The sequence below is a fragment of the Tenrec ecaudatus genome, chromosome 1, assembly GCF_050624435.1.
Source record: "Tenrec ecaudatus isolate mTenEca1 chromosome 1, mTenEca1.hap1, whole genome shotgun sequence".
NCBI classification, from domain to species: domain Eukaryota; kingdom Metazoa; phylum Chordata; class Mammalia; order Afrosoricida; family Tenrecidae; genus Tenrec; species Tenrec ecaudatus.
In genome coordinates, this window is record NC_134530.1 from 302,313,904 (window position 1) to 302,385,603 (window position 71,700).

General features: G+C 46.2%; 1 protein-coding gene and 1 pseudogene across 2 annotated transcripts; both read left to right on the plus strand.

Moving 5' to 3' along the window:
* The first annotated feature begins 21,200 nt into the window (after positions 1 to 21,200).
* Positions 21,201 to 22,794, plus strand: LOC142441002 (T-complex protein 1 subunit eta pseudogene; annotated as a pseudogene).
* A 6,940-nt stretch (positions 22,795 to 29,734) lies between these two features.
* MCUR1 (mitochondrial calcium uniporter regulator 1) lies at positions 29,735 to 55,437 on the plus strand. 2 transcript variants are annotated; one of them, XM_075532456.1, is made up of 9 exons: positions 29,735 to 30,104; positions 44,165 to 44,284; positions 44,845 to 44,948; positions 45,445 to 45,546; positions 47,152 to 47,193; positions 48,339 to 48,410; positions 49,826 to 49,879; positions 51,219 to 51,333; positions 52,018 to 55,437. In XM_075532456.1, exons 1-9 carry the CDS (start codon positions 29,750 to 29,752, stop codon positions 52,071 to 52,073), a joined length of 1,020 nt encoding a protein of 339 aa, XP_075388571.1. In that variant the 5' UTR covers positions 29,735 to 29,749; the 3' UTR covers positions 52,074 to 55,437. The 2 variants fall into 2 exon arrangements, with proteins under 2 accessions (XP_075388571.1, XP_075388572.1); XM_075532457.1 differs by lacking the exon at positions 52,018 to 55,437 and having other exon boundaries at positions 48,339 to 48,441.
* The last annotated feature ends 16,263 nt before the right edge of the window (positions 55,438 to 71,700 follow it).

A 71,700-nucleotide genomic window follows, 5' to 3' on the forward strand; every position in this document is an offset into this window, starting at 1 on the left:
AGTATCATTGGGTAGGTTTGAACTGTCAACCTTTAGGCTACTAGCCAAGCACAAACTGTTTATACCATTCAGGGATATATGATACAACTCACCCTTTTTATTACAAAGTTTTATGAGCTTTTATATTTAAAAGTGGGGTAATCAAGGGTAAAAAGATTATCATGCTGTATGAAAAACAATGAATAAATTGACTTTATCATGAAAAAGTTACTGCTTATCTTTCATAAGAATAAAAATTTACTATTATTTCTCTTGCATGCGGTAAGTCTGTAAAGCAAAGTATTTGAAGGTAGGGGAGTGTTTAGTATCAATTCCAAATTTAGCCTTCACAGTTTTGTCTCCCAAAGGGGCACCAGGTAGAAGCCCCTTTGCTGGTGGCCGAGCTATGCAGCTTTTAGGAACAACGGTGTCTGCAAGCCTGGTGCAGGCGCGGCTTCAGTGCTGGTATCTGCCATGTGGAGCCCCCTGCCACCTTTGAGGTGCTTACACGGTCACTGGAGCCACCAGACTTTCCACTCGCTGGTCTGTGATCATTCCTCCTGCCTTCAGCATCATTGCATGTGCTGTGTGAGTCTGAGGAAGAATTTATAGACAGGTAATGGATATACAGGCTAATATCAGATTTATGGACTTAACCTGGACTGGGCTGGCATGTTTTCTTAATATACAATTACTCTTGGAGATAAAGTTCTCTTTTACAAACATATGAGTGCCCATGAATTTGTTTCTCTAGTCTACCCAGACTAACACAAATAATAACCAAATGAGAATGATAACTAGATAATGGGGAAAAGGTCCTGTCAGAGATGTAATCTTGCTCTTAGAAACAAGAACAGCAACCAGTTCTTTTCCAGGTGCAATTTTGAGCAGTCAGAACGAGTGCTGGGGCAATGTCTGAAGCAGATGCCTTACAAGACTTTGCAGAATGTCCCTAGGGTTCAGCCCCACCACCAATTTTAGCCTCTAGATCTATTGCTAGACTTAAATCCCAGCAATTGCTAAGAGGTGAAGGAAAAAGGGGACCCATGCATAAGTGTGCTACACTTTGAAAGAACTCCTTGATTTTTCTAATCTATACAAACTTTTATAGATGTGGAAAATGCTCCTGTGGATGGCTTTTGAGGGTGTGAGATAATAGTGCACGGCACATAAACAGGTTTCAGCCTGAGTTTATTGATATGGGTCCACCAAGACAGATTCTTCCTTCAGTGTTTTGGCTTAGAAAAGGAGCTAATACCGTGTTTCCCCAAAAATAAGACCTACTTAAAGTTTTGTCTCTCACTGAAATATAAGGCATCCCCTGAAAATAAGACCTCCCTGAAAATAAGCCCCCCCAAAGTTACCTTGACTTTGGACCTTAGCAGAGGGCACCACCGCACAGCTCACTGTTGGCTGCAGCACAGCCGGAGCAGACAGGAAGTGTGAGTAAATGTACCATGGATTATGAGTTAATGTAGCATAGATTGTTGTACATGGAAATAATGGTAGTAACAAGAAATTCTTGACACTGTAGGCTTCACAGTTGGTTTGGTTATGCTGGTTTGTGATGACAACTACTACCATACCATATTTTCTTCATGGAAAAGTAAGATATCCCCTGAAAATAAGATCTAGCGCAACTTTGGGAGCAAAAATTAATATAAGACATTGTATTACATTCAGGGAAACAGGGCAGGTTGGTTGCTTGGTTCTTTGAAGTATGCAGTAAGCAGTGGCCTAGAGTAAAACCTAGGTGATAAGTCAGACTGACCTGGGTATCCTGCGACAGAAAGCGTCCAAAGGCTTAGAGAAATTGGTGTCTGACAGTGAATTTGTCAGGTTCAACCCAACACATCCATCCTTGGAGTACCCAAGGAAATACCTCTTACTAAAGCCAGGACAAAGCACTGCTCTGGAGGAGAACATGCATAGTTCCATGGGCAAATCCGTGGAATGTTCCAGAGGCCCTTCAACTCCCCAACCCGCCCACCCCTGCCACATTTCCAGCCCTGTGTCACTGCTGGTTTCTGTTTCTTGCTTTTGCTTGCTGCTTCACCAACCAACCACAGACAACCTGGTGAATCCATTCATTTTCCTTATAAATGAGCAGGGCTCCGTCCCTGGATAAGAATCTACTGAGCCACGTGGAGTTGACACAATAACGTCCTTCCTTTGGTTATAACCCGCTTGGTGTTGGCAACTCCTTCTGAGGGACTCCAGTCATGTTTACACAACAAGGAGAAAGAAATGTGTGAAGGAGGAACCAGCATCCTTGAAGACTGACTGTCATCTCAATGTGAACCAGACTTGACAGTGAGAACTGCTCTAACTGAATTGGGACACCTCACTGCAGTGGGGCTGATTGGGCTCCAGGATGGCAGAGGCCACCTAGCAATGCTTAATCCCCAAAGACAAGGTGGCTGTGATTACATGACAACAGAATTCAAAGTAATCTGATCAGTAGGGACTATAATGGCACAGTGAACAATGTGTTGGTGTACTAACCACAAAGTCAGCAGTTCGAAACCATCAGCCACTCTGCAGGAGAAAGCTTTATAGTTTCAGAAGCCCATACGGGTCACTATGAGTCGAATCAACTTGGTGGCAGTGAGTGAGATAGCATTGGCTACTTAGCCATGGTGTCCCTAGAAAAGAAACAGATGGGAAACCTCCTACATTTTTTATTGGGGGGACTCATACAGTTCTTATCATAATCCATACATCCATCCATTGTGTCAAGCGCATTTGTACATTTGATATCATCAACATTTTCCAAACATTTTCTTTCTACTTGAGCTCTTGGTATCAGCTCCTCCCTCCCTCACGGATCCTTGATCATTTATAAATTGTTATTATTTTTTCATGGCCTACTAAATTTTTACTTGGTCTGTAAAATCAATTCTTCTAGGTCACATGAAAGGCAAGACAACTTAATTTGAAGGCCCAGAATGGAGAATCATGACCTGCCAATCAATTCCCAGACTTTCTTCTGCAGTTAACGGACACACAAGCCCTGGAATAAAAGGGAGGTCAGGTCCCGTGGAGGAAGGATCTGGTTACGCGGTCAAAAATGTACACTGTTAACCTTTCGCTCAGTCTTCCTCAGAGGGATTTGTGGCCTTTCGTGAGAGTGACTGATCACTGGGGCAAATAAAATAACCAGACTTTTCAAGGATTACTGCACACTGCTTGAACTGGTGCTGAATTTGGGAGACCTCGCTGTGTGTGGCCCACAGTTGGAGTAGGGGTAGGTGGAGATCAAGTTATTAATCCTGGCTTAAGTCTATCACACAGTAGCTCCAGTGGCTCCCTGAGCCCACTCTGTAGTGATTTCCCCGGTTCCAGGATACATAACTGTGATAGACATACTCAGAAACTAGCAAGTCACTATATTATTTCCTGACATGTGGATTAGTAGTTATTATGAAGGTAGGAAAAGCCACGTGGAAGCCATTAGCACTACCCATACTTAGGAAAATAGTAAACAAACAAACAAAAAAGCAATACTGTAATTCTGGAGGGACTGGGTCACTAACCCAATAAATAACCCACTCTGACCTATGTATCAAGGGACTCAGAAAGGTTTCAGATGGGCCCAGCATAAGAGAAGGCTCTGCAACAGGTTCAGGCTGCCCGGCAAGGCACTCTGCCACTGGGGCCATACGATCCAGCTGACCCAGTGGTGCTTGAGTCTTTAGCACACCCCTGTTGGTGAATCACAACACAGACCCTCAAGATCTTAGAGCAAACTGCTGTCCTCCGTAGACAACTATTCTCCTTTAGAGAAACAGCCTTTGCTTTGTTACTGGTCTTTCATAGAGAAGGACCACTTGATCTCGGGCCATCAAGTCCCCATGAGACCTGAGCTGCTCATCATGAACTGGGTGCTGTCAGACCCACAGAGTCACAAAGTTGGATGTGCAAAGCAGTACTCCATCATTCAATGGAAGTGACTTACAGTTTGGGATTGAGCGGGACCTGCTGGCATCGGTAAATAACACGAGGGAGTAACCCAAATGCCCTTGGTCCCCATTCCTCCTACATTTTCTTTTTGCTTCCAGTCTGCATCCATGGCCTCGTGGGGAGTTCCTTTTGATCAGTTGGCCGAGGAAGACAAAAACTCGTGCTTGGTTCTGCATGATAAGCAGGCATCCGTCAAGCGTGGACAGCAGCATCACTACAGCCTCTTTCTGGGCTCTCCCTGGAGGGCAGTGGTGAAGTGTACAGCACTTTGAGCAGTGCACTTGGCTGTTCACTGTGCTTGAAGGGAAAGGCAGTCAGATAGGGGCCTGTATACAGATTCATATGATTTGGATGGATGATCAGGGATTTGGAAGGAACGTGATTGGGGAAAACTGGTGATAGGAGGTATGGGAAGAGGCATATGGATCGACCTCTCTGAATGGGCCAAAACATGTGAAGATATTTGTGTCTCCTATGAATACTCATCAAAGGGTTGCCTCAGCAGGGGAAGATTTTAACCCATCAAACGGAACGGATGATACTTTCTGTGGATACCAGTCAATCTCTTTCCCAAGCTGCTACTGTCATTGCAGGTGGGTTCATGAACAAAATGACCATAGTGGCAGGGAAGGGGTTGATGAACCCCAAAATGGCATTTGCAGAATTGGCTGTCCGGCCAAGAACAATGCCCCTCACACACAAAGTTTCTGCAGTTGGTACCCAAAATGATGCTCCCAAGTCTAGATGTCTGGGTCAAGGTCATTACCATTAAAAAAGGGGGGGGGTGTTTGTTCCTCTTAGTGTTCATTTCCCAATCAACATCTCATTCTGACATGTTTTGTTGACTGTGAGAGATTAGGTCTCACATCTGTGTCCTCACTGCAAAGGATTCTGGGAAAGTGAGTTTTGAGATTCTAACTTGGGGTACAAAGAAAGTCTCTGTAGCCAACCTCAGAGGCACAACTCACTACAAAACTCTAAGGAACACCGCTCACATCCTAGTTGTGACTCTCATTGGGGTTGTACAGTATGTTCTAGTTAGGGTAGGACAAACGCCCCCCAAATTTCTGTGGTCTATCTCTCATATTACATCCAATCAGGCATCAGCCTTCCAGATGTTGATTCAGGACCCCTGGCTCCTTCCAGGGGATGAGTTTCATAGTCATGCATGCAGAACAAGCTCCCTTTTGCACCCCACACTTTAGCCTTGCCCTTGGTGTTACTCCATGCATTAAGCCTATGCCCTGGAGGGATGGCATTAACTAAGAACCACTCCAAGGGGAATGTAGAAAGGGAATAACCATTTATCAGGAGTTATACACATTTCAAAGAGTTCAACCATCATCTACATGCACAGGATAAGCCAGTATCTGTCTCCTCCTGGGACCACTCTCCGAATTCCCAAACCTGTGTCTCCACATTTCCTACAAAACACATTCACTTCACTGTTCTACAAGCGCATGAAATTCAATCTGCCCAAAGGCAAGACCATCATCTTCCCTTCAGAATTGCCTGGTTCTACCTGTCCTGCCCCTCGGCCTTTGCCTTCCCACCCTTTTGTTTCCATCTCCAAATTGTGATCATCTTTCCCAACATAGCTCCAGTGCCACCCACCTTGGAAAATCCTTCTCTAACTTCATAGTCTGAGCCAAATACCCACCCTCTTATGCCCCTCCCACCACTATCATAGCATAATGTTCAGATCTTAACGTACTTAATACCACGGGTTTGTAAGAATCCGCATACTTAAATGTCCCTCCAACCTTGAAGCCAGTGGTTGTGTCATTAAGAAGCCCTCCACCCCCGCACATTTTTACTTTTACATAGAAGTCACTTGAAGCAGTGAATGAAAGCAAGAGAAGCAGTGTACCTGGTCCTCTCTCTGGGGCTTGGCAAGAGGTAAAGTATTCTGCATGGAACCATATCTTGCAGCTTTAATTTCCCTAGGACCCTGTGATGGGAATCTGGTGCCATCTCCTTAGACCCTGGCCATCTCCGCCATCTAAATTGTATTAGTTCTTATGACAGAGACATGGGTTGGGTCAGTACCCATTCAATATCCTTTCCCACCTTTTGCCTTGCTTTCTTTTTCTATTGAAGTAGAAAAGCTAGAGTCAACGCATGCTATTGGCGGTAGTTGTGTCCTATAAACTAGCAGCAGACACAGAATTCGTGGTTGGGAACCATTGCTTCTAGGGGAAATACAGGCTTCAGTTCCTGAAATCTTCTGGTCATATTTTCATCAGGTGATCAATTCATAAACTTGTTTTACATACGTTTCTGTTTAAAGACACTTTATTTCATATATATTTTTATTTATTGACATTGAATTCATGGCCAACAGCATTAAAACTCGTGTCTGAATGAAGCTTATCTGTCACATGAATATTCTCCATCACAGCCTTCTTGCACTTAGAGATGAATTCTTTTTTTTTTTTTTGGATGATTTTGTGTGTGTGTGTGTGTGTGTGTATTAAGTGAAGGGGTTTATATTTCACAGCAACAACTCTGTAGTCAATAATTCAAATCACTCGACAAACTTCTCACCCCCATCATTATTCAATCCCACCCCCACCCCTGTTTCCTTTCTCCCCTTGTAGAGCTCCATCCTCCCTTCCACCCAAGTCAATGCTTGTCAACCTTCTACTCCACTGCCTCATCTTCCCACTCTTATCCTCCCTCCCGTGGGTAGGCACGGTATGTTCCCGTTGGCATGTAAGTCTTTGCCTTGGTTCTGATCCCGAGTAGTGGTCTCAATCAATATTTGTCCTTCTGTGAGTAAACAGCCAAGAAGGAATCCGCTGCCCCCCTCAGAGGAAGGAGCCACGGAAAACCTTCTTTCGCACAGCACGGAAACGTTGTCAGATACTGAGGCGTAATGAATGAAAAGAGAACAGCGTTGGACATAGTGCCAGAGGATAGCCCCCGAGGGCCAGAGGGCACTCAAAATGTGACTGGGCAGGAGCTGCTTTCTCAGAGGGCAATCCATCACTCTGGTGTGGTTCTTCGGGATCCTCATTTTCTTATGGAACAGGAATCAAGATAAGGAAAAACAGCTACAAAAATCTGCTTATGATTGGAATTTGAAATGTGGGAAATAGGAACCAAGAAATTTTGGAAGTTGTCAAAAGTGAAATGGAGTGTATAAAGATTGACATCCTAGGCATTCAGGAGCTGAAATGGACTGGAATCGGCCATTTTGAACCATAAAATCATATGGTTTAGAATGCCGGGAATGACAAAATTGGAGAAGAGCAATTCCCAGCTCACTCTTGAAGAACAATGCTGTCTGTGATAGTAGTATAGCTATCCACTCACAAGGGAATCCTTTCAGTACAGCTATTATTAAAATCCGTGCACCAACCACAAACACTAGTGATGAAGAAATTGAGTTAAGTCTTCCAACAGGTTCAGTCGAACATTGATCAAACATGCAATTAAGATGCATGGATCATCACTGATGACTGGATATAAAATTTGGAACAAAGATGAAGGAGCAGTAGTTGGGAAATAGAAACTTGGTGATCGAAACGAAGCTAGAGATTTCGTGATCGAAATTTGCGAGCTCAACAACTGGTGCATAACAAGTAACTTTTTCAACAACTCAAAAGGCAACCATACACATGGACTTCTCCAGATGTAAAATACAGAAATCAAATGGACTATATCATGGAAAGAGACAATAGAGAAGTTCAATAGCAGGTAGCTAAAACCAAGCCTGAGGCTGGCCATTAATCGTTCATATATAAGTACAGGATAAAGATGAACAAAATTAAAACAAGTCCACAAGAGTCAAAATGTAACATTGAGTAAATCAAAGCCACAAAAAAAACCCACCCAAAATAGACCTCAGGCTAGGAGGGGAAGCTCCCAGAATCCCCCAAGACTGGTGGGGAAGTAGTCCTAAAAGTCAGCAGACAGACCTGGATTGTGTATGCTTTCTCTTTTCTTTTCTTTTTCTTCTCCTTTTTTAATCCTTTCTTTTTATTCAATCTTTTGTTTTCTTTTTGGTTTTCCTCTCTTATTGTTGTTTTGACTACCTACATAAGATAGGCATGGGAAGCAAGCCTGAGGAGAAAGCACTGGACTAGGAGAAAGCACTAGGAGAAAGCACTGGACCCATGATTGCTGGGGAAAGTGGGAGGAGTTCGGAGGTGGGGGAAAGCAACATATAGCAAATAACTCAATAGACAGGGAACAACTAGGGAATTAAAATCAACAGCGAAGAGGATATGGAGATCCCAGTGGTGCTGGAGCAACATCTAGCTGAGAGGAATTACTAAGAGGCAGATGGGCTAGCAAAATGGTTTGGCAGGAGGTAGGTAAAAGGAAACAGAGGAAAGGTCTAGGAATCAAAGCTATGCATAGAGGTGTAAACATAGGTGTGCACACATGTAAGTATATTCATTCATAAAAATAGAAGTATTGGCCTATGTACATATATTTGTGTGGCAATACTTTGAGGAAAGACCCAAAATCCATCTGTAGACAATCGGACATTCCCTCAAAGAAGGGTCACAAGGAAGGATGAGTCAACCAGGGTGCAGTATAGCACCAATGAAACACACAATATTCCTCTGGTTCCTTAAGGTTTCCTCAGCTCCCACTATCATGACCCCAGTCCTGTTAGGCTGGGTTGACTAGAGAAACAAATCCATATGTGTGTAAGAGAAAGTTTTACATCCAAGAGTAATTGTACATTGAGAAAATAGCCCAGCCCAGTCCAGATCAAATCCAAAAGTCTGATATTAGCCCATATGTCCAGTACAAGTCTGTAAATTCCTCTTCAGGTTCATGCAACACATGTAATGACATCGCATGCAGGAAGATCACAGGCCAGTGGGTGGAAGGTCTTGTGGATCCAGTGGCGGTGAAAGCATCTCAGTGCTGGTGTGGGTCTCCACATGGCTCCTCCAGCTCCCAGGCTCTGGCTGCCATCAGCATAACTCCATGTGGCTTGTCAACAGGAATGTCTCACAGGGAGTGAGCGTGTCTTGCCTCCGGTGAGCTATTTATCCTCGTCGCACCTCCAAATGAGGTCATCAAGCTTCAACCTGATTGACAGGCCAGACTCCACCCCTTCCTCGTGTTGACAAATTATGTAAGCCACACCAGTCCTGCCTTTCAGCTCTGGCTAGACCAGAACATGTACACTGGTACAGATATGAGCTCACAACACACGGAATCCAGGTCAGTTGAGCCACTCAGGAACAGAAATGGGAGTAGCAATACCAGGAGGATAGAGGGGAGATGAGGTGGAGGGAGGAAGTGGTAACTGATTGCAATGATTGGTGTATAACCCCGTCCCAAGGGGATGAAGAACAGAAATGTGGGTGAAGGAAGACAGCAGTTGTTGTAAAATATTAAAAATAATAATTTATATTTTAGCAAGGGGCCACGAGGTCTGAAGGGGAGGGAGGGAAATAGAGTAGCTAATACCAAGGGCTCAAATAGAAAGAAAACATTTAGAAAATGATGATAGCAACATATGTACAAATGCACTTGATACAAATGATGTGTAGAATGTTAGGAGATCTTTAAGAGCCCCCAATAAAATGATTTTTTAATCAAAATGTAACACGTTTATCCTGCCTGAATTTTCAGAACATCTCAAGAACAATTTTGACAAATTGAATGCTAATGACAGAACCTGATGGGCTGTGGGGGGACATCAAGAACATCATGCATGTAAAATGCAAAAGGTCATTTGAGAGACAGGAAAGAAAGAAAAGATCAAAGTGGATGTCAAAAAGTGATTCTGAAACTTGCTTTTAATCAGAGTGGTTAAAGCCAAAGAAGGAATAAAGGAGTCGAAGAGCTGAATAGAAATCTCAAAGGGCACCTTGAGAAGACAAAGTAAACTATTTTAAAGAAATGTGCAAACCACCATGCATCAGAAAACCAAAAAGGAAAAACACACTCAGCATATCTTAAACTGAAAGAGCTCAAGATAAAATTCAAGCCTTGAGTTGCAATAGTGAAAGATTCCCTGGGCAAAACATTGAAAAATGCAGGAAGCATTAAAAGAAGATGGAAAGGTGTCGAAGGGATCAGGTACCAGGCATCAAAGAACAAAAAATCATATCACTGTGAATGAGGGCAGTGTGGAGTGGGAACCCAAAGCCCATCTGTAGGCAACTGGGCATCCAGAAGGGTCACAGGGAGGATACCAGCCAGTCAGGGTGCAGTGTAACAACGATGAAACATACAACTTTCCTCTAGTTCTTAAATGCTCCTCTCCCCCTCCCCACTACTTTCATGATCCTAATTCTACCTTACAAATCCAGCTAGACCAGAGGATGTACACTGGTACAAATGGGAACCGGAAACACAGGGAATCCAAGACAGATGAACACTTTAGGACCAGTGGTGAGAATGGTGATACCGAGAGGGTGGAGGGAAGGTGGGGAGGAAGGGGGGAATGATTACAAGGATCTACCTATAACCCCCTCCCTGGGGGACGGACAACCAAAAAGTGGGTGAAGGGAGACGTCGTACACTGTAAGACATGGCAAAATAATAACAATTTATAAATTATCAAAGGTTCATGAGAGAAGGAGGGGCAGGGAGGGAGGGATAAAAAATGAGGAGCTGATACTAACACTCTAGAAAGCAAATGTTTTGAGAATGATGAGGGCTACAAAAGTGCTTAACACAATGGGTGGATGTACGGGTTGTGATAAGAGTTGTATGAGTCCCCAATAAAATGATTTTTTTTAAAGAGCTTTATCTACAAGAACAATTGAATATTGAGAAAACATACCAGCCCAGTCCAGATCAAGTCCATAAACCTGATATTAGCCCATAGGTCAAGTACCAGTCTGTAAATTCCTCTTCAGACTTACACAACACGTGCAACGATGTTGAGTGCAGGAAGATCACAGGCCAGTGGGTGGGAAGTCTTGTGGATCCAGTGGTGTTGTAGGCATCTCAGCACTGCCAGGGGTCTCCACTTGGCTCCTCCAGCTCCCAGGGTTCTGGCTGGATCAGGGTAGCTCCATGTGGCTCCTCCTGAGAAATGTCTAGCATGGAGTGAGCATATCCCATCTCCAGCGAGCTATTTATCTCCTTAGCACAGTGGTTCTCAACCTTCCTAATGTTGTGACTCTTTAACACAGTCCCTCATGTTGTGGTGACCCCCAACCAGAAAATTATTTCCGTTGCTACGGCATAACTGTAATTTTGCTACTGTTATGAATTGGGCAACCCCTGTGAAAGGGTCGTTCAATCCCCAAAGGGGTCGAGACCCACAGGTGGAGAACCTTTGCCTTAGCCCCTCCAAATGAGGTCATCAGGCTACGACCTGATTGACAGGATAAACTCCACCCCTTCCCTCTTAATCCTCTCAAATTGACAACAGATTGTATAACTACCACAGTTACCACACACATACAAAGACGTGTTTGTGTGTGTGTGTGTGTGTGTGTGTGTGTGTGTGTGTGTGTGTGTGTGTGTATTATGTACTGCTGTCCTGGAGTTGATTCTGATTCATAGTGACCCTCTATATGTGAGATGTTTTCAGAAGGTTCATGGAAAATTCCACTCCCTTCCATGTTCTGTGAACTTTTGAAGTGCCCTTGTTCATAATTTATGGGGGGGGGGAAACTACAATGAGATACCTCTTCACCACTTCACCTACACCAAGATGTCTATTTTCTCAGGAAATGAACAGTTTTAGTGAGACAGGGAAGAAATGGGAACCTTTACCTACTGCTGATAGGAATGTAAAGCAGTGTAGTCCTTGAGAATCACTGTGGAGTTCCTCCAACAGGTAAACACAGAATTACCATGGGGTCAGGGTATATATCTACTCTGCTCCTAGGGGTGTGTGTTGGTCTTCTAACTGCAAGGGAGTTTGAAACTATCAGCCGCTCGACAGGCGAAAGACGAGTCTTTCTGCTGCTGTAAAAGAGTTACAGTCTGGGAAGCTCACGGGGGCAGTTCTACCCTGTCCTACAGCGTCACTATGAGTTAGAACTGAAAGCATGGCAGCGAGTTAGCTTTTCTGGGGTTTTCCCAGGTAGAGACGCCAAACAGATGAAAGCAGGGATTCCAGCAGAGATCCCTATAGACACGTGAGTTTACACTGGTGTACACTGCATTACTCACAACAGCCCAAAGATGAAAACCATCCAAATAAATGGCCATCAACAGATGAATGGATAAACAAAATTTGACATACTCAAACGATAGGATATTACTTAGCCATATAGAAAAATGAAGTCTTGGCGTGTGCCATGACATGGAAGAACTTAGAAACCATGCAGAGTAAATTATAAAGGTTGAAGTGATCAGAGTGAATTACCAAGACTAAAACTCACTGCCCTCGAGTTGTTGCTGACTCATTGTGACCCTCCAGGACAGGGCAGGTCTGTCCTGTGGCTCCCGAGACTGTAACTCTTTACAGGAATAGAGAGACCAGTCCTTCTCTCGAGGAGCAACTTGTAAATTCAGAAACTGGCAGATTGCAGCCCAACAGAATAAGAAAAAAAAGAACAGATCAATTAAAAATGTACAATGAAACCTGCTATAGAATGAGTGTGGCTTAAAAATCTTATGGTAAATTAAATAAACCATTCTTAAAAGGACAATTATTGTACAATCCTATTCATTTGAAATATCCAGAATCGACACATACATAGAGATAGAAAATAGATTTGTGGTTACCATGGACCAGAGGGAAGAATGTGGAACCGTTATTGCTTAAGGGTAGTGAGCTTGTGTTTGGAATAGTGAAAGTTTCAGAACTAGTGGGATGATATGGTAGTCACCTAATCTGGTGTCAATTTAAGGATTAAGAATGTAGGGGTGGAGACTAGGCTGTCAATCTGGAGAGAGCCAATGAGGCCTCTGTGTGGGCATGGTCTTCTCCTGGGAGTTCTGGGAAATCTGGTACTTCCTCCTTGGGGGCTGGAAGGCATTTCTCTCTCTCTGCCACTCCCTGGGAGACATTTGCAGAAGACAAGCCACATGAACGCAACCAGACCTCTGAAGCCGGGGAAGCCACAGAGAGACCCCTGCCAATGCTGAGATGCTTACAACGCCACTGGACCCAGAGACTTTCTACCCACTGGCTTGTGATCGTCCTGCATTTAGCTTCATTGCATGTATTTCATGAGTCTGAAGATTGGTATTTAAAGATTGGTATCTTTATATATACACCAATATAGTCTTTATAGATTGGTATAGGACATGCGGGCTAATATCAGATTTATGGCCTTGGACTGTGCTAGGTTGGGTTGTTTTCTTAATGTACAATTGCTCTCGTATATAAACCTCTTCCTTATACACATATGTGTGTCTATGAATTTGTTTCTCTAGTCCATCCAGACTAACACAAATGGTTTCATAGCATTGTGAATGTACGGCATTATACAGAATTGTATTTTTCATAGTGGTTGCAATGGCAAACGGTATGTTATATGTACTTTATCCCAATAACATTATTGTAATAATATTTTGTGGTTGCTACATTCTGTGAACATGTTGTGGTGCCATATCAGACCTCTCTGTGCAAGGGAGAAAAAAAGACTAACTCCTCACCAGCTCAAGGTCATTGCCAGGAGGCAGAGGTCAGGCATGCCTCCACCTTCCAGACTTCTTTACCCTGTTCCCACCAGTTACTCCCCCACAACACTCTACATTTCCACTGGGCTCCATCCTCCCTTGGAATGGCCACACAGAACTTGAGCAAGACTCACAATTATGGGGAGGTTAACAGGTTACCATGAGGACCAGAAAACAATAAGGATGCAGTCATTGGTCCACAGCAATACGTCTCAGTCATGTGTCTCCCTCAGAACCTTTAAGCCTCTCAGGCAGGAAGCCTGTGCTCATCTCCGGAGTGGGACTCCTGTGCCCTGTCCCACAGTCTCCCTGCTGCAGCCTCTGGTGTCTTTGGTTTCACCCTCTGTCCCTTTTAGCAGGGATCTCAAATGCTCTCGGCTCGTGGCTGTACTTCCTTAATGGATGACCAGTGGAATTCTCTCTTCCGGCGGCTAGACATCCTTCTAACCAAGGGAATGGCAACTAAATCAGACCAACCCCCTCTGCTAGTGTTTCACATACTCTATTTACACAGTCCCACCTGATCATTTGGTGGGAATTACAGAGACATGCATAGGAGAGCCATATTAAGAAAGTCTACTTCACCACAGATGCCATCAAGTCAGCTCTGACCCATAGTGACCCCCATGTGCAACAGAACACGACACTGCACCATCCTCACACTTGCTGTTTTGTTTGCGTCCATTGTTGCAGCCACTGTGTCAATCCATCCTATTGAGCATCTTCCTCTTTCCTTGACACTATTCCACACACGACATCCTTCTCTACAGGCTGATCTCTCCCGATGACATGTCTAAAATACATGAGGTCATGTCTCAAGTTTCTGGTAGCTCAATGTCAATGTACTGCTGCAACTCTTGTTGAGCGATCTTCAGCCAAATTTTACTTACATGTGATACTAGTAATATTGATACTAATAACAATTTCTGCATTCTATTGAATCACCTTTCATTGGAATTGGTGTAAATACGGATCTCCTGACCGGTTCTTTTTGGTACGGTGACTGTGTAGTCTTTTTATTGTCTTTAGGTGTTTCCTGCATCATTCAATATTTTGCTCACGGGATCCTTCGATATTCCAACTCAAGGTCTGGATTTGTCTTCAGTTCTTGCTCTTTGGCTTTCTAACTCCAGGTATTTGACTGTTCACTATACACTTTATTTTTCAAGTGGGAGTTACATAATCTGGTGTCAACTCGTGCAGGGGTGAAGTCTAGCCTGTCAGTCAGGCCGCAGAAGGATGACCTCATTTGGAGGCACAAAGGAGATAAATAGCTCACAGGAAGTGGGACACTCGCTCCCTCCATTCCAGACTGTTCTGTTGGCAAGCCACCTGGAGCTATGCTGATGGCAGCCAGAACCTTGGAGCTGGAGGAACCACATGGAGACCCCTGCCAGCACTAAGATGCTTCTACACCACTGGATTCACAAGACTTCCCACCCACTGGCCTGTGATCTTCCTGCACTCAGCATCATTGCATATGTTGCATGAGTCTGAAGAGGACTTTACAGACTGGTACTGGACATATGGGCTAATATCAGGCTTATGGACTTAATCTGGACTGGGCTGGGATGTTTTCTTAATGTACAATTACTGTTTATAGAAAGCTCTTTGCTTTAAACATATGATTGTCTATGAATGTGTTTCTCTAGTCAATCCAGACGAACACAAGCTCTTTTTTATGTCAAGATTTCTTCCATTTGTTTTACCTACTGTACTTTCAAGAGCACGCTTCAGAATCTCTTCTGATATCCACTTTGGCCTTTCCCTTCTTGCCTGCCTTCAAAATGACAACTTGCTTTCATGTATGATGTTCTTGATGCCATGCCACAGATCATCAGGTCTTCTGTCATTAGTGTTTAGTGCATCAGATATGTTCTTGAAATGTTCCTGACATTCAGGTGAGATGTATTCAAGGTCCTACTTTGGGTCTTGTGGACTTCTTTTGATTTTCTTCAAACTTAAATGTATAGATGAGCAATTAATGGTCTTTCTGTTCCACAGCCAGCCCCTGGCCTTGTTTTGACTGCTAATAATGAGCTTCCCCATTTCCTCTCCTCACAGATGTAGTCAATTTGATGCTTGTGTTTTCTGTTTGGCTATTTCTATGTGCACAGGTCCATTTATGTGGTTGAAAAAGATGTTTGCAATGAAGAAGTCATAAGTCTAGCAGAATCTATCACATGATATCCAGCTTCGTCTCTACCATTCAGGCCTTATTTTCCAATTATGGTTCCGTCCTCTTTGTTTCAAACGTTTGTATTTCAACAGCCAATAACTATCAGTGCATCTTGATTGCATATTTGATCAATTTCAAACTGAAGAAGGTAGTAAAATTCTTCAATTTGTTCATCACTAGCTTCAGTAACTGGGTCATACAGTTGGGTAATAGTTGTATGAACTATACTTCTTTTAGGCACATAAAGAGATTATCCTATCATAGACATTACTATACTTCAAAATAGATCTTGAAATGTTCTTTCTGATGATGAATTCAACACCATTCCTCTTGAATTTGTCATTCCAAGCATAGTCAACCATATGTTGTCTGACTCAAAATGGCCAATATCAGTCCATTTCAGCTCACAGGTGCTTGGATATTGACCTTTATTTACTTATTATAGTTTATTATTCTGTTTAATATTTGATGGTCTCCAATTTTCCTAGATTTCTACTTTCTACATTCCACATCCTATGCATTAATGGATGTGTACAGCTACACTCACAGTCATAGTGTTGGAAACCCGCAGGGGCAGTTCTACCCTGTCCTATAGAGTTACTGTACGTCAGAGATGACTTGATGGCAATGAGTTTGGTTTGGTTTGAGAGTTGATGTATGTAGGTGTGTGCACATGCACAAACATGAAAATCCAGATGACTGTATACACATATATTCACAAATAGAGCAGATGGGGGCATAGTTGCAGCGACTTGTCACAGGATTGGATTTTGAGATTTAAGAAATTAGGACAGTAGCTTCATGGGACATCACTGTCAAATTGGTATAATTATGCTTCATAAGATTCATGGTCTACATTCTAGTTTGGGAAGTAGTGTCTGTGGTTTTAGAAGCTTGTGAGAGACCATCTAGGATACAACTATTGGTCTCTATTTATAGGGAGGAAAACAGCGGTCAGGAGACCAAAGGTGAAAAGGATAAACCCGTGTACAAGATTAAGAGTCTACAAGAGTTCGTCTCAGTGACCCTGAGGTCAGAAGAACCAGGAGGACTAGATATGCTTGGCTACCAGTATCAATCTTTGAGACCGAGGATGCCCCAAGGCTACTGTCCCGAAATACTCTTCAAACCTTGGACCAAAACTCACCCCTGAGGTCACCTTGTAGCGAAGCAACAAAATGGAACACAAGATAATGACCAGCATTCATAAGCAAGCACTGTACTCCTTATAAATATCAATGATCAACCATCCTCAAAAATGAGGCTTCAGAGAAACTAAAGAAAATGGAAAAACCAAAATGGAAATGATGAGAATGTTCACGCATTGTGAACACTGCGACCGTGTCACAGAGCAACTTGTGCAAAAATAGGTAAATGGGATCATAAACTGCTGTGGAAATCTCCGTTGAAACCATAATAAAGTATTCTCTAAAGAAAGAAAAAAAAAGGCTCACTACCTCTGGTGTAGACCACTTATATTTCATGTATTTTTTAATGTGTGGTTTCCATTTAATATTTGTTTCAGTTTGTTCCTCTGCTTGTTCTTTCATTTCCTGTTTCCTGTCTTTGGCTGTGATTTCAACATTTTTTAGTATTCCATTTTAATGTTTCTATGGCTTTTACTATATCTTTTTGTATAGTATGCTTCTGGGGTGCTATAAGAATTAAACTACGCTTCCTCCCCTCCCAATCATCATGACCCCAATCCTACCTTGCCTTGCGGACCTGGTTATACCAGAGGAATGTACAGCGGTGCAGTGGGGATCTGGAGGCACAGGGAATCTAGGACAGAGGAACCCCTCAACACCAGCGGTGGGAGTGGCGACACCAGGAGGGAAGGGCGTGTAGAAAGGGAGAACCGATCTCGGAGATCTATGTGTAACCTCCTCTCTGGGAGATGGGCAAGGGGGAGGCGGGTGAGGGGAGACGCCGGGGAGTGTAAGATAAGATATAATAATTATTTATAAACTATCAAGGGGCCAGGGGTGGGATCGGCGAGGGAGGGAGATGGGGGGAAAAAAAGGAAACCGAGCTGATTCCAGGAACCCAAGTGGGAGGTGAATTATGAGAGTGACAAGTGCAACGAATGTATAAGGGTGCTTTGCTCATTTGATGTATGTACAGATTGTGATAAGAGCCTTATGAGCCCCAATAAAAAGATTAAAAAAAATGATTAGGGCAAAAAAAACAACAACAAAAAAGAATTAAACTACACCAATACACAACAAACCACCGACAAAGAACAAAACACAACAAGAAAGAAAAGCCTGCAACCAGTCCCCAGGAGTGTCCTCCAGTCCAGTCTGCTGGGGCACCGTGACCTGGCCCCAAAGCCCACCCTCAGCACCCCCCAGGGACCCCGCTGCTGCACCCCCCATCCCCTGCTCCGCTGCACTCCCCCAGTGCCCCGCCCCGGTGTGGTGGGATCAGGTCGGACGCAATTCCCACACTGTCTCCAGTGCTGTCCCCCGCAGGGCCACGGCCCAGCGAGGGACACCATGTCTCATAGTGAGGATGACCATGTGGTCCTCCCTGTGGACTGGCTGCTCCAATCGGGGTCATCGACCTCAAAGCCTGGTGGGCCAGGATGCGCTCCACTCTCTCCCATCCCCCACCCCCAATTTCTCCCCCACCCCACCCCGGTGCGCTCCAACCACATATGTCCCACCCCCGGAGCTGCAGATTCAATGCCGTACTTTGAAACAAATTCTCCTAGGGAGAGGGGCAGGCATCCACCCAGCACCTGGCACTGGGGCCAGCCCCACAGACCTCCCCACCGGCACTCCACTCCACGCCGAAATGCCGCACCCACACCTGGGGCACCCGCTGAAGTCTGGTCCCTCCTTCCCTGTAGAAATACAAACAATACCCTCCCCTTGGGTGGGTTAGTGCCCTATTCCCCCATTACTCATTTCTTCCTTATTTTCATCCTTTTTTGTTGTGTATTGCTGCTTGGTTTTGCTCTGTCTTGTTTTTGTGCATGTTATTATCTCCGCAGGCCTGTCTAAATAAGACAGGCTAGATGACCAATCTGGAGGAGAAAACAATGGGACCGACAGTTCCAGGGGGAAATGGGAGAGGGAGTGGTGGGGGGAGAAGAAGTAGTGTTAACAAACCCAGGGACAAGGAAACAACAAGTGATCCAAATTGGTGGTGAGGTGGGTGTGGGAGACCTGGTAGGGAATGATCATGGGTAATGTAACGAAGAGGTATTGCTGAGACCCAGGGGGGACGGAGCATGATAGTGAGACAGGAGGAAAGTCAAGGGAAATAGAAGAAAGAGCTGGGAGGCAAAGGGCATTTATAGAGGTCTAGACAAAGACATGTAGATATGCAAATATATATATATATATATATATATATGACGATGGGGAAATAGATCTATGTGCCTATATTTATAGGTTTGGTATTAAGGTGGCGGAAGGACACTGGGCCTCCACTCAAGTACTCCCTCAATGCAAGAATACTTTCTTCTATTAAATTGGCATTCTATGATGCTCACCCTCCCAAAACAACCACTGAAGACATAGCAGGTGAATAAGCAAATGTGGTGAAGAAAGCTGATGGTGCCTGGCTATCAAAAGATATAGCATCTGTAGTCTTAAAGGCTTTAAGATAAACAAGCGCCTTCTAGATCAGAAGCAACAAAGCCCACATGGAAGAACACACCAGCCTGTGTGATCACGAGGTGTCGAAGGGATCAGGTATAAGACATCAAAGAACAAAAAATCATATCCTTGGGTGCACACCTCCATGAAACGATCGCTGAGAACAAACGGGTGCATAAGCAAATGTGGTGAAGGAAGCTGATGGTGCCTGACTATCAAAAGGTATTGTGTCTGGGGTCTTAAAGGCTTAAAGGTAAACAAGCCACCATCTTGCTCAGAAGCAACAAAACCCACATTGAAGAAGCACACCAGCCTGTGTGATCATGAGGTGTCGCAGGGATCTTGTATAAGGCATCATCAGAACAAAAAAAAAAAAAATCTTACCATAGTGAATGAAGTGGGAAGTGCAGAGTGGAGACCCAAAGCCCATTTGTCGGCCAATGGAGATCCCCTTGCAAAGGGGTCAAGGGGAGGAGATGAGTCAGTCAGGGTGCGATGTAGCACCAATGAAGAATACAGCTTTCCTCTAGTTCCTAAATGCTTCCTCCTCACCCCGCACCGCCCCCCCCCATCATGATCCAAATTCTACCTTGCAAGTCTGGCTAGACCAGAGGATGTACACTGGTGCAGATAGGAACTGGAAGCAAAGGGAATTCAGGGCAGATGATACCTTTGGGATGACCGGTGTGAGTGGCGACACTGGGAGGGTAAAAGGAGAGTGGGTTTGAAAGAGGGAACCAATTACAAGGATCTACATGTGACCTCCTCTCTGGGGACAACAGAAAAGGGGGTGAAGGGAGACATCGGAGAGGGCAAAATATGACAAAATAATAATTTATGAATTATCAAGGGCTCATGAAGGAGGGGGAGCAGGCAGGGAGGGGAAAAAAAGAGGACCTGATGCAAAGGGCTTAAGTGGAGAGCAAATGCTTTGAAAATGATGAGGGCTAAGAATGTAGAGATGTGCTTTATACAATTGATGTATGTATATGTATGGATTGTGATAAGAGTTGTATGAGCCCCTGATAAAACGTTTAAAAAAAAGAATTAAACTACCTATGCTTAACTCTTTTAAATCTGTTTAGGATCAGTATTTTACCACTTCAAATGCACTAGCATATCAGGCTCTCTATCCTTACCCCTTTACTTGGTACTTATTTTGGACATGACATCTGAATCAGAGCTGACTTGACAGCAGCTGGGTTTTTAACCCTGTGTCCCAGCCATTCAACTCCTGGGTATTTTCTGACAGATAAAAGGAGCCCACACTGAGATTTGCACAAGAATGTTGACAATGATATGACAAAATAACAATGTATAAATTACCAAAGGCACATGCTGGAGGGGGGAGCAGGGAGGGAGGGAAAATAAAAGAGGACCTGATGCAAAGGGCTTAAGTGGAGAGCAAATGCTTTGAGAATGACTGGGGCAGGGAATGTACGGATGTGCTTTATACAATTGATGTATGTGTATGTATGGATTGTGATAAGAGTAGTATGAGCCCCTAATAAAATGTTTTTTTAAAAAAAGAATGTTGACAACACCCGGTTACTCTTAATCATCTAAAACTGGAAACAAATGAAGTGGCCATGAATTGCATAGAAACCAAATTGTGGTGCAGTCTTACAAAGAAACACCACCGAGCAATAAAAAGGAACGAATTAGTGGTGTACCCAACAGCATAGACAATCCCACAGAAAATGTCTTGAAATTAGAGTTAAGGTAGATGAGCGATGCACACGCGGCATTGCTTATTCTATGGTTCCGGGTATGTGAAGGTCAAGAGCAGAGTAAACTTCCATAGCGGTTGAAATTTAAAAGTGATTACCTTTGTTGGGATTGCTGGAGGACCGAGACCTAGAGAACAGAGGAGGAAGAGCGGTGCACTAGATAAACTATATAAAATGATGCTCACCCCAGTTATCCTGTTGAAAGAGGGGACAGATAGCTACCAGAGTATCCCCCAGCTCGCGAGTAACATCAGTGCCTGCCAGGTGATCGCCTAGGCTGTGCGGACCACGCTGGGGCATGGACAAGCTCATGGCAGATGGGCGGGGCAAAGCAGCAATTTCGAATGATGGAGCCACGATTCTGAAACTCCTCGAGGTTGTCCATCCTGCAGCAAAGACTTTACTAGACATTGCCAAGTCCCAAGACGCTGAGGTTGGCGGCGGCACCACGTCAGTGACCCTCCTGGCCGCGGTGTTTTTCAAGCAGGTGAAGCCGTATGTAGAGGAAGGTTTGCACCGCCAGATCATCATCCGAGCTTTGCGCACCGCCACCCAATCGGCAGTTAGCAACATCAAAGAGATCGCCATGACCCTGAAGAGAGAAGAGAAAGCGGAGCAGAGGAAGCTGCTGGGGATGTGTGCCAAGACGGCGCTGAGCTCCAAGCTGATCTCCCCGCAGAAAGCCTTCTTCGCGAAGATGGTGGTTGAGGCTGTGATGAAGCTCGATGATGACTGGCATCAAGAAAGCACAAGGCGGAGCCCTGGAGGAGTCCCAGCTGTCGCTGGCGTTTCGTTCAAGAAGATGTTCTCTTATGCTGGGTTTGAAATGCAGCCCAAAAAGTACAGTAGCCCCAAGATTGCCCTGCTGAGCATGGAGCTGGAGCTGAAAGCCCAAATGGACAACGCCGAGGTCCGAGTGCACACAGTGGAGGATTACCAGGCAATTGTGGATGCTGAGTGGAACATTCTCTATGACAAGTTGGAGAAGATCCATCATTCTGAAGCCAAAGTCGTCTTGTCCAAACTCCCTATCAGGGAGGTGGCCACCCAGCACTTTGCTGACCGGGACCTGTTCTGTGCTGGCCCGGTGCCCGTCGAGGATCTGAAGAGAAAAGTGATGCCCTGCGGAGGCTCGGTCCAGACCAGTGTGGACGCTCTGTCTGCAGAAGGTCTTCGAGGAGACCCAGATTGGAGGCGAGAGGTACAATTTCTTCACGGGCTGCCCAATGGCCAACACCTTGCACGATCATCCTCCGCGGTGGGTCTGAGCAGTTTATGGAGGAGACAGAGCGCTCCCTGCACAGCGCCATCATGATTGTCAGGCGCGCCATCAAGAACGATTCGGTGGTGGCTGGCGGTGGGGCCATTGAGATGGAGCTCTCCAAGAACCTCCGGGATTACGCCAGGACCACCCCTGGGAAGCAGCAGCTGCTGGTCGGGAGCTATGCAAAGGCCTTGGAGATCATGCCACCCCAGCTGTGCGACAACCCGGGCTGCGATGCCACAACCAACCTCAACAAGCTGTGCGCGCGGCATGCCCAGTGAGGCATGCGGTACGGGTGGACACCAACAACAAGGCCATTGCTGACAACGTCTAGGCCTTCGTGTGGGAGCCCGCGATGGTGCGCGTCAATGCCCTGACGGCACCTCGGAGGCCGCGAGCCTCATCGTGTCTGTAGATGAAACCATCAAGAACCCTTGTTCCACTGTGGACGCGCCACCACCCGGGGGCGAGGCCAAGGCCGGGCCACCCCCATTGAGCACGTGATTGCTGCCAGCTGACTGGAAGGCAGTGACTGGCCCACTGTGTGCTCATTGGGAGTTATATACGTAAACTTAAGGTCTAGTGTTATCTTTACAATTTTTTTAAGCGATTACCTTTAAGACAGGGGGATTTGTCTTGAAGACTAGAACTTTCCAGAATAACCGAAAAGTTCTCTGCTTGGGTGGTGTGGTGTACGCAGGAGTCAAAAATCATCAAATTGAACAATAAGATTGGTGGCTTTTATTCTATGCAAATTATACCTCAATTTTTTTTCAATTTACAAAGGGCTAACTTTAAATGTTGTGGCATGATTTACATAAACATTCTTCCAGTGTTGGACAAGGCACCCTGGTGGCGTAGGGTTGATGAGTTGGGCTACTCACATCAAGGTTAGCAGTTCAAACTCACCAGCCGCTTCATGGAAGAGAGATGAGGCTATCTTCACCAGTAAAGCCTCACAGCCTCAGAAAGCCTAAGGCGCTCTACTCTGCCCCACAGGATGGCTATGAGCCAGAACGGACTCCGTAGCACTTGGTTAGCTAACGTGGGATGTTATGGTTTGGTTTTTTTCCCACCATGTCACAGTAAGTTGTAAGGTAATGAACATCTTCGTTCATGTTAGCTTAATTGGTATGAAATTACCAATGTTCAACATTTTGACCTATAAAATAGAAATTTCAAAAATAATAGACATGTCATACTGTGATTGGGGTTTTGTGCCAATATGGCACCTGTAAGAAGACATGGGTGAGAGAGAGTGGAACACATCCTGGCCCACCAAACCCTGATGATGATATTTCCTCTCAGAGCACAGAGAGGACCATAGGGCGGGCCCCGCTATGAGACATGACATCCCTCACTGACCCATCACCCTACTTGGACAACACTGGAGACACAGTGTTGGAATTGTGCCCGATCTGACCCCAATACTGAGGCAAAACACTAAAGGCGTGCAACAGAACAGCAAGTGGAACAGAGAAACAGAGTCCCCAGGGAATACAAAAATTAGACTTTGGGGCCAGGACGTGGCACCCCATCAGACTCAACCAGAAAACAACCCCAAAGGTCAAGAAACACACCTTGTAATATTTAAAGTCTTTTCTCTTTTTTATCATTTTTTGTTTTTGTTGATTTTTCTTTTGTTGCTTTGCTTTGCTCTGTCTTGGTTTTTTGTGCATATTATTATCTCTGAAGGTCTATCTAGAGAAGATAGGTGGGATAAACAATCTGGAGGAGAAAACAACAGGACTGACAGTTCCAGAGGGGCATGGTAGAGGGGAAGTGAGTATTAACAAACCCAAGGACAAGGGAACAACAAGTGATCCAAAATTGATGGCAAGGAGGGTGCAGGAGGCCTGGTAGGGCTGGATCAAGGGCAATGTAACCCAGAGGAATGACTGAAGCACAAATGAAGGCTGAGCATGACAGTGGGACAAGAAGAAAGTCAAAGGAAATAGAGGAAAGAACAAGGAGGCAAAGGGCATGTATAGAGTTCTAAATACAGGCATGTACATATGTAAATATATTTCTATAGGATGATGGGAAAGTAGATCTATGTGTATATATTTATAGGTTTAGTATTAAGGTAGCAGATGGACATGGGGCCTCCACTCAAGTACCCCCTCAATGCAAGAACACTTTGTTCTAATAAACTGGCATTCCATGATGCTCACCTTCCCAACATGATCGCTAAAGACAAATAGGTGCATAAGCAAATGTGGTGAAGAAAGCTGATGGTGCCTGACTATCAAAAGATATACTGTCTGGTGTCTTAAAAGGTTTGAAAGTAAACAAGCTGCCATCTAGCTCAGAAGCAACAAAGCCCACATGGAAGAAGCATGCCAGCCTGTGTGAACATGAGGTGCCAAAGGGATCAGCTATCAGGCATCAAAGAAGAAAAAATCAAATCATTGTGAATGAAGGGTAGTGCAGAGTGGGGACCCAAAGCCCATCTGTAGGCAACTGGACATCCCCTTACAGAAGGGTCGCGGGGAGGAGATGAGCCAGTCAGTGTGCAGTGTAGCAACGATGAAATATACAACTTTCCTCTAGTTCCTAAATGCTTCCACCCCCTCACCCCCACTACTATCACGATCCCAATTCTACCTTACAAATCTGGCTAGACCAGAGGATGTACACTGGTACAGATAGGAACTGGAAACACAGGGAATCCAGGACAGATAAACACCCTCAGGACCAATAATGAGAATAGTGAGATCGGGAGGGTAAGGGAAAGGTGGAAGGAGAAAGGGGGAACTGATCACAAGGATCTGCATATAAACCCCTCCCTGGTGGACAGACAACTAAAATGTTGGTTAAGAGAAACATCTGTCCGTGTAAGACATGAAAAAAATTGTAAATTATAAAAGGTTCGTAAGGGAAGGAGTAGGGCAGAGGGAGGGGGGAACATAAGGAGCTAATACCAAGGGTTGAAGTAGAAAGAAAATGTTTGAGAATGATGATGGCAACATTTGTACAAATGTGCTTGACACGATGGATGGATGGATGGATGGATGGATGGATGGATGGATGGATGGATGGATTGATGGATGGATGGATGGTGATGCGAGTTATACAAGCCCCCAATAAAATGATTCAAAAAAAAAAAAAGAAAGAAAATATGGGTGGAGTTTAGACTGCCAATCAGGTCGCAGCTTGATGATCTCATTTGGAGGTGTCACTGAGGTAAATGGCTCCCTGAAAGCAGGCCACTCTTTTACCCCCCTGTTCAGGAGTCATGCAGAGCCCTGGGGGAGCCCTGTGATGCTTTCACTGCCATTGGAGCCACAAGACTTTGCACCCACTGCAGTCTGCAACATTGAACGTGGCTGTGTGACTCTGAAGGGGGATCTATGTCTGGTATCTGATTCATGGAATAGTATCAGACTTATCGACTTCATCTGGTCTGGGATGGGATGTTTGCTTGATATATAATTACTTCTTTATATAAAACTCTCTCTTACACATATATAAGAATCACTGAATTTGTTTCTCTGATCAACCCGGCCTAACACACATATGGCCCAACATAATACATTTTTACTATTTTGCATTATCCCTTAGGTTAAATTTTCAAGATGGTTAACAAGCAAAATTTATGAAGGTATCAGTAAGACGGATACATGTTGCTACATTGCTTTTCCTACCAATTCTATAAGGAAGCTTGGTGTGACAGTGGTTAAACACTGGGCTGCTAATTGGAAGATGGGCAGTTTGAACTCACCAACCTTGCCATAGGGGGAAAAAATATAGGAAGCTCTTTTGGGGGCAGTTCTACTTGTGGGGTGGCTGAATTAGAACCTAATCAATGGGTCCACTCATGTTCTATAAATGTATAATCCTGCTATAGCCACTGAATCCTTAACATCAGTGGTTCTCAACCTTCCTAATGCCTCGACCCTTCAATACAGTTCCTCATGTTGTGGTGACCCCAACCATAAAATTATTTTGTATATACTTATTATTTTTTAATCATTTTATTGGGGCTCATACAACTCTTATCACAATTCATACTTACATCGATTGTGTAAAGCACATTTGTACATTCATTGCCCTCATCATTCTCAAAACATTTGCTCTCCATTTAAGCCTTTGGCATCAGCTCCTCATTTTTTCCCATCTCTCCCTGTTCCTCACTCCCTCATGAACCTATGATAATTTAAAAATTATTATCATATTATCAGATTTTGTCATATATTATGCTGTCTGATGTCTCCCTTCACCCACTTTTCTGTTGTCCATCAGGAGGAGGTTATATGTACATCCTTGTAATTGGTTCTGCTTTTCCACCCCACCCTCCTTTCACCCTCCCGGTATCGCCACTCTCACCATTGGTCCTGAAGGGTTCATGTGTCCTGGATTCCCTGTGTTTCCAGTTCATATCTGTACCAGTGTACATCCTCTTATCTAGCCGGATTTGTAAGGTAGAATTGGGACCATGATGGGGGGGGAGGGCGAAGTAGGAAGTATTTAAGAACTACAGGAAAGTTGTATGTTTCATCATTGCTACGCTGCACCCTGACTGGCTCGTCAACTCCCCGTGACCCTTCCCTAAGGGGATGTCCAATTGCCTCCAGAATGGTTTTGGGTCTCTACTCTGCACTCCCCCTCTTTCACAATGATAGAATTTTTTGTTCTTTGATGCCTGATACCTGATCCCTTCAGCACCTCATGATCACACAGGCTGGTGTGCTTCTTCCATGTGGGCTTTGCTGCTTCTGAGCTAGATGGCTGCTTGTTTACCATAAAATTATTTTCATTGGTACTTCATCACTGTAATTTTGCTACTGTTATGAATCATCATATAAATATCTGATATGCAGGGTGTATTTTCATTGTTACAAATTGAACATAATTAAAGCATAGTGTCTAATCACAAAAATAATATGTAATTATATATTGTGAAATATTTATTTCTAATTAAAAATAAATGAAATTTTATCTTGAAGTATGGTGTAGCATGGGTAACAGTCTTCATGCCAGTACTCAAGTGGGCGTATCTGTATGTGGGCTGACCCGCCCAAAGATGGATAGAGGAGCGGTGTCTTGTTTCCTAAGACCATTGGAAATATGTGTTTTCCAATGGTCTTAGGCAACCCCTATGAAAGGGTCGTTCGACCCCCAAAGAGGTTGTGACCCACAAGTTGAGAACCGCTGCCTTACATTAAAAAAAATAGTTTTACTGGTATATAATTCAAAAATCATACAAGTCAATAGTCCAATCATATTAAAAAGAGTTGTACATGATCACTGAAAACAAAGTGAGTGCATAAGCAAATGTGAACAAAGCTGATGGTGTCCGGCTATCAAAAGATATAGCATCTGGGGTCTTAAAGGCGTGAAGATAAACAAGCGGCCATCTAGCTGAGAAGCATCAAAGCCCACTTGGAAGAACACCAGCCTGTGTGACCATGAGATGTCAAGGGATCAGGTATCAGGCATCAAAGACCCAAAACAAAACAAACAAATAGCATAACATTGTGCATGAGAGGGAGTACAGAATGGAAACCCAAAGTCCATCAGTCAGTTGGACACCCCCCTGTCAGAACAGCCACAAAGAAGAGCCAGTCAGGGTGCAGTATAGCACGGATGAAACACACAACCTTCCTCCAGTTCTTTAATGAGACCTCCCTGTCCCCCCCCCCACTACCATGACCCCAATTCTATCTTACAAATCCAGCTAGACCAGAACACATATACTGGTACATATAAGAACTTGAAACACAGGGTATCCAGACAGATAAACCCATTGGGCCCAATAAGGGGGGCAGTGATACTAGGAGGGTAAGGGAAGGGGTGGGGGGAATAAGGGGGAACAAATCACAGTGATTGGTATATGGCTCCCATCCCAGGAGGATGGACAGCAAAAAAGTGGGTGAAAGGAGACAGCAGTTGGGGTAAAACATGGGGGTAAAAAGAATAAATTATCAAGGGGCATGGGGTAGGGACAAAGGGTGTGGGAGGGAGAGGGAACAATGAGGAGCTGATGCCAGGGGCTCAAGTAGAAAGAAAATGTTTTGAAAAGGATGACAACATATGTAAAGATGCGTCTGAAAAAATGGATATATGTATGGACTGTAATGAGCTGTAACAGCCCCCAATAAAATAAAAGCTTAAAAAGAAGAGCTGTACAATCTTTTGCTCAATGTTATTAGCACCCCATTTCCCCCCAACCTCCCCTGCCATACCCCCAAGGAACCAGTAATCCATGCACTGTCTCTATAGATTGACCTACCCTGAATTCCATACAGTGAAAAACATTTTTTAGAAAACCAATAACAACCAAGTAAAAATCAGAGAAACCTCAATAAAAAAGAATGCAGAAAAAATTAAAAGCTAGGGCAAACTTAAAATGGGTCAAAAGGGAGATGAAATGATAGAAGGTGCTCATTTTTATCTTAAACTGCATCAGCAGTAATACGCATTCCAACGTCTTCCACATGATAGCCAGGATTTCCACGTCCCCGCTAGAGGTTAAATCCACATTTATTTCCCCTTCACTGCTTTTTTAAGGGAAACAACTTTAAAATGGGTCGAAATAGAGATCAAATGATATGACGTTCTACCATAATCAACTTTACAACGTTCTGATACATTCTTAAATCACTCTCCCTCCCCAGTACTCTGCGCCTCCCATTTCTCTTAATACGATTTTCTTCCCATGGGGCATGTGTGCCTATGACCTTAACTCCTTAAAGCAAAATAATTCGGGTTTATTTTTTTCTTTTAATCTCCTAGCCTGGCATTGTCTTCCATTGCCTTAAACATTAAGTATTGTTTTGTACCTACGAATGGAACCAGCCCCTACAATAGGTGTAACAGGCATTCAAAAAGTTCACCCAACTGAACATCACTGGTTTCAAAGAGCCTTTTATTGTACCGGTAGATCCCATTTAACACGTTTAAATTCCCTGATTAAATTCCCATTTATCACGTTTGAAATCCCCTGATTGCGATCACCTGCTGATGGTCCTCCCATCCAGAAAGAAAGCAGCTCAGCTGTACTGAGTGTAGGCAGCAAAAACGAACCCCGCCCGACGCCACCCTGTTGGGGGGGGGGTGGCTTACAGTGGGCTGAGCTCATTGGTCAAGTCTGAGGCCGGTGGTGATGGAGAGATGGTGGTTCCCAGGGGGGGGGAGGGGGGTAACGAATATGCAAATCAGGGCAGCAGCAGCCCGTCGCAGTTCCGGGTGTGCCAGAGAACCTTCCCGGGCCGGTCTGGGTCTGCGGCACCAGGCCCGGGCTCGCGGGGCGCGGAGGCGTCCGGCCCGGCCCGGCCCGGCCCAAGCGCGCGCCCGAGCCCCGCCCAGCCGAAGGGCGGGCCCGCGCCTCCGCGCGCGCGCGCGCTCATTCCAGCCCCCGGACCGGACGCCGGGGCCGCGCGTGACCCGGGGCCGCGCGTGACCCGTGCCGGGCGCGAGCGCCGTGCGCGCGCCCGGGCCGGTGATTGCCTCGGGGATGGACGGGGCGTCCGACGGGAGCGAGAGGCCGCGGCGCCCGCCCCGCTGCCGGCGGCTCCCGCGGCTCCTGCCCGCCGGCCGGGACGGAAGCCCGGGCGGCCGCGGCGGCCCGGCCCGCCGCTTCTCGGCGCTGGCCGGCGGTCTGGGGGCGCTGCGGCCCCGCGCCCCGGCGGTCGGCGGCGGCGGCGCGTCACGTGCCTCGCCGCTGCTCCTCCTCCTGCTCGTGCCCTGCCCGCGCCGGGCCCCGCGCCGCCCGCTCGCCGCCTGGGAGCGCTCGCCGCCCGGGCCGCCCCCCGCCGGGCGCAGGGGCCCGTCGGGCCACGTCCCGGCCACCGCCCTCGCGTCCTCCCGAGGTGAGGGCTCCGGGCACGGCGGGGAGAAGAGAAAGCGTCGCTTCGCGGGGCCCGGGGCTGGGGGCAGGGAAGGTGCGGTGGCCTCCAGAAGGGCGGGCAAGGCCTGGGGACACGGGTCGGGTCACCTGGGGCCACTCAGCCTCCTCCGGGACGTGGGGCCGAAGGTCTTGCCCCACCTTCCCAGTGCCTTGGTGGCCCCGGAAAACCCGAATCGCCTGGAAGCCGGGGCGCTGAGCGGCTGGCACGCGTTTTGGTGGCCCAGCTATCGTGAGCGAGACTGGGCCGGGAAGTGGCGCGGGCTCAACACCAGCTGGTTCCCCGTTGGTGAAGTGGGTATGCGCACGGGTGTGCAGGAGGCTTGCAAGTTCGACCAGGGAGACGCTTCGTTTCGTTTTGCACTTTAATTTCAAATTCTGCCGGCTCTGCGCCTGGCACTTTGGGATCCCCTGAGGTCATCATTCAGCAGCAGCGTGTTCCCTTGTGGAATTTAATTCACGTGGAGGAGTAAGCATGTATCTGTATTATCAGGGGTGTGTGTGTTAATACTGTAGACCATGTATCAGGTTTTTACATGAGTAACGTGGGTTTTACAGGGCTTGCCGTAAACCGGGCAACCCCCTTGTAATTAGTTTCCTATGTGTGCTATGCATGTGTTATTGACAGGGGCACATTATTTCACGAATATACAGAACATACCCTTACATGTACTGTGTGTGTATTCTCTGTAAGCACATAGTTATATATGTATACACATACAACATAGATAGTATAGTAAATGCCTTATAGGAAAAATAGAGGGGTCAGGGCTTGGAGGGGTGCCTGGGTGATGCACATGTTCATGGTAGGCTGCCAGCCTAAGAATTAGAGGCACTTTGTAAAGATGCTTTGCAAGAGAGGCCTGGTGGCCTACTTCCAGAATATCAGGTAGGGACCCTTGGGTCCAAAATCAGAATCATACTGGCAACTTTGCTTGTCAGAAAGTAGGGTGGGTGTCTACGTGTGCATATTTAAATTTAAATCACCCATTTAAAGGGTGGTCAAGATAGGTCTTACTGAGAAGGTGGCATTTGATTAAAGACTTCAAGTGAGGAAGGTCACTTGCCTTAGCCATCAAGTCACCAACTTTATGAGACCTTCTAGAGGACAGAGGACTGCCTCCTAGGATTTCCAAAGAGTCCTGGTTGTGTTTGACTGCTAACTACAAGGTTGCCAGTTCAAGCCCACCAGCCACTCGGTGTGAGAAAGCTGAGGCAATCTGTTTCCATAAAGATGTGTCACTTCAGTAACCCTCCACAGTGTCTGTATGAAAAAGAATCGACTCAATGGCCATAGGAGCCTTTATGGACACAGTGTGCCACATCTTTCTCTCTGGAGACAGCTGGTGGATCTACCTATTGGGGAGCAACTAAGAGCTCACAGTGCCACTGTGACTTCTTGGAAGATACCGTAAACAAACTCAATTTACTAGTTTAAGAACTTGGGGGAAATAGTGTCATTTGGAGCAATCTTTATTGGCAATCTTCATAATAAAAGTACTTTGAGTAGTCTAGACCAACTCATCAGTCAGTAACCGGGCATTTGCATAACTTTATAAACAGAATGCCCAATGAAATATTGGCTCCCTCTAAAATTTAAGGTTGCTCTTGGTTAGGGCAGACACTGATAAAGCAGGGCAATCACAGCTTTATTCAGAGGTGGGAGGTGACGCAGAGCTGCACCAGGTCCTGGGTTAATGATCAGTTGGAGCCGGGGCTTGGGCTTTATTTCTGTAGTCAGCCTCTGGCTGCTGTTTTTGGACAAGCAGCTAACTCCTGGTCGGTGTTCCCTCCCATAGTTCAGAATTATGATGAGCTCTATTGGTGTGCTAACAGGTCCGCAGAGGGGCACACCCGCCCCTTCACATCCGTCCCAGAATCATTTAGTAAAAAGACCAGTGTCTCCCTCTTGGCTGGGTGAACATGGGGAAACCCACCCAGTTCAAGGAAGCACCCACCCCCCCGCCAGGGTGGTACCCATGCGCCCAGTGAACGTTTGGCCCTTTGTTTTGCCTCCGTGGGTTGTTTGCCGTCCACTTCTTTCTGAGGCTGTTTAGACGAATTTCTACTGTAAGTATGTCTTTGTGATGTTTTGTTGTGTTTGGGCTTGGCCTGAAAGTTCCCCCAATGACCAGAATCGCAGGCTACATTGTAACGTGTCTCCGTTTTCCTGGTGACTGTGGGAATTGGTGGTTCAGAGTTCTCAGCCTCACCTTGTTGTCAATAAAATAGGGCTCTGAAGGTCAGTATTCCTCAGGCCCACCCCCTGGGGGAAGCCAGGATGGCATGTTCCTCTGGCCACTGGCGCTGGACTGACACGGGAAAATGGCCAGCCCTTTTCTCCACTTTTCAGTGTTTCTGGAAAACACACTTTCTCTTTCAGATGCCACTCATTTGGGGGAAAGACTGCAGTATCCAAATCCGAGTGACCTCTGGCTTAGAACGCAGTTTGAACCATTTGCCGGGCTCTGTCCGTGTGTGTGTGTGTGTGTGTGTGTGTGTGTGTTTGGGGAGGGGTGGCTGTCTTTTGTCCGACATGGTTCCATGCTTCCTGAGCCCTGGGATCAGATTGCCTGAGTCCTAACAAGGGCAAGGGAGCCACCCCGTGGGGCTGTTCTGTGTCAGGCGGACTTTTCTTGTGGAAGCCAGTTGTAGGCCCAGGCCTAGAGGTAAATAACAAAAACGTTAACCGAATGTACGAAAGAGGCAGAGCTGGTTCATCTCCAATTTCCTCTCCAAGGCCCTCCCAGGATCCAGCTCTTTCTTGGACAATGGGTTCAGTGAGAACAAAGCATAAGCAGCTCCTACCAGTAGCATGCCAGGCCCTCTGCTTGATTGCTTCCGCGTGTGTGCACACATATAAATATATATCCTGGTGCTGTCACATGGTGACCCCTTACGGTGTCAGAGTAGAGATGCGCTCCATGGGGTTTTTCACTGGTTGATTTTTCAGAAGTAGGGTCCCAAGTTTGTCTTCTGTGGTGCCTCTGGGCGGGTTTGAACCTTCAGCCTTTCCGGTTTGTTTGAACAGATTTGGACATGATGTCGTCTGTGATGAAGTTATAAGCTCTGGACTCTGAGGACATAAATAAAGCAGTCCAGGCCTGTCGGGGTGGGCGGGTCCTCAGGAGCGACTGATTGTGGAAAATAGACAGCAGGGCACAGGGGCTCCTTGTCTCTATGTCAGCACCCAGAGAGTGAATGTGTTTTCCAATGGGGTCTATACATTGGGGCTCACAGATCTTTCAAAGGACACATCAGGCAGCACACATTACCTGGTCAGTGGGTCATATCATAAGTGGGTAACGTAATAAACCAGCAATGAGGTGAGTCATCATCTTGGCCTAGTGGTAGTTGACCTGGGATACCCCTGAGCCCTCCCCAGGGGGAGTAATCTGGATCAGTATTGGCAGGAGATGCCAAAACCTCGTTTGCTTCATTTTACATTGGCTCGAGGTATAGAAGCAGATTGCTCTTATCTGCAGATAACCATCAGGCATAGTGAAGTAGCTAGACACAGGCATGAGTCACCTTTCATGGGAGCCCCTTTCCGACTATTCTTTAATGGAGGGCTGTCGGTTGGGGTGGGGTACATTTTCAGCCTGGAGAACGTGTTTTTGAAAACATTTCTATCTCAAAACAGTGAGATCTTTCTCAAAACAGGGGTAGTTTTCTGTGCCCATGGTTGTAAGTGTAGAAATGTTAGTTGGGGTTGACTAGAAAAACAAATCCATGTGTGTAAGACAGAACTTTATATCAAAAGACAATTGTACATTAAGAAAGCATCCCAGCCCAGTCCAGATCATTAAGTCCAATATTACCCCATATGTCAATACTAGTCCATAAATTCCTCCTTAGACTCACACAGCCTTGCAATGATGCTGTGTGCAGGAAGATCACAGGTCAGTGAGTGGAAGGTCTTGTGGATGCCCTGGTTGTGGAAGCATCTCAGCATTGGCGTGGGTCTCCACCTGGCTCCTCCAGGGTCCTGACTGCCATCAGCATACTTCATGTGGCTTGTCAATAGAAATGTCCCACAGGGTGTGTGTGTCCCATCTCCAGGGAGGAAGACAGGAGTTCCCAGAATCCTCAGGAGAAGGCCAGGCCCACACAGAGGCCTCATTGGCTATGACCAGATTGACAGGCTAGACTCCACCCCTTCGCAAGTCCACAGGAGATTATGTAACTGCCACAAGAAATAAGACCAAATACACTGGACCAAGACCTCAGTTGACCGCAAAGGCCACCCCCTGGCCCAGGAGGAGGCAGCAGAGAGAACCTGGAACATTCTGCAACAGGTGCTTCGTAAATTGTCAAACTGATTGAAGGATGTTATAGAGCCAGGTGGTTCCATTTTACCTGCTGGGAACGAGGAGCAAGCCACACCTAGGGGTGGTTTAGCCAGGAAAGCTCAGGAAATGGCAGTTGGTGGCCTTAGGAAGCTGAAAGGGGAAGTGGACCAAATAAGGAAAGGCTTGTTCACCCTCAGGTGCCCTTGGGGCACACCTAGGTAAGCAGTGGGCTGCTAATCACAAAGTTGCAGTTCAAACCTCCACAGGAGAAACCTGAGACTGTGCTCCTGTGAAGATCTGCAACCCGGGAAACCCAGTACAGGGTCCGCCTGCGTTGGAATTGACTGGCTGGCAGTGCGTGTGGTTTACGCTGGGGGTTGTGGCTCAGTTTCGCTCACTGGCTGCCCTGGTGAGCACAGTAAACACTGGGTTTTTGTAAGATCACCAGGCCTGTCTTCCACAGTGCCTCTGGGTGGAGCTCTGAGGGTTCCTCTGTGGCCAGTAGTTCAGCACTTAACTGACAGCACCACCTCCGGACTCCCCTCCCCCTCCTTTCATAATAGGGGGCCATCTTTACTGTAAAGTACACCCACACACTAATCGTATTTTACCCTTTGCCTGTTTGCTGTCAGTACTTGGTTCAAGTATGAATATTGTTGGACCGCTTGCACTTACACCTTGGTACTAAAGTTACAACCACACCCTCCTTCGCGGGTTGCCAGGTGCCTGGGAGCCCCGGCTGCAGGTTTCAGGAAGCGTCAGCCTGGCAGAGTCTAGTCTAGTACATGTTGTTGTGGGTGTGGGATTTGAGGGTGGATCCGCTGGATTATCTTCCTGGTCACTCAGGAGACCTGTGAGTCAGTAGGTGGCCTCCCTGCACGCTTTTTCGTTACCTGGCCTCATACACATGCCACCCTGCTGCAAAACTGCATACGTAATTACAAACCGGGAGCAAGGTTTTGATACAGCTCAATAAGTTTATTGCACTTGAAGGTACTTACTTTTAGATTGACCATCTTTTGCGTTTTTAGTGTTCAGATTCCTTTTTTTTAAGTAATGTTTCCGTCTTAGTAAGCATCGTAGCAAGCCAAATGTCCTATTTGGACAAAATTTACAATCCCACTCCCTTTTATTTAAGACATACATTATTTTACTGGTTCAGGAAATCCTAAAGGCAGGAGACCATGCTGTGTTCTCTGCTACCCCCACTTGAAACAAGAAGTGTACAAAATGTTTTTGATCATCTGTGGGTAAATGTATAAAATTTACTTTCAAATAGACTATGAAGATTGTAAAAATGCTTTTCTCTTAAGATAGGCTTGTACACAAATGTGCGCGCACACACAACCTACTGACCCATTTCTCTTCTAAATTAAGATGCAAAACTCCATAGCATAGCGCTCTCAATCCAGGACCAAATAGATGTTTCCCTAGAACAAAAGATTTAGTTAATTTTTGAAAATCATTACAATACACTATATCAGTAGAAAAAAGTTACCTCAGTCAACATAAAAAGCATTTGACAAAATCCAACACCTTTTCGTGATTAAAGAAGAAAAGCACGCAGTAAAATAGGAATCAAAGGCAACTTTCTGAACCTGATACATAGTGCACCTAACACCACACCTGCCTATGACATAACAATGAGGACGCTCTGCTGCTAACCAAATGGTTCGAGGGTCAAGTACACCAAGTGGCACCTTGAAAGACAAGCCTGGTGAGACAGTTCCCATAACCGCCATTGAAAGCCCTTTGGAGCACAGTTCTACTGTGACACGTGGGGCCAACATGAGTTGGCATCCATTCAGTGGTCACTGGTACGCTGGCATCAGGCCTAGTGAACCACTGGATTCTCTCCTAAGATCAGAAGGAAAGAAGCTGATAACTACTTGCTACCTTTATTGAGCACGGTACTTGAAGTTCTAACCAGGGCCGTTGGGCAAGAAAATGAAATAAAAGGCTCCCAGATTGGAACGATCACGCTTGGAGGTCACCTGGCCTGGTAGACTGAAAATCTTAAGGAATCCTTTCAAAAAGTATTAGAACTTGTAAATGAGTTCAACAGCGCTGCAAAATACTGAAGAATACCCAAAAATCTGTTGTTTCTGCAGAGTAGCCCATGGAAATTTGAAAATAGAGACAGGTCTATTTCCAATAGCATTAAAAATAAGCAAAATACTTGGGAACATAATTAAAGAAGCACAGAGGTAATACTTTCAAAATTATGAAATATTGATGAAAAATTACAGCCCTAAATAAGTATATAGTCATCCCTTCATATAACATTTTGTTATGGAGCAATACTCCACAAATTAATGTACAGATTTAATGCAAACCCTGTTCAAAATCCCAGCTGGCTTCCTTGCAGGAATTGACAGACTGAAATTTATATGGAGGTGCACAGGATTCATAATGGTCCAAATAAAAAGGTGGACACCTCATACTTCTGTTTTTTTAATCATTTTATTAGAGGCTCATACAACTCATCACAATCCTTACATAAATCGTGTCAAGCACATTTGTACATTCGTTGCCCCCATTATTCTCAAAACTTGCTTTTTACCCAAGCCCCTGGCATCCGCTATACATCTAATATTAAAATATAATACAAAGCTACAGTGATGAAGATATTGTGATATTGGGATAAACTCACTGAGTGGACGTGACTGGGTAGGACAGAGTAGAACTGCCCCTGTGGGATTCTGAGACTGGAACTCTTTATGGGAGTAAAAAACAGCGTCCTTCTCTTGTGGAGTGGCTGGCCATGTGGTCCTCTCTGTGGACTGGCTGCTCTAATTGGGGTCATCATCCTCAAGGGCTGGTGGGCCAGGCTGTGCTCCACTCTCTCCTCCTCCCCCTTCATCTGCACCCGTGTGCTCCGATCAGATATGTCCCTCTCCTGGAGCTGCAGATTCAATGCCGTCTTTTGAAATAAATTCTTCTGGGGGGAGGGGCAGGTGTCCACTTAGTAGTTGGGATTGGGGTCAACCCCCCAGACCTTTTGACTGGTTCCCTACTCCAGGCTGGCATGTTGCATTCACAACTTGGAGCACTGGGTTGAAGTCTGGTCCCTCTTTCCCTGTGGAAATATAAACAATACCCTCCCCTTGCGTGGATTAGTGCCCTGTACCCCACTACCCATTTCTTTTTTATATTTTTCCTTTCCCCACCTTTTTAGTTGTCTGCCATGTGTATCCTGTATTTGATCTGTTCCCTGCCATATTACCTGGCCCTCACCCAAGGAATGTTTGTATACAGTAGCTTTTTCCCTATGCCCCTTTTGCATTTTTTATTTTTTAAAGCTTACCTCAGTGGACTTATGTTGTACTTGTCCTTTTGTGCTTGACTTACTTCGCTTAGCGTGATTTCCTCCAGTTCTTCCCATGCAGCGATGTGCTTCATAAGTTCATCACTGCTTTTTAGCAAGGCGTAGTGTTCCATTGTATGTATATACCCATTTTTTAATCCAATCGTCAGTTGATGGAAATTTGGGTTACTTTCAACTCCTTGCAATTGTGAACTGTGCCACAATGAACATTGGAGCACAGATGTCTGGTCTTGGTTTGTTTCTTGCCTCTTCTGGGTATATGCCCAGTAGGGGGATTGCTGGGTCATATGGTAACTCTATTTCCATCTGTTTTAGGTATCGCCAGATTGATTTCCATAGTGGCTGTACATACTTACAGGTCCACCAGCAGTGGATGAGAGTCCCTGTCTCCCCACAGCCTCTCCACTTGTTGCTTTCTGATTTTTTGAATTGGGGAACCTTTGAGGGTGTTAGGTGGTACCTCATTGTTGTTTTAATTTGCATTTCTCTTTTGGATAAAGATAGGGAACATTTTCTCATGTTTGTTGACCATTCAGATTTCTGCCCCTGTGAAACTTCTGTTCAGGTCCTTTGCCCACCTCTCAAGTGGACAATTTGTTTTTTTCTTTTTGGAAGCTAGCAGAGTATTGTAGATTTTAGTAATAAGGTCTTTGTCTGATGTGTCATTGCTAAAGATGTTTTCCCAGTCCATGGACTCTCTTAGTACTCTCTTGGTGAATTCTTTCGATGTACACAGGCGTTTTATCCTCAGTATATCCCATTTGTCAATTTGTGCCTCCTCTGTGTTGGTATCCTTCCCTATTTCTGATAGCTTGTGTATTCCCTGAGCCAAAGTTCTCAAGTTTGTCCCAATTCCCTCATCGATGGCCCTAATAGTTTGGGGTTTAACTTCAAGGTCTGTGATCCACCTTGAGTTTATTTTTGTGCATGGAATGAGATAAGGGTCTTGCTTCATTTTTCTGCAGGTAAATATCCATTTTTTCCCCAGCACCACTTGTTAAAGCGGGCATCTGCTTCCCATTTGATATTTTTGGGGCCCTTATCAAAGAGCAGTTGTCTGTATGCTGATGATTTTATTCCTGGATTTTCAGTTCTTTTCCATTGGTTTGAGGATCTGTCATTGTACCAATACCATGCGGTTTTGACAATGGTGGCTGTATAGTATGTGCTAAAGTCAGGTAGAGCAAGCCCTCCCCCTGTGTCCTTCTTCTTGAGGAGTTCTCTGCTAATTCTGTACTTCTTCCCTTTCCATATGAAGTTGGTAATCAGTTTTTCCATTTCTTTGAAGAAAGAGGAGGATAATTGTTTCAGGATTGCATTAAATTTATATAGTGTCTTGGGCAGAACTGACATCTTGACTATATTGAGTCTTCCAATCCACAAGCATGGGACATTGTTCCATTTGTTGAGGTCGCTCTTGGTTTCTTGTAATAGTGTTCTGTAGTTTTCCCCATATAGATCTTTTGTTCTTTTTTTTTCTTTTGTTCTTTTAGTCAGGTATATCCCTAATTATTTCAGTTTGTGGTTGGCTATTGTGAAGGGTACTACCTTTTTGATCTCCTCTTCTGTGGTGTATAACAGTTCGATGGACTTCTGTTAGTTAATCTTGTATCCTGCCAAACTCATCTATTGCTTCTAGGACTCCCCTTGTGGGACTTCTGGGATTTTCCATATATAAAATCATATCATCTGCAAATAACGATAGTTTCACCTCTTCCTTCCCCAGAAAAATACCTTTGATGTTTCTTCTTTGCCTTATGCTGTTAGCCAAAACCTCCAGCATGATATTATATAATAGTGAGTGGGGACAAAGGGCATCCTTGTCTGGTCCCCTTTTTCAGTGGGATTGTGTTAGTCTTTTCTCCATTGACTACCACATTGGCTGTTGGTTTTTTATATGTAGCTTGTACTGTCTTGAGGAATTTTGCTTCCTTTCCTATCTTCTCAAGTGTCTTAAACAGGAATTGGTGTTGGATGTTGTCGAACGCTTTTTCTGCATCGACCGATATTGTCTTGTGGTTCTTATAGTTTATCATGTCAATGTGATGAGTAATACTAATTGTCTTTTGTATGTTGAAGCATCCCTTCATCCCTGGTATGAAATCCTACTTCGTCATGGCGAATTATTTGTTTTATATACTTTTCTATTCTGTTGGCTAGTATTTTGTTAAGGAGTTTTGCATCAATATTCATTAGGGATATTGGTCTGTAGTTCGTGATTCTTGTGGGATCCTTACCCGGTTTTGGTATCAGAATTATACTAGCTTCATAGAAGGAGTTCGGGAGTTTGCCATCTTTTTCTATGTTATGGAAGAGTTTGTATAGGATTGGTGTTAGTTCTTCCCTAAATGCTTGGTAGAATTCTTCAGTGAAGCTATCGGTCCCCAGGATTTTTTTGTTGTTGTTGGAAATCCCTTGATAACCTTTTCTATTTCTTCTATTGCTACGGGTTTGTTGAGATTCTTGACATCCATCATGGATAGTGTAGGGAGGAATTGTTTTTCCAAGAATTTGTCCATGTCTTCCAAATTGTTGAGTTCATTGGAGTACAATCCTTCGTGGTACTGTGTAATTATTCTTTTGATTTCATTAGGGTCGGTTGTAATGTCCCATCTTTCATCCCTTATCTTTGCTATTGAAATTTGTTCCCTCCTTTCATTGGTTAGGTTTGCCAGTGGTCTGTCGATTCTGTTTATGCTTTCAAAGAACCAACTTTTGGCAGCATTAATTTTTTTCATAGTTTTATTTTTCCTCTCCTGCATCTCAGCCCTGATTTTTAGAATTTCTTTTCTTTTGCTATTATAGGAGGATTGCCCTGCTGACTCTGCTCCAGTTGTTGTAAATTTTGTGCTACCATATCAATCATGAGTCCCTCTACCTTTCTCGGGTGCGCATGTATTGCTATGAAATTTCCTCTGATGACTGCCTTTTGCTGTGTCCCATAAGTTTTGGTATGTCATGTGCTCATTCTCGTTGGTTTCTAGAAATTTCCTAATTTCATCTCTCATCTGTGCCAGTACACACTCCTTTTGCAGTAGAGAGTTATTCATCCTCCAATTGTTTGCTCTTGTTTTCTTCGTCTTCCTTTTGTTGATTTCCAGCCTTATGGCACAGTGGTCGGAGAGAGTGAGCTATATGATATCAATGTGCTTAAATTTATGTAGATTTGCCTTATGCCCCAGCATGTGGTCTATCTTCGAATATGTACCATGGGGGATGGAGAAGAATGTGAATTTATTTGTATTTGGATGAAAAGTTCTGTAAATATCTATCAGGTCAAATTGTCTAATTGTAGTGTTTAGATCTCTAGCCTCCTTGTTACATTTCTTTCTATGTGATCTATCTTTCTCAGAGAGCAGTGTGTTGAAGTCACCCACTCTAATTGTTGAGGCTGTGATTTCTTTTTTAATCTTTCGGAGTGTTTGGTTGACATATTCAGCGGGTCTCTCATTCAGGGAGTATATTTTTTCCAATGCTTAGTGGTTCTTTGGCTACCATTCCCTTGAGCATTATATAGTGTCCCTTCTTATCTCTTTTTATGGTCTGCACTTTGAGGTCAATTTTATCCAGGATTAGGATGGCAACCCCTGCTTTTTTTAATTGTTGTTTGCTTGGTATGCCTTTCTCCAGCCTTTGATTCTCAGCTTATTTTTGTCTGTAACTTTGAGATGTGTGTTTCCTGTAGGAAGCAGATTGATGGGTTGTGTTTTCTAAGCCAGTCTGCTAGTCTCAATCTTTTAATTTCTTGAGTTCAGGCCATTGATATTCAGGGTTATTATCTCTATCTGCGGACTCTGTGATGTCATCTTATACATTTGTGTTGGGTGTTTTCCTACTTTTTCATTAACCTGTTGTGCATGTGTGTGTGTATCATTTTTGAGTTCTTTCCATCCTTAAAACAATGAATTCTTGATGTCTGTTTTCTCTTTGTTGCCCTCTGGGTCAGGGTGTTCTATGTGGCGGTCTCTAATTTATGCTTGGTGAATGTTGTTCTTCTGCCCATACTGGGTCGCCAAGGATTTTTTTGTAGGGCTGGGTTTCTTCTCATGTATTCTTTGAATTTTTCCTTGTCTGGGAAGACACTTACTTCTCCATCTATCTTGATCGATAATTTGGCTGGGTAGAGTATTCTTGGGTTTGCGTTGTTTTCCTACAATTATTGGAATATGTTACTCCACTCTCTCCTCTTCTGTATAGTTTCTGCTGATAGATCTGAGCATATTCCTGTTTGGGAACCTTTATATGGGATTGCTTATTTTTTCCGATCTACTCTCATGATTTTCTCCTTTTCCTCAAAGTTGGATAGTTTAACTGTTATGTGCCTTGGTGACTTCTTCTTGGGATTTAGTCTAGCTGGTGTTCTTTCAGTCTCCTTAATGGTTGCCTGGTTTTCATTCATTAAGCTGGGGAAGTTTGCCTCCAAGAATTCTCTCACTATTGTTGCAGATGACTTCTTTGTTCTGTCTTCCTCAGGTAAGCCAATAATTCTAATGTTGTTCTGCTTCATAGCATCAAACATAGCTCTTATGTTTTCTTCAGCTTCTCCGATGATCTTATTAGATTTTTGTTCACGTTTGTTAAAGTCTGCTTGGCTGTCCTCCAAGTCACTGATGTGGTTGTCTGCTTCAGGGTCCGTGTTTCTGTTACTGGTTTTTGTTATCTCTTCCCTAAGCTCCTATATTTGCCTTTGGGGTATGGCCTTTATCTCCTCTATTATTTCATCCTTTTTCTGTATTCTTTCCCTCGTATCCTGTATGACTCCAAACACCATTCTAAAATTTTCTTTCTGTGGCAGCTCAATGTCTGCTTCTTCTATGCATGCCATTATGTTCTGGACATCTTCTGCCATTGCCTTTAGTTTCTCCTGTTTTTTCGTTGAGGTTGTTGGGGCTGATGGCTGTTTGCATTGCATTGTTTTAGAGGAGCCAGGTGCCATTTTCCAGGAAGTCGAAGAGCACGGGCTTTCTCTGGGAGACTTGTAGGAATGCTTCTTGGAACTGCCTACAGTTAATTTCATTATGGAATTAACCTACCACTTTAACCTCCTGTGGCTTCCCTTTCAAGGAAGTGCCCCAGAAGGCTGTTGGGTTGTCTGCTTTGGTGTTGCGGAGGTTGGGCAGAGGTTTCTGCAACAGCTTGGAATTTTGACAAGTGTTGGCCAAGCTGCCTTATGTCCCCAGGTACACAGGCAGAAAATCCCTGGTAAGAAGTTGGGTAGCATATCCCTTGGAGGGAAAGCAGGGATTTCCCCAGTCTCGGGCTAGCTACACAGAGTGGGGCTCATCTAGCTGGGTGTGTTGCAGGCATAAATGCCCTAGGCTAAGGGGAGTGGTGCCCGAGGTCAGCAGTGGAGTGTGAGAGAACAGGAAAGAGACAAAGAGGAGAAAAAAATTTAAAAGTAAGACTGCATAGACTGTGCAGGGATATAGAGAAGAGAGGGAAACAAAAGCAACAATGTAGCTGAGTCCCGAACCCTGCCTGTGGAGCTGCAAGGGTTTGGTCCCTGCCAGGAGGTGGTGCTTGCCTCCACCCAGCCAGCCGAGGAAAAGAAAAACCCTGGGCAACCCTCCAAGACCATGGGGGGGGGGGGGGGGCGGGGGACACAGAGGAGAGATGGAAACAAAAGCAACAATGTAGCTGAACCCCGATCCCTGCCCGTGGAGCTGCCTGTGGAGCTGCAAGAGTCCAGTCCCTGCCCCTAGCCCAGGCAGGGGCAAACTGTGGCTATGTTGATACCAAGCCCCCCTACGGGCGCCAAATGGTCCCAGCTCCGGCAGAGACAGTAGCGGGGCCATGGTTCAAGCCCAGCTGGCTTCCACTGAGGTAAGCCAAAAGTCCTCAGCTCCTCAAAACCTGGTGGGTCTGTGACTAATATGATGCTCCTCCTGCGTTCCAGCAGTGTTGTATTTCCCTCTAAGCAACTCTCCTAGGCTGAATTCTGAGGATTCCCTCTGGCATGTGTCGCCATCTCCATTGCAGTCTCGTATTTTGGTGTTTATATTATTATTTTATCCTTACCACCTTATTTCACTTTTGTTTTTTATTGTCTGTTGGGTGTCCCAGGAGGAGTGGATGCATAGTGATGATATAACTGATACAAGGTTGAGAGGGGATGCAGGGCCAGGGGTGGGGGACAGGTGCGGAAAGGGACTTCAGGAGTAAACAATGGAGGTGGAGTGGGGATGGAGCACTGGAACTGACTAGGATTGCGTAGCTCATTCATTCAAAGGCAATTTAACCATGCAGAGCTAGCAGAATGTTCTGAAATGGCTATGGCAATGATTGCACATTCTCCTTGATATGATTAAACAATTGAACCATTGAATTGTATGATATGTAAATTATGTGCCAATAAAACTGTTATATCCAAAAAATGCTGTGACCCTTCCCATCCTTTCCATCTAGAGCTCACCCTCTCTGCTGGGTCCCTGCAGCTGGAGCGCAAGAGGAGGGATTTCACCTCATCTGGGACTCGGAGGTTCTTCTTTGACACCCACGCCTTAGTCTGCTTACTTGAAGAAAATGGTAATCTGTTACTGGTCATTGCTCAGTGTCCTGAACAAACACTATGAAGTTTTGACTGTGCTTATGGTTTTACCTTATGTCCATTATGGGAATTTTAGACACCACCAAGAAATAGAAGGAGAACATCGAAGTTCCCTAGAGCTTTTGTCGCATTACAAAAACAGTTGCACCGGAGTTCTGGTGTGTCCATTTTGCACTTGACAAGGCATTGCAAGCATTCCCTGCATCGTGGTTTTTAGCAGCTGGGAAAGATCACTATGCCCCAAACCAGACTCACTACCATCTTAGCAATCCCATAGGATAGCCCGGGGCTTCAGAGGGGCTGGCGGTTGAGTAGCTGCCCAACACTACACCACCAGGACCCCAAGTTAGATGGACCTTGGTCCTCCCATTTTACAGGAGAGACAGACGCCTAAGTGTCAGGCTTGTCCAGAGTGACAGACACATCACAACCTGAACCCCACACTCAGCACCCCCCGTGTCTCCCGATTTATGACAGCCACCTGACTGTGGCATCATGTGCCCCTTTCTCACATGTGGTGGTTCTGTGTGTTCACTAGGGTTTACCACCCAGCAAGCAGAGATCATCGTGTCTGCACTGGTCAAGATCACAGAAGCCAACTTGGACATCGTCTACAAAGAGATGGTCCACAAGACGCAGCAGGTTAGCCCTGTGGGGCCCCTTAGCAAATTCCAGAGCCGGAGGCAGGATTTTCTGTGCACTGTATCTAGTCTTTGGATAATAGTCGGCTGAAAAAACCTCTCGTTTTAGTCATGGTGGATGACACAAAACAGTGATAGCGGCATAAAAATAAAATACTTCCTCAGGGCTTTGTAGTCAACTGTTGGAGAATCATTATCCTTGAAAACTCACTATTCGAATCAAACCTGCCTTAGTACATCGTGGAGCTAGGCCAGAATTCTCTCACCGAGTTCTTGAGTGACTAGTCTACAGGTTGCCGGCCTGTCGGTGGCAACACACGGGATGGCGACACTGGCAGTGGGTTCTCTATTCCCGCCTTTTCTCAGGTTGGAGTTGAGGAGACCCTCTCGCCCACAGGCCTCTCGATTCCCTTGAGGAGGGTAACCAGGTGGGAAAGATAAGAGGTGGACTTCCAGGGCGACACTAGGTTAATATGTTTGGTTTTCTCTTTTCCCAGGAGATCACTCTTCAGCAAATAATGTCCCAGATTTCGAATGTGAAAAAGGATATGATTATTTTGGAGAAGAGCGAATTTTCTGCCCTCAGATCCGAAAATGAGGTAAATGAGACAGGCAGGCACACTCGTGTTGTGCACTCAGACCCGGAGATATCATGTGCATAAAGGACACACATCAGTGTGCATCGCCATGCATGTTCACAAAGCACCTGCTGCCCATCAGGTCCGCACCCCAGAAGCCCTCTCCCACGAGAGGCGGCTGTCTCCCATGCAGCATTATGTAGGTTGTTCCTTTCATTGCCCTTTGTTCTGTGGTAACACAGGCCACTGCCCCTTTATGGAGCTCTTCAGTGATGTACATTGGAATTGCCTTCGTTCAGGGTTACCATGGCCAAGCAGACTTTGGGAGACCAGCAAGCAAGTGTGCTTTCTGCGTCTTTGTTTTGTATTCTGTCCTTTTCAAAGCTCTTTCAGGGAAGGGTATTTATGACCTGTGGAGCGTAGCCTCCTCAGAAACCTCCTAGCACAAAAGGTGAATTTTTAAACCCTCAGAGCTGTCCTTCAGGCCAACTGTTTGAGACAGTATCTGTTCAGAAGGAAATGGAAGGGGGTACTGAAAAGCAGGTCCGTTACCGGCACTTGTCTGTGTTCAAGACAAGCAGCTTAAGAATAACCAAGCGTAGCATTAGCTGCCCCAACCAAGTAGAGAGCGAGCTCCCTTCCGTGTCTCAAGCTCCCCGTCCATCCGCTGTCTGACCTGGATGCTGTGTCGGTTCCTGGCCCTGTTCTGCTGCTTCTGCAGAGCAAAACCGCCTCCAGCCCCGCTCCCTGGAGACCGCCCTCGGGTGTGGGTGCCACCTCGCACGCTAGCTTCAGGCGGGTTGATTGGATGTTCTTTGGGTGAACAGAGATCTTCAGCCCAGTTTTTGGTCACCTTCTGGACCTGGGTCCTGACACACCACTACCTGCTCTTCACCTAGCCATCCCTGATCCAAACCCAGGTCTCCCTGACTACTGGCCATCATGTCCCTCCCAGGAGCCAGAGCTTGTCGCTGACAGCGCATCTGTTTTTTTCCCAATTACAAGGAGATTTCCAAATTAGTTCAAATGAGCCCATGAGTTTATTTTCATCTCTGCAGGAATTGACAAATTTTCAAAAGTCTTAGTGATAGGTCCACCTTCCCCACCCCCATGTTCAAACAAACAAGTAGCTTAATTGTATTACTAGTTTTAACTCCAGAAAACCAAACCTGTTGCCGGAAAGTCAATACTGACTCATAACACCCCTTTAGGGCAGAGTAGAACCGCCCCCATACAGGATCTAAGGCTGGAGATTTTTATGGAAGCAGAAAGCGTCATCTTTCTTCCATTGACTGACTAGTAGATTTGAACCACTAGCCTCTCAGGAGCTGAATGCTTAAGTAGCTCTTAAGATGAACCAAATCTGTGATTTTAATAGACACACACCCACACACACCCCTGCATTGCAATGCCATCTTGGTGTGATAAATAATCACTTTGTGCTGCTGAGACTATTCAGTTCATATCGTATGATGAATGTGAGTAAGATCCGGTTGAATGAGGGGAGAACTTGCGCTTACATATTTTTATACTTGTTGATTCCCAGGTCTGCCTTAACATATTTCCCCCCTTATTTTTAACAATATATACTCAGTCTCGGCACATTTGTTTTTCGCGTGTTTTTAGAAAATCAAGCTTGAACTGCTTCAGTTGAAACAACAAGTGGTGGTAAGGCCCTCTTTCTTGTTGGTGTGCTTATCTCTAATTACATCTTAGTACAGGAAGATGGGATTCTCAGAGGGATTGTTACTTTAAAGTCAGGATTGTGCACACTGGCCATGTGGCACCATTACATCCTCACACGGGAGCCTCTGTCTTCAGCGCTTCCCACTGTCGCTGCTGGGTTTGCCCAGTAGAAAAGACACTGCTGTTAAAGGAGGAAGGGTTCTGACGGGAGTCTGAGGGAAGGCTTTAGTTAAGTCAGAATTGAATATGTTAACTTTTATGACCCCCATCTCTGTTTTCTAACTTGGCCAATAAGCAGTTTGTGCCTAAGTTCCACAATGAGCTGGTGCGAGATTCTTGAGGTTAAAAGTGACAGCAGCCATCAGGGGCTCAAGTGGGAAGAGAATGCTTTGAAAATGATGATGGCGGCATATGTGCTTGACACACTGGATGAATGTATGGATTGTGATAAGAGATGTAAGCGCCCCCAATAAAAGTATTTTTTAATTGTTTGCTGAAATGCTTTTTTTAAAAAAAGCGACAATAACCAAAAAGCAAAGGGGGAAAAACTCTCCTAAGCTGGCTTAAGGATCAAAAAAGCCCCCAAAAATCCGTCAAGTCAATTTTTACTATGCCGGGTTTCTGAGACTTAAATCTTTAAGGGAAAGAACATCTTTCTCCTGAAGGAGCATCTAGTGCAGTGGTTCCCAACCTGTGGGTCGCGACCCCTTGGAGGGGCTCGAATGACCCTTTCATAGGGGTCACCTGATTCATCACAGTAGCAAAATGATAGTGATGAAGTAGCAATGAAAATAATGTTATGGTTGAGGGGGTCACCACAACCTGAGGAACTGTATGAAAGGTGGCATGAGGAAAGTCAAGAACTGCTGCTCCAGCAAGTTGGAAGCCAGGATTTAAGCCCAGGGCTCCTTGGCTTCCGTTTGCAAGGTGATTGTTCGATCGGTATAAGTGAGGTGTCCAAAGCCAGGGCTAACTCAGCACGTCTTCTGGCAGCATTAGGCCCTCGTGCCCTTGCCCCTTGAGTCACTGGGCTCCCTGGGGAGCTAGGAGCAGGGGCGTGGGGGAGGGGGAACGTTGGAGTTCTCATTTCTCACCTTGGATCTGTTTCTTGCTTGCCCTCCTACTAGGATGAAGTGATCAAAGTCCGAACGGATACCAAATTAGACTTCAGTCTCGAAAAGAGCCGAGTGAAAGAACTGGTATGTTCCTGCATTGCAGATGGAAAGCAGGGTACGGATTCGTTGCAGTTCAGAATGCCACTTCATCAAGTCTGAGAGCCTGTGCAGTTAGCTAGGCGTCTCTTTTCTCAGACGCACGTCCTGATTTAAAGCTTCCTGGTTTTGTAAAAACGTTAACTGATCATCTCAGATGTTATTAATAACAATGGGTGATATTACTATATAATTGTCATGCAGCTAGTGAATAGTTAACAAGTTGATTAAGATGTGTTATTTGGCCTTTTTTGTTCCATTGGTTCTTAAAGTTGTAATATTAAGGTAACTGTGGGGATATTTACTCTGTTTCAAGTGTGGGTTTGAGGTGCTGCATAGATGTTATTTCAGAAATCATGGCCATGTCCCAAAGTAGGCTTTTTCTCTTAAGGATTAATGTTGAGTTAGTGAAGGCTGCAGTTTGATGGTGGCCAGAAGAACTAGACCTGGCAGTGGTCAGATCTGTAGCACTCTCCTCTCCAGACACCCTCCCATTAGAGCATTGTCCTTTGTCTGTGCCTAGTCCATAGTTTGGGATTGTTGTCTTTTTCTTTTCCTGCTTCTAAGTAATGTTGGTTTTATATTTTGCTCCATCCGGTAGGCCCAGGGGGACACTTTAGAACTTGAAAGATTCTAGATACTTCAAAACATCGATTTTCCCCACGTATAGCAAGGTTAACTTAAGTTGTAAAACTTTTCACTAAAATTACAGTCATTTGTTCAATTAAATCCTGATGTGAAGCAGTTGGTTTTAATTTATCCAGTTTTAATCCAAGGGAGATTTATCTGATTTTAATCTCAGTGTCAACAAATCTGTGCCGTGGTCCATTTCTATATTCACTGTTGTTTATTCAGTTACAGCCCGCGTGTGATGGTGTAGGGCATTTGGGGAAAGGATATATTTATATTACGTTTTACAGTCATTGCACAAGGACTTTGCCACAGAATACATGGCTTGAAATTGTGTCCCAGATTTACATTTCCCCTACTGCCTCGTCTCAGCCTCTGGCTGTTTTGTTCATAGCTGTGTTAGGATAGCTCCTAAGTTGAATTATTGTGTCCACACTCTCAACTCCAAAAGATTGTGACTCAGCACCCACCAAAACTGTCCCTGGGGGTGTTCCTGTAAATAACCGGAGGGCCACGGAGACATCCACTGCAGAGCTAAAAGCAGAACCCCAGAGCAGAGAGTGACGGATAACAACAGGGTGCAAGAGATGGGAGGGTGCGTGACTATAAATAAGAAACCCAAGTGACCCAGAAAGAGGAGGCAGGTAGGCTCCAGTGGCCCAGGAGTGACATTTCCTTGGAAGCCTGGCATCGTGCGTCTTTTGGACAGTCGAGAAGGACAAGAGAGAAAGTGCCTGCATCTGACCCTGACCCTTGTGACCGGTGTGTTTCAGTATTCGTTGAATGAAAGGAAGCTGCTCGAAATGAGGACAGAAGTTGTGGCTTTGGTAAGAAAGGGCCCTTGGCATTTGCCTTGGCCTTTTTTCTGTACTCTCTGCATCATCCCATGCCCTGTTAGTGCTGTGTGCCACGCTGGGCTGTGCGACTTACACTGGGGGCTATTGGCATAGGATCGTTTGCCCTTAACAAATACCTTATTTTTTTCTACTTCCCCCAAATAGCCTGTTATCTTAATGAAAGTGTAGAGCTTCTTGATGGAAAGAATCTGAATGACATAAGGGGTGTTTTTTATGATTTTCATAACGATGGCATGCACTGATACGTGGGTCATGCCGTCTTTATTACCTGGAACCTTCAGGAGGCTGCCATGCTCCAGCTATGGCTGGTCAGTGCCTCTGGGACATCGTTCTGCTCGTCCAGGCATTTCTGAACTCTGTACAGAATGACTCCCTTGCCCAGGGATTTGTGGGGAAGCTTTTCCAGTGTCTTTGGGCATAAATGCAGTCGTATAACCACTTTATAACAGCAAAGTCACGGTGCGGGGGGTGAGGTGGGGGGCGAGCCGGTGGGAGGGTGTTCATTCTGTAAGAGTTTAAAGGGATTGTATTTAGAGAAGGATATAAATCGGCCTTTGGGTCCACAAGCCTCCGAATATGAAGGCGTTTGGCTGCAAACCACAAGGTTGCAATCCAAACCCACCAGCTGCTCCATGGGTGCTGCTGCCCTATAAAGATCTAGTCTCAGAAACTCACTTTCAGGGCTCCTGAGTCAGAACCAGCTCTGGGACAGCTGGGCTTGGTTTGGCGTTTGAACTGTGAAAGGCACGTTTTTCAACCTCAATGGAGAGTGTCAAGGCACGCACCAAAACTTTAAGAATCGGTTTTTTAAAGCCTTTTTGAGTCTACTGTTCACCTTTTAAGGAGCCCTCAGTAGTGCGCTGGTTAAAGCACCTACTTCTCTCCCAAGAGGTTGGCAGTTGGGGCCACCAGCCGCTCTGCAGGAGCCTCGGAAGCCCAGTGGAGCACTCCGGCTCTGCCCCAGAGGGTCACTCTGAGTCGGAGTGGACGTGACCGCAGCGGGTTTATCGTTGAGGGGGATTTCGGAGTAGCAGACAGACGCACCGAGGACAGGCTGACTGGGCAATGTGCCTTCTGGCAGCGCAGAGCCTGAGGGCCGGCCAGCGCTGTGCCCCTTCTCCGGGAAGGAAGGGAGAACAGGACAGCGAGGACTGCAGGCCCAGCGCCGTCATCCGGGTCCCGGCCTGCCCTGCTGGGGCCGGGCTGGGCGGGGCTGGGCGGGCCCTAACCGGAAGTTGGTCCTATCAACCGGAAGTTGGTCCTATCAACCGGAAGTGGTCTCACGCTCCGCCCCTTGTTGTTTTCCAAGCATGCGCAGCAGGATCGCAGGCTCACACAGACCGACAGGAAGATCGACACGGAGGTCGCCGGCCTTAAAACCATGCTGGAGTCGCACAAGCTTGATAATATTAAATATTTAGCAGGTAAGCCGGAAATTGGTGAACTAGACCACCCACGAAGGGCTCATCGTGATTTGCATAGGCATTTTTCCGTGTTAGTCATGAACAGTGATGGAATTCTGCACTGGTGGAATCTCAAATGTAGTTAAGATGTCATCATTGTAACTAGTTATTTAGCCATATGCAGGTCATATCTTGGATGGCTTATGAGTGTGCGAATGTTCTGCTTTTGTTGGCGACACCCCCCTTGGAGGAGCTGGTTTGCTCTCACAGTTCATCACAAAAAGGCGGGATCAGGGTACATGCACCAAAAACTTATTCAGACATCCGTGTTTCAAGTCAGATTTCACGTTTTGCATGAAACAAATATCCCCAAGCTGCAGCGATGTTTGGAGGGACAAGTCTGCACTTTGTGTTAAAGTATGTGTCGCTTTGTAGTGTAGGCGCGTAGACTTTGGGGACGCAGGATTTCTGAACTTGCATGGGGGTGTTTTCTTGAACTGGCTGCATTTACGCTTCACGGAGGATGGTTCAGGTCTTGGCCGTTTGCTTCTGGGCAGGCGCTTCCTGGGATGGGGCACGTCGGTCCGCCAGTCTAGTTTTGTGTTTTCGTGGTGTATGGGGGTGCATGCTCTTCAGACAATCTGCTTCCTCTAGTGACTGTTAGCACCACTAATGCCACTCTCAATGTGTGTTTTTCTTTTACAGGGTCTGTATTTACATGCCTAACAGTAGCCCTGGGATTTTATCGCCTATGGATATAATAAAGCATCTATTTAAAGAGCACTCTATTGTTTTGCCTTAAGAACAACAGAATGTTACCTTGGTGGGGGGTTTTCTTCCTCCCGTCAACTTCTAATCCTCACTTTAACATATTTATTTTTGTGCAAATTATGGACATAGGATGGGGCTTCCAAAAGTTCACGGGCAAGCAAAGGGAATTACAAGGTCATGTACTTTTCCCGCAAACATTTTGAAGTCCCATCATATGCTCAAGAAAACTACCTGGAAGGCATCAGGGATTCCGTATTTGCCCTCTCACCTTTTCTGTTGAGTTGGCCACAGTGCTGAGTGGTGGTGGACAAAGCGTTCAAGAGCCCACTCGGCTGGACCAGTCCTTTTCAGCTCACCTGCAGAACATGGCGACAGGAACTGGCTGTGCAATTCTCTACGATTTTAAGTCTATTGGCAACAGAACATTTGGGGACCTCCATGCAAAGGAGAGTGGCTTTCCTAAGGGCTAGAGGAACTCTGGTGGTGGTTTGCTCCCCACAAGGTCAGCAATTCAAAACCACCAGCCAAATCCAGGGAGAAAGATGCAGCATTCTACTCCCCTAAGGAGTTACAGTGTCTGAAATCCACAGGGACCGTTTTACCCTGTCACATTCACAGTCACTATGAATCGGAATCGACTCTGACAGGGAGTTGTTTGGTTTTCAGGAAACCATAAACTAAGCCAAGAGCACCAAATCCTCTTTCCCTGGTGATCCGTCCTTTACAACAGCTGGTCCCCAGACCAGTCAGTGTCTCCATAGTATTGTGCAATGAAATGCTCTACCCCCAGAGTCCCCATACCGTCTCTCAACTCTGGTCTATTGGAATGTCGGTAACACGACTATACTTGTGCGCACAGCAGAAGCTGGTTTGGGCTTGGTTTACATTCCCTGGTCTTGGTAAGTTATGGTGTGGTTACTTCTTAGTCCCTTCCAGCTGTAAAGTCATGCTGCCCAATGAAGGGTTGTAACATGTTCCCCCTCGAGGCCTCTCCACCCCTGCTCCCCTTTTGTGGCATCACTTACCTACAAATGCAGACTCTCGGCATGAAACCAGCTTTGTCTGCTTCTGACCCGGTCAGGGCCCTTGGTGGTGGTTCTCTCATGTTATGTATACACTCTGCACAAAGGAAACCTCTCTGATGAATATGCCTCCGAGAACTGCCCTGCCAACTCTCCTTCTAGTCCAGATGGGTTGCTTTTCCAGATGTCCCCATGTCTACTTAACCCCTATATGGAAATAAATGGCTGGATCCCACCGGGCTGCATCTGCAGCAGCACACACATCTTACTGAAACAACCAGCATGTATGAATAAAGTGCTCTTGTGTTTGTGCTCTCTGGTTCAACATGAATCATCATGTAATCTTTTTTCCAGTAGATGCACACGTATCTCACCTGCTTGATAAAATTCTTTTTCAATACACCCTTCCCTCTGGAGAGCATGCACATGCATGAGTGGCCCAGGAATCCCTGGAGAGGATCGCTGTGAGTTGGGATGCAGTGAGCGGCTGTTAGGTACTGAGGCTTGGAGAAGTGAGGCCAGAGCTCAGGTCAGGGGGTGGGAGGGCTTGAAGGAAGGGTGCCCACCGAGCTCACCCTCCTGTCAGGTGGCACCTCCAAAGCAAAGGCTAGCCAAGAGGGAGAAGTATCTAATAGAAAATTCCAGGCCTCACTAGGCCATTCCTACTGGAGCTGCTGACCCGCCTCGGTCTGTCCCTCAGTGGGGGGCCTTTGGATTTGCTCCAGAGCTCTTGACTGTCAGCCCTCTTCGTGTTTATTGGCCCTGGGAACAGTGCTTTCTCTTTGATGGTGGTATTGCATGCCTTCTGTCAGGGCTGAGGACTGCTTGGTTGAGTCACTTGCGTTCCCTTTGAAACCTGTGAGTCTGCTCGTCCCTTTGCTGACCCAGACCTCCGGAGCAGGAAAAGCAAAATAAATGACCAACCCACTGCCCGCTCACAGCTTCCCGGGGCTCTAAGGGTGTAAATCTTTGTGGAAGCAGACTCCTCTTTCTCCCAAGGTGCATCTCGTGGTTTGGAACCCCCGACCTTGTGGTTAGCAGCCTAATACTTGGCATACTGCCAGGGCTCCTCTCGAGTGCTACGCGGTTAAAACTGCCCTAGCAGTAGTTGTCTCCCTGAGAAACTGAGGCAGCAGCACCGTGGAGAGGGAAGATGCCCCCAGTCTCGCATATGGGGAGATGAGCCACAGCTGGGTCCAGACACTGGGGGAAGGAATGAGTCAGGTGCCTAATGCCAAAAGTAAACGGCAGTCCTGTGTGCCCTCATGTCCTGATCTCCCAAGGGCCCGCTGCAGACCCAGTTGCTTCTCTCCCTCTCCTTTCTAGAAGAGCCCACACTCCAGCCTCACTCCTGCCCTGCTCCATTAATAAGCAACACCACCTGTGGCCATTTCTCCCCCAGAAACACTGAAGTTGATTTCCGTGCCATTTTTATTTTTCCAACCAGGATTCTAGCTTCAGGTCTGGTAAAACCATCCAAATACACTCATTTTTTAATTCCCTAAAGTATGCCAAGTGCCCCAGTCAAGAAGTCACAAGTTCAGGATGAGCCAGAAGTCTTACTGGAATCTGTCTCTGAACACTTGAAAACTGCACCGTGAATTCATTTTCTGGGCCACCCTGAGTACATCTGTGTGTGCGAGGATCATGTCTGTCTCAGCACTAACCCTGGACACACACACCCCGCCTTCTTGGAGCCTCTGTGCCTTACCAGGGGTTCAGCGCTCACCTGCTAATCAAAGGGTTGGAGGTTTGAATCAACCCAGGGAACCCTGGAAGAAAGGCCTGGCAATCTGCTTCCCCAAATCAGCCACTGAAAACTACAGTGAGCAGTTCTCTGCCGTGGAGTCCGCATGAGTTCAAGTCCCTTGTAGATTATTTGAGGAAGGTTTTGGTGACAAGAGTTCTCTAATTGCCCCTCTGGTCCCCCATGTCTGCCAGTACACCATGTCAGTTTGGGCAAGCATTTCTCGTCCTAAGGTGGAATTTTCCTTGGGAAATGTTTATTCTCCTACAGATTTGTAATTGCTTTCTTCTGATTATAACCCAAATAATTTCTTAGCCATTTTGTTATTTAAGCAAAGACGCAACTATGTTATATAATAGCATGGATGTACTGTGTTTTACTGTCTAGAACAAAGTATTTGATTCTCTGTGTGACTGCTAACCTTTTCTAATCATTCAAATTGAATCTAAAAATCCAGACTGAGTTGCCTACAGTGATTTCCATCTTCTCTCCCATCCACTTTATGTTAACCCTTGTATACTGTAAGTAAATCTCGTCTCTAGAGACCTGGATTTACATAGCAAATACATTCGAAAATGATTATTTGACTTACAAAATAAATGCTCATTCTTCAAAAGAACTGCCTTTGAATGCCCTGTGTTAGGGGGACATGATGGTGTTTGTGCAGGTTTTAGTCTGTGTCCAGGATGACTCAAAGGCCTCTCGTGGCCCCGTGGGATACACTGCTTACCTCAAGCTGGGCGGTTCTGGTTCAAACTCAACAGTCACCTGGTGGGAGAAAGGTGAGGTTATCTATCCCCATAAAACTATATCATCCCAGAAAGTATACACCGGGGGTCACTATGAACTGGAATGGCCTGGATGCAGTGGGTTTGGTTCGGTTCGGTATGAGGACTTCGGGGGAGGGGGTCACAGGGGCTCACAGGGTTAAACATGGGACTGATACCCCGAAGGTCTTCAGTTCAAACCCACAGTTGCTCCGCTGGAGAAAAGTGTGGCAGTCTCCTGTTAACAAAGATCGTGTAGGCTAAGAACCCCAGAGACCCCTACAGAGTCATTATGAATCTGAATCAACTCAGTGGCAGTGGGGTTGGTTGGTTAGCTGTTTAGTTTTTTTTTACAAGTTTTCCCTCAACTACTAACCTATAAGTTTAAATAGTTGGCAGAAGCATACGCTTATAAGAGTTTGAACCTGCCCAATGGCAACCATGAAAGAAAGAGCTAGTGAAGAGCTCTTCACATGGGTGAAGAGTAGCCAAGAAAATCCACTAGCACAGGGACACCATGGGCTGGGCACAAATTGCCGACTTTTAGGAAAAGTTAAAACAACTTTCGGCATGTTTCATTTTCTCTTAACAAGTAATCTTGCATCAAAATTCTCACTGCCGTGGAGTCAATGCTGACTCCTAGCGACCCTCCAGGGCAGGGTAGAGCTGTCTCGTGAGTTTCCGAGGCTAACTGTTCACAGGAGTAGAAAGCCCCATCTTTCTCCCAAGGAACTGGTGGTGGTCTCAGACTGCCAACCTTGTGGATTACAGCCCAGCACGTAACTCCTCGGCCACCAAAGTTAGAGAATAAAGTTGAGATTCGCAGGTGAGCAGCAAAGGTGCTGGTAGGCAGACAACAGATGAGGTGGGTGCAGGTGCAGGCCCTACCAGGCCTACCGATGGGGCTTTCTGGTGTCCAGAAACGGTACTCAGTGTGGCTCTGTGAAATGTATCCGACTTCCTCTAACTTCACAAAAGGGAAAGAGAATCAAGATCAACAGCCCGTAGCTGATTCCAATGGGTCTAGGGTTAGACACACTTGCACCTTGCAGACTTTTTACCAGTTCTGACACCGGCTGTTCCTCACACAACACTAATTCTCTGCTGGCTTCCATAATTCACAGAGCTCTCAAGATGACTATGGTGTTTATTCGGGAGTTCAGGGTCAGATATGACTGGATACAGTTCTTGGGTCAGGGCAACTGCCATGCCTGCAGGCAGACCTCTTCCTTGGCCTCATGGCCTGGCTTCTCCCCCGTTTGTATTGGATTGGTAGCTCCAGGGTGTTTTCAAGGACCCAATTCTAAGGCATACCTTACGTGTAACCTTTCGGCTTCAGACTTGGCAGGCCTGATCACAACGTGGCCCCCACAGCTCCAACAGCCTCACAGAACACATTCAAAGCAGAACAGGAGAGAGGTGCTTGTGTGCCTGTTTTTAACAGCAGGGAAAGATATTCTCTACAGTAGCTCTTAGCACAGATGTCCCTGTACATCTCATAAGCCCGAACAGCCAGCAGCGAGTTGGGTCTGACTTCAGTGGCCCTGTAGGACAGACTAGAACTGCCTCCAGAGGGTCACAAGGCTGCAAATAGCGGGCAGAAGCAGACAGCCTCAACCTCATTCCTCCACGGAGGGGGTGGTGGGTTCAAACTGATGGCCTTTCATTGGCAGCCTGATGCTTTACCCACTGCGACACCAGGCCTCCCTGTATGTTCTGTTGACCAGGATTAATGAGATCCTGGCCACGGTTGCAAGAAAGGTTACAAAAGGAAATCTTGAGTTTTTTCAGCTGCTCTCAGAGGAAGTGGGCCAAGCAGGAGGCTGGAGAAGATTGTCGGGTGGCCCGGCTGTGGGATTGATTACCATGCTCCTATCGTGATCCGAATTCTACCTTGTAGAATACCTCTGTACCAGAGGATGTACACTGGTACAGATAGGAACTGGAAACACACAGAATCCAGGGAGAATGATACCTTCAGGACCAGGGGTGTGAGGGGCGATACTGGGAGGGTAGAGAGAGGGTGGGTTGGAAAGGGAACCGATTACAAGGATCTACATGTGATCTCCCTGGGGAACGGACAACAGAAAAGGGGGTGAAGGGAGACGTCGGACAGGGCAAGATAAGGCAAAATAACAATTTATAAATTATCAAGGGCTCATGAGGGAGGGGGGAGCAGGGAGGGAGGGGGGAAAAAGAGGAGCTGATGCCAGGGGTTTAAGTGGAGAGCAAATGTTTTGAAAATGATGAGGGAAATGAATGTACAGATGTGCTTTACACAACTGATGTATGTATGGATTGTGAGGAGTTGTATGAGCCCCTTATTAAATGTTTTAAAAAAAAGTTGCCCTCTTGGATGCTCATAAAGCTATTCTACCCTGCCCCATAGGGTCCCTCTGAGTCCGGATCCCCTAGATGGCAGTGAGTTTGGTTGTTTGGGTTTGGGGTGACCCTTGCTGAATTAATGATAGCCCTTTCCCAGGAGTTCGTCAGCTGTTGCAGCAAATTATCCAACCCAGAGGAGCAGCGAATACTCCCGCAGGTGCGGAGACTGCCCCATTAAGGGTAGCCATTGCCAGCCCACCAGCTGCCCCGGGGAGAAAGATGAGGCTGGCTCCCCCTGTCAAGATGCACAGCCTCTGGAACCTTAGGGCATTCGACTCTGCCCCCTCGGTCCCTGTGGCTTAGATTTGACGGCAGTGGGATTAAGAGAGTACTGGGACTGGCTGGTCTGAAGTAGAGGGAGTCATGGGGACTCCCTAGTTGGTGAGCAGCACCCTCTGATGTAACCCCAGGTTGAAATAAAAATAAAAGGTTGGGTGGAGCAGCTGGGTTCAGGACTGACCCGGAAAAGGAAGCTGAGATCCCTCTGGGTCAGCGTGACCCCACCGCTCGAAGTCAGTAGGATTGGGACCCAGCGTCAGCTCTGACTCGGGAGCATGAGGCTGTGGAGAAGAAGGACAAGTGGGTGGATGCTTTGTAGTTTCATTTCTGGACAGCTCCTTGGGCCGATGTGCTCTGTAAATGGAAGTAAGCTGCTTCATGTAAGTAGTGCAGAGCTTCCACAAGGGCCAACATGACGTGCACTGGAGTGAGTGTGTGGTGGGTCAGATCAGATGAAAGTAGGACCCAAGGAAGGATTGTGGCTGCTGGTTGGGGCCTCCTAGTAGTTTTAGGGCTGCTAGGACCTGGGGCCACCTCTGAGACAATAGGAGTTTCCTCCATCAATATGGGTATGAAGTCCTTTTATTGGCTGCAAGCACCACACATCAAGCGATGGCAAGTCCCAAAGGTCTAAGCAAACCCTATGGGAGTCTCTCAATGACCTTTTCCCTGCCAGTGCATGAAACCACGGTTATCTTGGCTGACCAGAAGAATATCGGGGTACGGTTGCTGAGCACCCATTATTTGCGTTTGGGTTGTTTTGCAATTAGATTTTTAAAATATTTCTTATTTTTTTAAATGCCTTATTACGAATGGGGTGAGAGTTTGGAGAGCAAGCTGTTTTCCATGTTTTCCACACACGTTTCACGTCATTAATTGCAATCCCTGCAATGTTATATCACTCCATCCCATTCTGTCCCTGTGTTCCCTATTTCCATTTTTACTCCTATCCTAACTCCCTGACCCAGCGGTTCTCAACCTGGGGGGCCGAACGACCCTCCCACAGGGGTTTCCCACGCCATTTGACCCAGTGCCCTCTGAGAGCATGATCCTGCACCCCAAGGACTAGCAACTCATTCCAAGGAAAGTAACCGTTTTCATGGCCCAATAATTTGACAACTCATATGTGTCAAGAATCCTGGGTTCAGCTCCAAGCCTTGCCATGTATTGCTTCAATGAACTTTTCTAAGCCTTGATTTCCACAATCCCAAAATAACAACCATGATGGTAGGAATGCTTACTGAGCGTTTACCAAATAGTAAGTCCTTTTCTAAGTTCCTTATGGACGTATGTCGTCTTCATGGCATCCCTAAGAAGCTAGTACTGTAACCATCTCTCTGTGAGGAAACTGAGCCATGGAAGTAACTTGCTCAAGATCCCCCGGCTAGTTAACAGTGACTTCAGATTCAAACAAACCCAAGCATGTGACTTCACAGAACAGGGTCCCTGCCCAGCTGATTATTCTTGCTGCAGTGTTGTCATGAGGTGCATCGAGTCGGTTCCAACTCATAGGGACCCGTGCCATCACAACAGTTGTTCATATGCTGAAGCCCCTTGTTGCAGCTGTGTGTCACTTCATCCCACTGAGGCCCTCCCTCTCTTTCACTGCCCCTCCACTTTACCGATCATGATGTCTCTCTCCAGGGACTGGCCTCTCCTGATAGCATGCTCAAGGAACATGAGACAACATCTCACCATCCTTGCCTCTAAGGAGCACTCTGACTGCACTTCTTCCAAGACTAATTTTTCAGTTCTTTTTGCAATCTGTGGTACTTTAAATGCTCTTCCCCAACACCATCATTCAGATGCATCCATTTTTATTTGGTCTTCCTTATTCAGTGTCCAACTTTCAAATACACATGAGGCAAATGAAAATACCATGCCTTGGGTCAGGAGCACCTCTGTCCTTAAAATAACACCCTCACTTTTCAACGTTTGAAAGAGAGCTTATGCAACAGATTTATCCAATGCAATGTGTTATTTGATTTCCTAACTGCTGCTTCCATGAGCATTGGTTTTGGATCCAAGAAAGATAAAATCTTTGATAATTTCAATATTTTCTCTATGTACCATAAGGTTACCCATTGGTCCAGTTGTGAGGATTTTGGTTTTGTTTACATTGAGTTGTTGTACGCCAAGCTGAAGGCTGCAATCCTTGATCTTCATCAGCAAGTGCTTCAAGCCCTCCTCATTTTCAACAAACAAGGCTGGGTCATCTGCATATTATAGGTTGTTAATGAGGCTTTCTCCAATTCTGCTCTTTAACATCGTCATTTCTTCCATTGGCTTTAGCTACTCCGCGATCAAGAGCAAGTGTCAGAGTCTCTTCTGACATCAATTTGATCTTGTCGTTCTTTCTTTTTTTAATGACCTCTTTCTTTGTTCATGTGTGATGGTCTTAATGTCCTCCCACAGCTCATCTGATCTTCTGTCATTAGTGTGCAATGTGTCAAATGTATGGTATTTTTTATACTATCATTTTTCCCTAAGTTTTGTTGGCACAAAATTTATATATCATACAATTCAACAGTTCAATCATTCAATCATATCAAGAAGCATTGTACAATCATTACCACCTCAATTTGAATCTATTCTTGAGATGTTCTCAAAATTCAGGTGGGATAGACTCAAGGTCATATATTGACTCTAGTGGACTTAATTTTCTTCAGCTTCAACCGGAACTTACATGTGAGCAACTGATGGTCTGTTTCTGAGTCCACCCTGGCCTGACTTTAGCTGCTAATGGAGTCCATTTGACTTCTCTGTATCCAACTGGAGAAGTCCACGTGTGTTGTTGCCTTTTGTGTTACTTTAAAAAGGTATTTTCTAGGTGCAAGTCATTAGCCTTGCAAAATTCTATCATTCGATTTCCAGTTTCGTTTCTGTCACCAACTACATATTTTCCAAATACGCTACCTTCTTCTTTGTTTCCAACGTTTGCATTTCAATCGCCAGTAGTTATCAATGCATCTTCAGTGCGTGTTTGCTCAATTTCAGACTGAAGACGTTGGTAGAATTCTTCAACTTCTTCATCACTAGCTTTAGTGGTTGGTGCATAAATTGGACTAGTAGTTGCGTTGCTTAGGTTTCCTTGTATTTGGTGGACATTATCCTATCACAGACAGCTGTATACTTCAGTAGAGATCTTGAAATGTCCTTTTTGACAAATGCAATGTCATTCTTGACTGCATCATTCCTGGCATGGTAAACCATACGATGTTCTGATATAAAATGGCCGGTTTTGAATTCCACTTCAGCTCACTAATGCCTAGAATACTGATATTGATGCATTCTACTTCGTTTTTAATAAATTCTCATTTTCTTAGATTCATACTTCCTACATCCTAGGTGCCACTTATCAATCAATGCTTGCAACTGTTTCTTCTCCGTTTGAGTGGTTCCCCATCAGCAAATGAAGGTCCTGCAGGCTTTACTCTATCCACGTCATTATGGTCGAGTCTACTTTGAGAAGGCGGCTCTTCCTTAGGCATATTTTGAGAACCCTGGTAGTGTAGTGGTTATGAGTTGGGCTGCGATCTGCATGGCAGGCAGTTCAAAACCGCCGATAACTCCGAGGGCGAAAGACTGCGCTTTCTACTCCTGTAGCGTTACAGGCTCAGGAACCCACAGGGGGCCGCTATGAGTCAGCGTTGACTGGATGGCAGTGAGTTTGGATTCCAACCTACGGGACTCATCGTCTGTCACCCTCTCAGACAATGCCCTGCTTCTTTTCTTGTTTCTAACATGTTGTTGGCTCTTTGTCCACAGTGCTCTGTTTCTATCCATTGGGTCCTCATGGCTGACACTATTTCGATGCCATTCATCAGGTTCTCGGTGGCTAGTTCCTCCGAAGTGCACAGCCCGTTCCTTCTTCGTCGTCGTTCTTAATCTGAAAGCTGTGCTGAAACGTGCTCCCTTCGGGCAACCCTGCTTGTATCTGGAATGCCAGCGGCATAGTCTTCAGGATCGCAGCGCCACAGGATGACAGAGCGACAGGCAATCGACAGCCCTGCCCAAAACCAAACCCACTTCCACTGAGTCCGCTCTCACTTCCAGCAACCCTACAGAAAGGTGTCAGATTGTACGTCTTCGGGGATTAGAAACCCTCCTCTTTCCACCATGGAGCTGTAGTGGGTTTGAACCACCAACCTTGTGATTAGCAGCCCAAAGCTGATCCCCAAGAGCCATGTGTGAAGTTGGCTTATTAAAACGATAAAGCAAAGCATGCAAAGAAAGCATAAAGTCATCTGTGAACAATCGTTTCAATGACTTCTTGGTGATTACTAGTAATGTTACTTACACCACAACCCAGTCAAGGACATTTCCTTTAGGATTCTCCTAGGTCCTCCCACTAAGATCCATATTGAGATTCTCCCGGCAGCCTTCTCAGCGTAGCCAGAAGGAAGGATTTACTTAGAAAGATGTATTATCCTAACAGAAGAGCCTCATCCTTTAACTAGGTAGAAATGGTAGACATTGATAGTGAAGCTGTAGGCAGGTAGGGGTGAAGCCTTGGTAGTGCAACAGGGAAACACTCAGCTGCTAACCTAAAAGGTAGCAGTTCAAATCTGCCAGCTGCCCCACAGAAGAAAAGACGTGGCAACCTGCTTCCTGAATATTTTCAACAGTTGTGCTCCATTCCATGGGGCTGCTGGATGGCGGGATCCATGTGACAGCCCCCTCTCCTCCCCAACAACATCAGAAGGACTGAGCTAACCAAATAGGAAATAAACGCCCAGACGGTGTTGTGTGGTAAGTATTGGGCTGTTAACCACAAGGTACGTAGTTCAAACCTACCAGTGGCTCTGTGGATGACAGGCGAGGCTCTCAGCCCCTGTAAAGAGGTCCAGTCTCAGAAACCCTCAAGGGCTGTTCTACCCTGCCCTCTAGGGTCACCGTGAGTTCCAATGACTCAAAGGCAGTTAGTGAATAAGTGAGTGGGCCCGTGAGTAATGAACTGGAATTCACAATATAGGGGTTTTGTTTGGGAGTACGGAGTAAGTTTAAAGTCTCAAATATTAGATCCCATCAACCCTTCACAGAGGCCCTAGAAGAAGCATGAATGTTTATTTTTTTATTTGGGAAGTAGTATGTGAAAAGATGGCTGTTGACTGCTTTGATCTTAGAGTCATGAGAAGTTTAGGTCTTAAAATAATCCCTTATCGGTTACTTACCCTGTCAGCTTCCTGTCTACGCTGTCATTAACTAAAGTGTTTTATTTTTACTCATCTAAGTAGGGCCTTTGAGACTTGACATGAAGAAAAGAACCACAAATTGCAGCCGCTTTTTCAAAAGTTCCCCAGAAATCTGGGCTACCCAAATTCTGAGGACGCCTTAGGGAGCACGGACCTGCCACTAAACAGTGTCTTATCTGTGTAGTCCCTCTTGCCTACTCTCCATCCCCCAAGGCGTCCTTGGAAGCCAGGGTTCCCTCGCCTCAGTTTGCCAAGCCAAGCAAGGCTTCCCGTCTCAGGAAGGGCGGGGAGGAAGGACAGCTCACTTCCGGGTGCACTGTGCTTTCCAGCCCGCCTCTCGAACACGTGGGGGCTTCGAAGAAAACCAGTTGGTGGGAACAGCAAGCATGAAAAGATCATGGAGTCGTTCCAAGCGCTTTCTGAAGTCTCCTCATATTGACAAAGAAAACTCTACTTCTCTTCCGGAGAGGCGTGTTTCGGGAGCTGGGGGTGCTAGAAAAGGCTGGAGTCGCTGCTCATGGGTAATGGATTTTGTTTGCTTTGTTACCACGTTTGTTTGTTTTGTGGCGAAATACATGTAACATTCAATTTGCCAGTTCAGCCACTTGTGCCATTCAAAGGCACAAGTCCAGTCAGGCCTGGGCAACATCACCGTGCCTGTTTCCAGAAAGATGGCCAAGGGAGGCTTCTTTTCACCATGATGCCAACGTGCTAAACTTGTTTGTGGTCAGGGGTGCCCAACTCTGTGAATTTACTAAAAACAATTGAATTGTACACTTTAAATGGGTGGATTCTGTGGCTTGAGAATTCTATGTTGGTGAAGCAGGTAGGGAAAAAAAACATGTCAGAAGGCAAGCCTGCTTTTCTTTAGAAGAAGACAACGAGAAGGGAGGGACAGAGAGAAGGGAGGAGATGGAGGAAGCGGAGGGAGGGTGGGTAGTGTTGAAAGGAACTCTCCCGCTTGCTACAGTTGATGTACGGATTGTTAGAAGAGCTGTAAGAGCCCCCAACAAAATGGCTCTTCATCTTAGAGTGACAGTGTAGATGGGAAGAGCCAAGCCAGAGACGCTGAACAGAGGAGGCTTGCTTGGGGCCACACAGCGTGAGTGGAATAGCTCAGGGCTCAGTGGTAACTTAGTGGAATCACTTGATCAGCAGCGGGAGAGAAGGCGTGTGTGTGTGTGTGTGTGTGTGTGTGTGTGTGTGTGTGTGTGTGTGTGTGTGTGTTGAGGCCGCCTGGGGAGTTCTCTTGCAGAGTTTGTGTGGCCAGCTCCTCAGGGCAGGATCCGCCGGCTCATGGCTGCCCCCCAGTGTCCAGCACCGAGAGAAGGGCTCCTCAGTGTCTTGGACAGTGAAGACAGCAGAGATTCCCACCAGCCCACGCGAGGCCTCCTCCAGGAAGCAGGACGGGGTGCAGTCAGAAGGAGAAACCAGAAACACCGTTTCACACAGGAAGCGGGAGGCTTCAAAGGTAAACCACCCGACTCCAGACACGCCCTGTGTAATGCAACGCTCTTAACCCGCTGGAAAAGCCTGTAGCCTTGAGTTCACTCATAACTTATGTGTCCACGTGGCACTGTGATCCCCAGCGTTTGCAGTCGCGGATTTGGGGGTCTTATCTACTCAGGCCTTTCCTTCTAGGTGCTTTAGAATAGACTTGAGCCCCCAACCTCTGTGGTTAGCAGCTGAGTCTGTGGACTGTTGGCACCAGCCAGCGACTCACTCTCTTGGCAGACAGCCAGTGTTCCCTGAGAAATGTCCATCCTCGTCTAGTTGCCCCCTCCCAGGCTAGCCGGGTTCCGCCTGCCTAAAACGAGGGAGGGAGAGTGAGAGGGTGCAAAGGCCCCCATCTGAGTGGTCCGGAGGTACCCCTGAGATGCACCTTGGAAAATTTCTGACCTGTAGTGGCCTCCTGAGGATTGCGAGAGATGGTCTTTGCGGCCCCACAACTGTGATGCTAAAGCATGTTGGTCTTGGAAATTGGCCCACGAGGCCCGGGTACAGGGTACCGGAGGAATAATAAAATGGAACCATTAAGGAAGGGGCCATGAAATAGTGGTCATTAAGAGAAACTTGTGGTAACAAAAAAAGGAGACCTACTGGGTTGTTTTTTTTCAATCGACAAGAATATGTCAAAAAACATTGCTAGAAAAGCATAGAAACTTTTCTTAAACAAACATATCACAACGGGAAGCTGTGGATGTCTGAACACCTCCTTCATGTAGGTCTGTGCATTTCTGAAAGGGGTGTTTCTGTCTCTCACCCTCCCCACCAAGAACCGTGTGGTGGGATCCAGTCCCACCTCCGCATGAGTCCCAAGGGGCAGTTGTGTAGTTGAGGGGCACATTAAAAAGGCATGCAAGGGCTCACCTCTTCCATGGCAACCAGAACCAGGATGGGGCAGTCACGTATTCTCTCAGGAGCTTATGGAATCTTGTGGGCATGAAAGCCATGGTAACCACATACGGAACAGGAGGGGATTGTATTAAAGAGGCATATGTGTAACAGGAGGGGGCCGAGCTAGGAGCATACACGCACCAGGAAGGGGCGGTTCTAGAGCAGTGGTTCTCCACCTTCCTCATGCCGTGACCCTTTCACACAGTTCCTCATGTGGTGGGGACCCCCAACCACAAGATGATTTTCGTTGCTACGTCAGCACTGTCATTTTGCTACTGTGATGAATCAGGCGACCCCTGTGAAAGGGTTGTCTGACCCCAAAGGTCGCCACCCACAGGTTGAGAACCGCTGTACTAAAGGCACGCCTGTGACAGGAAGGTAGATAGGTAAGAAGATGGGCAGGTTCTAGAGTCAAGATGGTAGCCTAACCTTGCTTGACTCTGAGCTGGCTTGGCCTTGGGTCTCTGAGCACTTCTCTAGGGGAGCAATCTATGATCCTTAATAGAAGGGAATGGCCCCTCGTTAGGGCGGGACAGGTAACAGGGTACGTTTGCTCTCGATGGCAGACAACCCTCAGACAAGTAGCCTTCAAGCAGTGGACCTTCAACCGCACAGAGTAGCAACTATGTGCTTGCAATGGTTCAAATTGGCATTCTTATGGGGAGACATCGTGGAGAATCACTTTTACTTAGGAGAATGTGATTGGAACGTGTCTCCAACCCACGAGTGGGAAGGTCCCCCTCCACAGGCGCCCCGGCCGCCCAGACTCCTTAACGGATGATGTAGAGAATGTGACCACACACCCTCTTCCCAGGTCTGTTTCCCACACTGCTCTTCACGTTCGTTAGCACCACACCAGAACAGCCGTGGGCCCCCCTCGCGGGACTCGGGAGTGCTCCTTTTCAACGTCCTTTGAGTTCGAGGTACGAACGAAGCCTGAAGGGACAAGGTCAGGGTGCTGCGGTAGGTTTTTCAATGAGCGTCTCAGAGGGCAGTGCTTACAACCCTTGAAGAACCAGTAGGTGCATCATTGTGATGGGAAATCATTTCTCTGTACACCCTCCTGGCCTTTGGCTCACCAGTGCAGTGTTCCATTTTCTTCCAACGGCTTCCAAGTTCCTGTGATTGTCCTGTGCCCTTGAAGAAAGTCCATTAATATTGCCCCGAAGGAACTCTCCCCGACACCATGCCCCCAGCACAAACTTAGCCTGTCAACCTGCTGCGAGCAGACGTCCCTGCTTTGAATTTAACTGGCCCAGCAGAAGCCTTCGGAGCCCCGGTTTCCATTGCGCTTTTTCTTAAAGAGACCCAATGAGACGAACACAAGTGCATTACTGAGTGAGCTTGTTGGCCGCCATCACTGATTACAGAACACCAAACTCACTGCCATCAAGTCCATTCCAACCCATGGCAGTGTACACAACAAGGCGGGACTGCCCCGGTGAGTTTGCAAGGCCATAGCCCTGTATGGGAGCAGAAAGCTTCGGCTTTCTCCCCTGGAAGGGTTGGTGGTTTCAAACTGCTTATGTTGTGTTTAACCGTCCAAGGTGCAACCCACTCTGCTACCAGGACGTCCACTGAGTGTACATTGAAACATTGAAACACATTTAGTATTGACTAAGACCCATGCACGTGTGCAACTGGAACCCTGGAAGCAATACCCTATTGATTTACCCTTGTAATTTGTTCTCATTCACCAGCATCGCTGCCTTGATTCTCCATCCTTCGATGTCAAAACGTGCCTCCTCCACAAAGCTGTCTGCCTCTGTAGTACCCTCCTCCGAGCAACTGCCTAGGGACATGCTGTGTGGTCTGGGTAACACAGGAGGCTGCCTCAGTGGGAGTACTGTGGAACCCTGCACAGCTGACCGAACGGCTCCGTTTCCCCGTCAGTAAAATAGGGTATCAACAAAAAAACATATCCATGTGAAGGAGGGGGAGGGGAGCGCAAGGTGGAGACCCAAAGCCCATCTGTAGACAATTGGACATCCCCTCACCAGAAGGGTTGCAAGGAAGAGACGAGCCAGAGTGTAGTATAACACCCATGAAACATATAACTTTCCTCTAGTTCTTTAATGCTTCCTCCCCGCCTACACATACCACTATCATGACCCTAATTCTACCTTACAAATCCGACTAGACCAGAGCATGTACACTGCTACAGATAAGAGCTGGAAATACAGGGAATCCAGGGCAGATAAACCCCTCAGGACCAATGAGAGTAGTGATACCAGGAGGGGAAGGGAAAGTTCGTGGGGAGAAAGGGGGAACTGATCACATTGATCTACATAAAATCCCCTCCCAGAGGGACAGACAACAGAAAAGTGGGTGAAGGGAGACAGTGGTTTTTGTAAGACATGGTAAAAATAATCATTTATAAATTATCAAGGGTTGGCTCATTAGGGAGGAAGGGAATGGGAGGGGGAGAAATTAGCGGAAGGGCTCAAGTAGAAAGCAAATGTTTTGAGAATGATGATGGCAACATATGTACAAATGTGCTCGACACAATGCATGAATGGATGGATTGTGCTAAGAGCTGTAAGAGCCCCCAGTAAAATGATTTTTTTAAGGGTATCTTAGTTTCTTAGTAGGAGCCGTGGTGATGTAGTGGCTCTGCATTGAGCAGCGATCTCCATGATCGGCGATGTAAAAACACTAGCCCCTCTAAGGGAGAAAACCCAGCTTTCTGCTCCCATCAAGCGCCGTCGTCGCGGGAACGCAGGGGGCAGGTCTTCCCTGGCCCGTGGGGCTGCTGTGAGTCCACAAGGTCTCGGTGGGTGCGTGTTTGTAGTTTTAATTTTCAGTGCTGCTGTCATAGAAACAACCCCCCAAGGCGTGAGCTAACCAAACAAATGCGCTCTCTCCTTCCGGAGGCTGGAAATCCAAGTCCTACCCCGTCCTATAGGGTCGTGGTAAGTCAGAACCAACTCCGTGACCGTGAGTTTGCTCGTGTTGGTGTTGTGTCTTTTTTTCCCCTTAATCTTTGGTGGGCTCTCATACCTGTTGGTGTGTTGCTTGTAAACATCCCTGGGACGCAGTCCTCAAACTCTGACAGACGCCCTCACCTGGCACTAAACAAGACTTGCACTCGGCACAGTCTCCAGGTGATGTTGCTGCCTGCCGCCCCGAGCAGTCTGTTACCAATTAGGAGAAAGCCCGTCTGCGTTTTTATTGAGAAGGGCGGCCCTTACTTGAGCTTTGGATGCTTGTGGCACAGAAGCTGGGGATCTCTGTGTTTGCCCTTTTTCTCGAGCCTTGTTTCATGTTTCATGTGCTCTGGCGCACAGTCCTGGTACCTGGGGACTCTCCTACGCTGGGCTTCAAATGACAGGTTAAAAGGAGCCACGTGCTCTCTGAGACACAACAGGGGAGGCAGCCCTGCAGCGGGATCTGGTCAGGCCGAGCCAAGTGGAGACCATGGGGCAGCAGACAAAGATCAGTCCGCGCGCCCCCACCCCATTCCACCCCTGACCTCCATCAACTGGTGTCACGGAGGGAAGTCCTGGATTTCTGCTGTGGCATGTGTCCATGTCAGGCCTGCTGCTTGCTGCCTCATTCTAGCCGCGCTGACAACGGGAATTTGCTGGATTGTTCCATTTGTGATTATCAACTGTCTTTGGAGTTGCGTGAAGTGGGTGGCTGCAGTTTACAGAATGAATGACTGGGACCAATTAGCTGAGGCCTAAAGGGAGTACTTGCTCTCCCTTCTTCCAGCCCCATTCTTGCAAAATAGCAAAACATGCTCATGTGTTCTGGGAGGGTGGGGAGAAGAGAGGATGTCATTCGATTTAAGGGCCTGAAGAAATACGAGAGCACAGGGCCAGCACTAAGCAGATTTCTACAGGGATCCTTTCTCTTCTGTGCCTGCTGCCCCCCATTTCTGAACCTTCTGCCTTCCATGGTTCCCCACCCCCAGCACCTTTTGTCAGATTCCCGTTGGATGCATGTGGTCGTTCAGGGATAGAACTCTTGCCTTGTGTGTGTGTGTGTGGGGGGGGGAATATGGGCCCTGTATATTTCCTCCCTCTGCAGGTTATTACCCAGTTCTGCCAGTGCCATTTGTTAGAGACCACGTCTTCCCTATTGAATGTGGTTCAGCCTTTTATCAAGGGTCAGCTGTCTGTAGGTGGATGGACTAGAAATATAGCTTCTTGGTTCTGTTCCATTGGTCTGTGTGTCTGTCATTGTACCAATACCAGGCTGTTTTGACAACTGCAGCTCTATAGTAGTTTTTGAGATCCGGAAGTGAGAGGCCTTCTACTTTGTTCTTTCTTGAGTCGGGCTTTGTTTATCTGGGGCCTGTTTCCTTTCCAAATAGAATCTGTGACTAGTTAGTTTCCCACATCTTTGAAATAGGACGTTGGACTCTGGGTCAGGATTGCATCGTAGCTGCAGATTGTTTTGGGTACTCTAGACATTTTCATAATGATAGGTCTTCCTATTCATGAGCATACTTTTACTCTTCCATATATGTAGGTCTTGTTTGGTTTCTCAGAGTCGTGTCTTTTAGTTTTCTTTGATTAAGGCTTCTGTTTCTCTGGGTAGATTAGCTTAAGTATTTCACCTCTTGGAAGACTATTGCAAACGGTATAATTTTCTGGATTTCCTTCACAGAGCCCTTCTTGTCAGTGTAAACAAATCCAACTAATTTCTGTTTGTTTTCTTGGGCTCTGCCACTGTACCTGTTAGCATTCAACTCGTTCCCACAATTTTCTTGGCGAGTCATTGGCAATTCCTTTGTGTGGGACAAGGAAAATATTATCACTGTATTTATCATCTTCAACTAGAGCTTTACTTTGCTCACTGCCAATTTGAATGTCTGGATCCCTTTGCTTTTCCTTTCTTGCCTTGTCACTCTAAGACTTCCAATACAATATTGACCAGGAGAGGTGATAAAGGGCATGTGTGTCTGGTTCCTGTTCCCAAGAGCAATGTTTTCTGTTTCTCTTCTCCCCATTGAGAAATAGTTGGATTTTTTGCATGGCACTTGACCTTCTCCAGAGCAAGCATTCCAAGAGACCCAGGTGGAAATGGCCGGGGGCTTCTGTTCTACCTCCAGTAATCATCTCTTCCATCCCATTCTCGTGAGCCATGAGGCTAGCCTGGATCAAGGAAAGGGACCACAGCAGAGCGTGACTCTCCAGAGGCCTTGGCCAGTGGGGGCCCTCTTGGAGACTAGCTACCACAAGGATTAAAAGAAGACCAGTTCCACAAAGCCCTGAGTGTGAAGGGCGAGTAAAACCGTTTCCATAAATAAATGCTTAGGAAATTAGCATGCTTGCTGATTCTGCCTCTGCTGGGTTGTTTCCTCCAAGGCATTTACAATCTCCATTTATTAATGAATGGAAATTGAGGAGATTTTTTTCCTCTCAACTAGTAAACAATGCTTAGGCACTAGCCGATGTTTGTGAGGGTGGTTTAGGACCAGGCAGCATTTTGTTCTGCTGTACAAAAGGTTGCTTTTAATCAAAGCCAACTCATTGGCAGCTGATAAGAATAGCAGCAGCCAGCACATGAGGTGGCATCTTCTTGGAAAGTGCTCTCTTCAGCATCCTCAACGGCACACACACAGTAGCTGTTTGCTGGGCCAGGCGTGGGGGCCGCCCTCTTGATGTCTGGTGCACAGTGGAAGCAGTCTCCTATTCGATCCACGAACCTCCTACGTTAGAGAATGGCCTTTTGGAAAGATTGTTGCTCAGGTCTCTGTAAGTTGGCTGGGGATGCGGATAGGTTTGGCAACTCATTGATTCTAGATTGGGCCCACAGTGTCTTCATTCCCACTTCAGCTACAGGACCTCTGTAGAACAACGGACCCGGCTTTTCCG

What these genes read in the sequence shown, in the direction of transcription:
- MCUR1 (XM_075532456.1), top strand. Translation starts at nt 29,750, where the DNA reads ATGGACGGGGCGTCCGACGGGAGCGAGAGGCCGCGGCGCCCGCCCCGC. An exon ending in GGACAGAAGTTGTGGCTTTG is followed by an intron (nt 49,880 to 51,218) that starts GTAAGAAAGGGC and finishes TTGTTTTCCAAG; the next exon opens with CATGCGCAGCAGGATCGCAG. An exon ending in TAATATTAAATATTTAGCAG is followed by an intron (nt 51,334 to 52,017) that starts GTAAGCCGGAAA and finishes TTTCTTTTACAG; the next exon opens with GGTCTGTATTTACATGCCTA.